This window comes from Carcharhinus amblyrhynchos, chromosome 32 (genome assembly GCF_965287045.1).
Source record: "Carcharhinus amblyrhynchos chromosome 32, sCarAmb.v2.hapA, whole genome shotgun sequence".
NCBI classification, from domain to species: Eukaryota; Metazoa; Chordata; class Chondrichthyes; order Carcharhiniformes; family Carcharhinidae; genus Carcharhinus; species Carcharhinus amblyrhynchos.
The window spans coordinates 11,366,706-11,438,466 of record NC_137355.1 but is presented as its reverse complement, the minus strand read 5'-3'; the positions used below and the strand labels follow the sequence as shown (position 1 = coordinate 11,438,466).

General features: G+C 46.6%; 1 protein-coding gene across 1 annotated transcript; it reads right to left on the bottom strand.

The window, feature by feature from the left end:
• Nucleotides 1-22,332: 22,332 nt before the first annotated feature.
• Nucleotides 22,333-70,312, bottom strand: LOC145360657 (uncharacterized). Its single transcript, XM_080216006.1, is given in 27 exon segments — nucleotides 22,333-22,703; nucleotides 25,225-25,314; nucleotides 25,448-25,578; nucleotides 27,116-27,261; nucleotides 29,123-29,181; nucleotides 31,202-31,326; nucleotides 33,086-33,231; nucleotides 34,368-34,432; nucleotides 35,532-35,665; nucleotides 41,493-41,647; nucleotides 42,879-42,943; nucleotides 44,002-45,392; nucleotides 47,681-47,826; nucleotides 48,447-48,505; nucleotides 49,516-49,640; nucleotides 51,738-51,883; nucleotides 55,837-55,901; nucleotides 56,886-57,019; nucleotides 60,089-60,240; nucleotides 62,107-62,171; nucleotides 64,918-66,080; nucleotides 66,172-67,694; nucleotides 67,765-67,870; nucleotides 68,114-68,482; nucleotides 68,687-68,782; nucleotides 68,866-70,178; nucleotides 70,293-70,312. Coding segments are annotated over 27 exon segments (8,013 nt in total). The 3' UTR covers nucleotides 22,333-22,679.
• Between the last annotated feature and the right edge of the window lie 1,449 nt (nucleotides 70,313-71,761).

The window sequence follows — 71,761 nt, the reverse complement described above, 5'->3', positions numbered from 1 at the left end:
GCCTTTCTCTCCCTGGATTCTGTGGCTATGACTCATCATTCATTTTTTCCCCTCCCCCCCCCTCCCATATAAATATCTCCACCTCCTTTCTGTGCCTTTTTTAGCTTTGGCAAAGGGTTATCTAGACTCATCAGCTCTTTTTCAGATGCTGCCAGACCTGCTGAGATTTTCCAGCATTTTCTTTTTTTGGGAATAGATCAGAATCTGTACAGTGCAGTAAGAGGCCAGTCAGCCCATCAAACCTGCTACAACTATCTCACCCACACCCTATCCCCATAACCCACATTTCACCCTAAAAGTCCTCCCCCGCCCCCCCCCCCCCCCCCCCCCCCCCACCCCGGACACCAAAGGGGGCAATTTAGCACAGCCCATCCACCTAACCTACACATCTTTGGGAGGAAACCCATGCAGACACGGGGAGAATGTGCAAACTCCAGTGACCCCCCCCAAAGCAAGGAATTGAATCTGTGTCCCTAGTGCTGAGGCAGCAGTGCTAACCACTGCCACCCATTCCATCCTCATTCTGGAAGAGGGTGGGTGGGCTCACTTTTGCAAACCATGGAATCCATCCTCTTTGCAGCAGAACACCTGGATCACATCTCTCCTTTTTTTGGGTTCCTATTTTGAACAGCTCCTTAGTTTGCTAACGGATTCCCAGATTGCTTGTACTGCTACCCAGGTCTTGTTGCTCACTCTTAACTGGTAAATTTCTCTCCTGGGATTTGATGACCCTTAAATGAATTTTGGCTCTATGAAGTTAAAATACATAACTAACTCTGAACCAATTGCTGATAACTGGTTGTGACTGTCTCTCCAGAGCCTGTGTTCTGTAGCTCACTTTCTGAGCAGGATGTTGCTTACTGATCATGTTTTGTTTATGCAGATGGCTCCAGAAAGCTACAAGGTCCATGAGGAATATGCCGATTATTCCTTTGCACCATGAGAATTTTGGCTGGAAAAGATCAAGCCAAGAGTGTCCTTTTTTTTTAAATGGTTTGCTTCTGTGGCAGAATATTGTGAGCTTGCTTCAGATTTAAAGGTGGTCAAACTATAAATTTTCTTCCCTCAGGGTTTTGGTGTTTGTCACTCAAACTGTTCTATCACAAGGCATTCTAGAATCTAAGTGAAAAATGGCTGTACAAGATTGAAAAGCGTAGTGTTTTCCAGGAAATGAGCCCACTGTGTACTTTCTCAGACTGGAAAAATGTCTTGATTGTAATCTGATAACGTGTTGTGCACTGTGTAATTGTCTGGGCTTTTGTGGTACCTCCACACAGTACCCACAATTTCCAAACCAGCGTTTGTCAGTAAATATACAGCCACAGCCCTCTGCTGATGATTATGATTCGCGATGCCTGAAGGCATTGAGGCAGGAGTTGGTATGGCTTGAACTAAACATCGCTCCAAATTACATGAAGCATAACATTCCAGAATGGCAAGTAGGGGAAGGGAAATTTCAATGCACATGATTACTGTCTACACTTGGGGAATTTTTTTGTGATTTAAATCTTGTGGCAGTGACTCCCAGCAATGAATTTGTTAATTTTCCAAGGAGTGTAAGCAGGTTAGTGAGGATTGGGCCTTTTTCCCTCGAGTTGTGCAGTCTTTTTTTTTGCAAGATGTGCACATGCATGCACTTGTGAAAAGGTGTGACATTGTGTTTGCTCATTCTCCTCTAGTCCTGTTTGTTTTTAACCCAGCTTGGCAACTGGCTCTGTGTTGGATACTGTCATTATTTATCACTTACAGTGCAAGTGTTGGGGAAATTTGTTTATAATTGGGAGAATCTAAACCTGCATTGGCATTTCCAATTGTTGCTAAAATTAGATGTATACACAAATCACCTTCTCAACTTTTAAAAATTGAAATGTTTTAGCCTTTTTACTACACACTGCACCACCTTTTTTTTGGGGGGTCTAGGGGCATGTTGGCAATCAAACTTTCCTTTTCAGTTCTTTCCCACAATCTCCTTTTTGTACTGATGTGCAAAGTTTAAGGTGTCATCCAATAGCCATAACTTTGGAGAAGGCAGCTTGGCTTGATTTTTTTTTTGCAAATGTGTGCCCAGCAGTGGAAATCTCAAACTTGCCTGCAAGGCATCAAAAATCTCAAATCTTCACCAGTAGTGACACTGGACTCTCAACTGGCCTGACATTGAGAGAACATGGTCCACAGGGCTTTGTGAACATGTGCATGGCTCATTCTTTCCTTTTGGCTGCCAATTGCATGTGTATATCTCCTCTTCTAGGCTGGTTTTTTGGAGTGCCAACAGTGAGTTTTGGCACTGAACCAGATCCTGCTAAACCTCTGCTGCAACAATGAACAAATTGTACTGGTATTCTAAAACTAGAATATACATGTAGGGTGTTTTTGGTGAGTCACACCATTGTCAAGTGATTTTTTTGGGGGAGTTTGTGGGGATGAAGAGGGAAATAAAGTAAGGGTACAGCCATGGGAGGATCTGACTACAACTTAAATGAAATGCTTTTTTTGACATTTGATTTACATGCAATGGTTTTAACCCATTCCATGTGTAAAAGTGCCAGATTTCCTTGCAGAATACTGCTTGTGTTTAGTATTTTGTACAAAATTGAGTTTTGTTTTTGTAAAGTTTTTAATAAAATGTAAATTGTAAACTATATATTGTCTGTCTTGCTCTGCCTTCTGTCATGTTCTGCCTTGCCACAACTTGCTGTCAGACTGCTAGCCAGAAATGGGTAGTCCTCAATTTCCAATGGGAGTCTTGAGAATCTAACCTTTAACTATTTTACACACTTGTGTGGCTTTCATTCCCCTTTCCTGTCCATTTTGTCCTTGGGCTGAACCTGATTTATTCATGATCTACTTTGAGGAGCAAATGGTTTCTTTTGCCTAGGTCTTCCACTCTGTCTCTTTCCTCACTCCACCTTTTATCCACTGCTGAAATCCCCTTGCATAGGCTTTTCTCATCCTCCCTGGACTGAGGAATGGGGTAGTGTGGTGGCACAGTGATTTTAGTACTGCTGCCTCTCTCGGGGACCTGGCCAGCTTGGGTCACTCTGCAGAGTTTTCATGTTCTCACCGTGTCTGTGTGGGTTTCCTCCCACAGTCCAAAAATGTGCTAAATTGTCCATGCTAAATTTTCCCTCAGTGTACCTAAACAGGTGCTGGATTGTGGTGACTAGGGGAATTTCACAGCAACTCCATTGCAGTGTTAATGTAAGCCTACTTGTGACATAAGCTTACTCCATTGGTCTCCTGGCTGATTATTTGCTAGCTCCCTTTTTTAACTCTCTACTGCTCACTAGCCATGTCTGTCAATGGCCTCTAGCCACCCACCACTAATACTAATCCCTAGATTCATGAACTACCACTTTTTTCCTCAAGAACTATCTTCTATGGCACTAGCAATCTTGAGATGGGAGGGGCAAGTCTTTCCAGGGAAGTGGACTTGTCAGATGTGTCAACCAGTGTTGCACTTAGCAGTAATTACACAATTTCTTTTGAAATTGTTTCTTTCTCCCAGGCAAAGTCTAAGAGGATAAACAGAGGTATCTGTGGTGAATCAGGCTGTGCTACCTGTGATTTAGTTTGCAACACTATCACTTGTACAATCAAACTGCACCCTTCCCAGGAATTAACTAACTTACCAAGGTTTAAAAAGCAGCAGCAGCAGCATGGAGATGGTGCTTGGGTAACCTTTTACATACCAGAGCAATGTATGGACATTGATTTTCAAATTGTCTGTTATTAATCTAACTTTATAAATTACTGTGATCTTCCCACATAATTGTCCTGAGCCTATTGCTTCATCCAAATTTATGATGTGGAGATGCTGGCGTTGGACTGGGTTAAACACAAGACTCTCAACACCCAGGTTAAAACCCAGCAGGTTTATTTGGTAGCACAAGCCAGTAGCTTTGTTCTAGAACTCCCACTTACCCGATTGAAGGAGCAGCACTCAAAGAACAACACAGCACGGGAAACAGGCCCTTTGGCCCAAACAGCCTGTGCTGCCATCCCCTTGTTAATGTTCACTAACAGGGCACAAAGACACAAACTCAATTTATCTTAACTCATTACCCAGCTTTGTTCTACCAGCTGTATTTACTTAGTTTGCAGTTCTTTATGGGGCAATTCATTCATTCTGTTTACAGGATATTTGAGACAAGATTCTGCCTGCCTTTTTCTTTGGCAACCTGCATAACCAGATGCTGTGGTTTTTCTCAGTCTAAAAATGTGTGGGTTAGGTTGATTGGCTATGTTAAATTGCCCCTTGGTGCAATTTAGGGGGATTAGCAGGGTAAATGGGATTATAGAAAAACAGCCTGGGTGGGATGTTGGTCAGTGCAGACGTGATGGGCCAAATGGCCTCCCTCTGCACTGTGGGAATTCTTTAAATGTGTATGCAAATTAGCACATCAATTTGTTTCCTTAAGGTTTTTCAAAAGATCATTTCTTGGCGGTATATCAATGGCAATATATACATATGTGGCAGAGTGGTTAGCACTGCTGTCTCACAGCATCAGGGACTCAGGTTCAATTCCTGGCTTGGGTCACTGTCTGTGCAGAGTCTGCATGTTCTTCCCATGTCCAGGTGCTCCAGAGTGTGATGCCCAGCTTGGGTGACGTGTGCAGACTCTGCACAATTCTCCCTGGGTGTGGGGGTTTCCTCTGGGTACCCTAGTTTCCTCCCACAGTCTAAGATGTGCTGGTTAGATGCATTGGCCATGCTAAATTCTCCCTCCAGTGTATCTGAACAGATGCTGGATTGTGGCAACTAGGAGATTTTTTTCACAGTAACTTCATTGCAATGTTAATGTAAGCCTACTTGTGACATTAAAAAAAATTGTTACTTTGTTCTCACTGGAACAATAGAGGTTGAGGGGTAACCTGATAGAAGTCTGCAAGATTGAGAGGCATGGATAGTCAGCTTTTTCCCAGGATTGAGTCAATTACTAGGGGCACAAGTTTAAAGGAGATAGAAGCAAGTTTAAGAGGGTGGTGTGTGCCTGGAATTCACTGCCAGGGCAGTATCATAGAATTCTCTCAGCCTCCCTACAGTATAGGAGGCCATACACTCATCAAGTCTGCATTAACAGCAGTTCCACCCCCTCCCTGTAAACCCATACTTACCCCGATGGGCTCAATTTTTTAGTGTGGCCAATCTTTCTTTGGACAGGGAGGAAACCCACACAGGCATAGAACATGCAAACTTCAGTGTCCTGAGCAATTGAACTTGTGTCCCTCGAGTCCCTGGTGCTGTGAGGCAGCAGGGCTAACCACTGTTCCACCCTGCAGTGAAGGCAGATACCAAAGTGACTTTTAAAGGGCATCTGGACCTATACATGAATCAGATGGCAATAGAGGGATATGGTCCCTGGAAGGGTAGGGGGGTTTAGTTCAGTCAGGCAGCATGATTGGTGCAGGCTTAAAGGGCCTGTTCCTGTTGTAGTCAAAGAACAAAATTACAAACTACATTTAAGAACAAACAAAATGAGGTGCCTACGGTACAGACACTGGTCAATATCTTGACATCAAATATCATAAGATAATGAAAGGGATGGATAGGGTAGAGAGATTCTTCCTGCTCAGAGGACAGCAGGACTAGAGGGCACAGCCTCAAGATAAGGTTTTGGGGGGGGTGGGGGGGGGGGGGGGGAGAGAGAGGGGAGGTGGGGTGCAGTTTAGAACAGAGTTGAGGAGGAACTTCTTCACTCGAAGGGTGGCGAATCTCTGGAATTCTCTGCCTGTTGAAGTGGCGGAGGCCACCTCGCTAAATATATTTAAGTCACTGGTAGATAGGGTTCTGATAGATGGGAATTAAGGGTTATGGGGAGAAAGCGGGAAAGTGGAACTGATCCACTTCAGATCAGCCATGATCTTATTGAATGGTGGGGCAGGCTCGAAGGGCTAGATGGCCTACTCCTGCTCCTATTTCTTATTGATGATTCTTTCCTTGAGTAGCCTTTTTCAGCTGCTGAGTGGATCCTTGAGACAGAGATTAATAGACTTTCAGATCAATCATCGATCTCGTGGGTCACCCCTGCACCAGTGCTATATGGAAAGGTACCCCAGGTTATCAATTTCTTAGATGGATCAAAATGTTCTAAAGTTTCAAACAGTAGAAAGCAATTGCTGTAATTAAAAGCTTTTTTTGGGGACACTTTTCAAAACCAACCTTGATGTCTCTGTCGCAGACTGTGCAAGGGGGCCAATAACATCAAGTTTGATTGTAAAAAAAAAACCCATTGTAATTTACCCTTGCTAAAAATGACTTGCACTCCTGGAGTTTTGGGGGCCAATGGCTCTGACTTTGTCTTCCATGGGGTGTAGTCCTTGGGTATCTACATGGTGCTCTAGATAGGCTAACTTGGTGGCTTTATTCAATCATAGAATCCCTCCAGTGCAGAAAGCATCTGTTTAGTCCATCAAGCCTGCACCAACAATCCGACCCAGGTCTTATCCTCATAACCCTATGTATTACCCTGCTACCTCTGTGACACTAAGGGGCAATTTAGCACAGCCAATCAACCTAACCTGCACATCTTTGGACTGTAGGAGGAAACAGGAGCACCCAGAGGAAACCCATGCAGACACAAGGAGCACATATAGATTCTGTGCAGTCACCTGAGGCTGGTATTGAACCTGGGTCTCTGGCGCTGTGAAGCAGGAGTGCTAACCACTGCACCACCATGCCACCCATTGATGAGATGAAAGAATTAACCAGGGTCTACCGAAGCACAGAGATCCTGGTAGAAGGTTACATTTAAACTAGACGCTGGAGCAGCGGTTTCAGTTCATTCTGAAGCTGAATCATGGTTAAACAAAGATTCAGCAATATATTATGTGGACCAGAACAAAAAGGTTCTGGGCAAATTAAACAAAACTTGAGTACAGAGGGAAAGTAGTTACAGAATATGGTGCATAATTCAAGATGAAAGTAGAAAGGCAGATATTGAATCTAAGCAGCAGAACAAGAGAGATAAAGAATGTTCAGGGACAATTAGGAGACTAAACAGAATTTCTGAAGTTGTTTACAGAATTGGGAGATAAAAATCAAGATATTGTATGGTATTCATTGATATGTCTATGTACACCCAGAAACTTTCCACACCCTTCAGTTCAAAGAGATCAACTCAATGGTATAAGACATAGCCATTTCACCAGTGAGCTGGTGCTCAGGGATGGTACTAGTTCCAAAGCAATGTAGTTCTGTCTGAATATGTCGATCTACTTTACCTTTTTCCTGCGTTATCCCTGTATCCGTTGATGTTTCTAACATGTAGAAATTATCTAACTCAGTCTTGCACACTCTGAGCCTCCATCATCTTCTGCACAGTGGTCAGCACTGCTGCCTCACAGCGCCAGGGACTCGGGTTCAATTCCTGGCTTGGGTTACTGTCTGTGCAGAGTCTGCATGTTCTCCCCGTGTCTGGGTGCTCCGGAGTGTGAAGTAATGCATTTTGGAAGATCTAATACAGATGGGATATACGCAATAAATGGCAGAACCCTTAAGAGCGTTGATAGGCAGAGGGATCTGGGTGTACAGGTACACAGGTCACTGAAAGTGGCAATGCAGGTGGAGAAGGTAGTCAAGAAGGCATGTGGCATACCTGCCTTCATTGGTTGGGGCATTGAGTTTAAAAATTTGCAAGTCATGTTACAGCTTTATAGAACCTTAGTTAGGCTGCACTTGGAAATACTGTTCAATTCTGGTCACCACACTACCAGAAGGATGTGGAGGCTTTGGAGAGGGTACAGAAAAGATTTACCAGGATGTTGCCTGGTATGGAGGGCATTAGTTATGAGGAAAGGTTGGAGAAACTTGGTTTGTTCTCAGTGGAGCGACGGAGGTTGAGGGGCGACCGGATAGAAGTCTACAAGATTATGGGGGGCATGAACAGAGTGGATAGTCAGAAGCTTCTTCCCAGGGTGGAAGAGTCAGTTACTAGGGGATTTAGGTTTGAGTGCGAGGGGCAAGTTTTAAAGGAAACGTACGAGGTAGGCTTTTTACACAGGGTGGTGAGTGCCTGGAACTCGCTGCTGGGGGAGTGGAAGCAGGCAGCGTAGTGAGTTTTAAGGGGTGTTGGACAAATACATGCATAGGATGGGAATAGAGGGATATGGTCCCTGGAAGGATAGGAGGTTTTAGTTCTGTTGGACAATGTGGTCGGTACAGGCTTGGAGGGCCGAAGGGCCTGTCCCTGTCTATAACATTCTTTGTTCTTAGCTCCGGTTTTCCCCCCACAATCCGAAAGTTGTGCTGGTTAGGTGCATTGACCCGAACAGGCACCGGAGGGTGACGACTAGGGGATTTTCACAGTTACTTCATTGCAGTGTTAAAGTAAGCCTTACTTGTGACTAATAAATAAATTAAAGCTTTCACCTCAAACGACTAAGCACAACAGGGTGGCACAGTGGTTAGCACTGCTGCCTCACAGCGCCAGGGACCCGGGTTCGATTCCCAGCTTGGGTCACTGTCTGTCTGGAGTCGGCACATTCTCACCATGTCTGTGTGGGTTTCCTCCGGGTGCTCCGGTTTCCTCCCACAGTCCGACAGACGTGCAGGTTAGGTGCATTGGCCGTGCTCCCAGCCATTGACTCTGTCTACATTAACCCTCTGCCTTAGAAAAGCAGCCGGCATAATCAAGGACCCCCATGCACCCCGGACATTCTCTCTTTCACCTTCTTCCACTGGGAAAAAGATACAAAAATCTGAGATTGCGTGCCAACCGACTCAAGAACAACTTCTCCCCTGCTGGCATCGGACTTTTGAATGGACCTACCATACATTAAGTTGACCTTTCTCTACACCCTAGCTATGACTGTAACACGACATTCTGCATGCTCTCCTTTCCTTCTCTATGCTTTGTCTGTATAGCGCGCAAGAAACAATACTTTTCGCTGTATCCCAATACATGTGCTAACAATGAATCAAATTAAAGAAAGAAATGGAAGGATTTGATGCTGGAATTAAAACAGCGATATGTTCATGTGCCCTGGTTTTAAATACTCTCCAACATAAATAAAACCATTGTGAAATCTGTAGCATCAGCCCACTGGCGCGCAAGACGTTCCAACAAAAAGATTGTTTACTTTTCTTGTTATGTTACCACACCCTTCTATCATTTTTTTCATATTTATATTGCACAAGATTTAATGATTGTCAATCCTTTAGATTGGAAAGCCATTTATTCCTGTGAGTAGAAGTGTCAATAACGAGGGGGCATCGATCTTCAGTAAGAGGTAGAAGGGAAACTGAGGAAAAATTTCTTCACCCAGAGGGTGGTGGGGTCTAGACCTTTTCCCTGAAAGTTTGAGTCAGAAACTCGGGTAACATTTAAGAAGTATTTACGTATTTGCTAGCTCCGGACTAAGGGCCCAGCACTGGAAAACGGGATTAGCGTAGTCAAATCTTTGTTGACATAATGGGCCAAATGGCCACCTCCAGTGCTATAGACATCCCAGAGTCACCTGATTCTTGCTAGGTAAGCCTAACGAATGATCGTTGGTTAAACAGTTTGGCATGTTGGATGGTTGCCCATGGAGAAAAATGCTGTCAAAGTCAAGCTGGTTATCCTGTTCAGGTTCGGGCGACACGGTGGCACAGTGGTTAGCACTGCTGCCTCACAGTGCCAGGGACCTGGGTTCGATTCCCGGCTTGGGTCACTGTTTGTGTGGAGTTTGCATGTTCTCCCCGTGTCTGTGTGGATTTCCTCCAGGTGCTCTGGATTCCTGCCACAGTCCAAAGGTTAGGTGGATTGGCCATGCTAAATTGCCCCTTAGTGTCCAAAGATGTGCAGGTTAGGTGGACTGGCCATGCTAAATTGCCCTGTATCCAAAGAAGTATAGGTTAGTGGGTATGATGTGAAGATATCGGTATTGGACTGGGGTGGGCACAGTGAGAAGTCCCACAACACCAGGTTAAAGTCCAGCAGGTTTATTTGGAATCTTGAGCTTTCAGAGCACTGCTCCTTTATCAAATGGAAGTTAGTTCACAAACATGGCATATATAGACACAATTGCAATATACTTCATAGAAACTTGATGTCTGTGATGATATGTGCGATCTTCCTGGAGATTCTCTCCACTTTGACTTTGCAATTATGCCTTTGTCTATATATGTCATGTCTGTGAAACCCATCTCTCTTCACTCACCTGAGGAAGGAGCAGCACTCCGAAAGCTCGTGATTCCAAACAAACCTGCTGGACTTTAACCTGGTGTTGTGAGACTTCTTACTAGTCTAGTGGTGTTAGTCGGATAAAAGTGTGGGGTTATGGGGCTAGTCTGGGTAAGATACTCCCAGAGAGTTGGTGCGGATTTGATGGGCAAAATGGCCTTCTGTGCTGTAGGGATTCTATAATCCTGAGGGCTTATACCAGGGTTGATGGGACTGTCCTATGCAGAGAGATTGGGTCGACTGGGCCTGTTTCTACTGGAGTTTAGAGGGTTGAGAGGAGATTGGAATGTATACAATTCTAACAGGGGTTGGACAGACTGGATGCAGGGAGATGTTGGGAAACTTAGAACCAGGAGATAGAATCTCAGGATACAGAGTAGACCATGTGGGACTGAAATGAGGAAACATTTGTCACAGTGGTGAACTTGTGGAATTCTCTACCACAGAAAGCTGTGGAAGCCAAATCACTGAATGTATTCAAGAAAGAGATAGTTTTTATTAGATTTTAACGGCATCAAGAGGTTTGGAGAGTAAGCAGGAATATGGCACTGTGGTAGAGGGTCAACCATGATCATATTGAATGGTGGAAGGGCTGAATGGCCTACTCTTGGTGTTTTTATGTGACGTGCCTAACATGGTCTACAGACTAGTTTATTTTCCAGCAAGTTGAAGATGTTTTAAGTTTAAATATTAAGTTCATTCATTAGTGCTACAAGTAGGCTTACAAGCAATGGAGTTACTGTGAAAACCCCCCTAGTCGCCACACTGAGGGGAATTTAGCATGGTCAATCCACCTAACTAGCACATCTCTCGGACTGAATCATAGGATCCCCGCAGGCAGAAGGAGGCCATTTGGCCCATCGAGTGTGCACTGACCACAATCCCACCCAGGCCCTATCCCCGTAACCCCACATATTTACCCTAGCTAGTCTCCCTGACACTAAGGGGCAAGTTAGCCTGGCCATAGAACCATAGAACATTACAGCTCAGAAACAGGTCTTTTGGCCCTTCTTGGCTGTGCCGAACCATTTTTCTGCCTAGTATCACTGACCCTCACCTGGACCATCTCCCTCCACACCCCTCACATCCATGTACCTGTCCAAGCTTTTCTTAAATGTTAAAAGTGAGCCCTCATTCACCACTTCATCTGGCAGCTCATTCCATACTCCAGTCCACCTGAGTGGGAGGAAACCGGAGGAAATCCATGCAGACACGGGGAGAACGTGCAAACTGTACACAGATAGTGACCCGAGCCAGGAATCGAACCCGGGTGGCTGGTGCTGTGAGGCAGCTGTGCTGACTACTGTGCCGCTGTGAAGTTGTGATCGAAGGCACTGAGGAGTGTATTAGGGACGCTGATAAACTTGCTTGCTGAAGGTATTGTATTCGAGATCGACACTTCCAGCCACGAGGAGTGTTGTAGAGACCTAACAAAGCCGGGCGAGCTTTAACACTGCTCGTCACAATGTCTGCACACTGATCACACCCACCCAGTGACATTCAATCCAACTATTTTCTACGTTCCTTTACGCTTGTAAGAGTAGTTTTCGCATTTTCCTTTTGCATTTTTGCTTTCAAATATCTCCCGATTTGAGTTTGACGAGAAGACTGTCCATCAAAAAGCCAAACAAAAGGCTTTCAGAGGAGAATACAGGTCTGGGCCCCAATGGCAGCACGGAGTAAATCACGGAGAGCTTACAGAGCTGCCAGGCCTGAATAATCACTTATATCTTCTCCCACCCTCCTTCATCGCCAGCAGCTAAACTCTTTAGCTGTCAATGGGTGCGACCTTGCAACTTGTAAAGATAATAGTGGTGTTGGGACCCCCTGTTGGAGATGGGATCATTTCAGGGGTCCCCACCCGTGCTGGCAAAGCGGCCAACATCTGGTCAGCTGCGGCCTTCTGAGTCTATGTCCATAGGTGCAGAATTAGGCCATTCGGCCCATCAAGCCTGTTCATGGCTGATAACATTTTCAACCCCATTCTACCCACCTTTTCCCCGTAACCTTTGATCCCCCTTACCAATCAAGAATCTATCTATCTCTGCCTTAAAGACTCTCAATGACCCGGCCTCCTCTGAATGAGTTCCACAGATTCACCACCCTCTGGCTGAAGAAATTCCCCCTCATCTTGGTTCTAAAGGGTCGTCCCTTTACCCTGAGGCTGTGCCCTCGGATCCCAGTCTCTCCCACTAATGGAAGCATCTTCTCCACATTCACTCTAACCAGCCCTTTCAGCATCCTGTAAATTTCATTAAGATCCACCCCCCCATCCTCCTAAGCTCTGTCGAGACCCAGACCTAGAGTCCTCAAATGCTCCTCATACAACAAGCTCTTCATTCCAGGGATCATTCTTGTGAACCTCCTCTGGACCCTTTCCAAGGCCGGCACATCCTTCCTTAGATATGGGGCCCAAAATTGCGCACAATACTCCACATGGGGTCTGACCAGAGCCTTATAAAGTCTCACAGTACATCCCTGCTTTCGTCCTCTCAAAATGAATGCTAACATTGCATTTGCTTTCCAACCAATGACCAACTCAACCTGAAGTTAACCTTAAGAGAATCCTGAATTAGGACATTAAGTCTCTTTGTCCTTCCAATTTTGGAATCCTCTTTCCATTTAGAAAATAGTCCAAGCCTCTATTCTTCCTACCAAAGTGCATAACCTCACACTTTCCCACTTGTATTCCATTTGGCGGTTTTTTGTCCGCTCTCTAACTTGTCCAAGTCCTTCTGTCATCCAATTCATGGCCCGTGAGGCTGAAGAGCCAATCAATTAGAGGGCTCGGAAAGAGGTCAACTCCATTGGCTACTGTTGTTGGAGGGGACCATGTTGACAAGTCTGGGGTAGCACAGTGGTTAGCACTGCTGCCTCACAACACCAGGGACCCGGGTTCGATTCCCGACTTGGGTCACTGTCTGTGTGGAGTTCGCACATTCTCCCCATGTCTGCGTGTGTTTCCTCCGGGTGCTCCAGTTTCCTCCCAAAGTCCAAAGGATGTGCGGGTCAGGCGGATTGGCCATGCTAAATTGCCCCTTAGTGTCAGGGGGGCTGGCTAGGGTAAATGCATGGGGTTATGAGGATAGGATCTGAATGGGATTGTTGTCAGTGCAGACTTGATGGGCCAAATGGCCTCCTTCTGCTTTGTACATATTCTATGATTCTATTTTGAAGTGCTCTCTGAGAAGGAATACAGTAAGTGGTTGCTAGGCCAGGCCAACCCCCACTCCTCCTGAGATGGTTGGTGGCCACCAATGCGATTGGCTCCACTTAGTTGGGGGGGGGGGGCTGCTGGTGGTGGTGGTTGGGGGGGGGGGGCGGTGGGTGGCTGGTGGTGGGGCGGGGGGGGGGGGGGGGCTGGTGGTGGGGGGGGCGGTGGTGGGGGGGGGCGGTGGTGGTGGGGGCGGGGGGCGGTGGTGGCGGGGGCGGGGGTGGCCGGGGGGGGGGGCGGGGGGGGGGTCGGGGGGGGGGGGGCAATGATAAAGGACTCACTGGCCCTCGCCCCATCACTGGCCATGACAAGGCACCTGTCGGTCTTTGGTGTTGGCACTGGGAGTGGGTGGAGATGTTGGCACTGGGAGTGGGTGGAGATGTTGGCGCCCTTACCGTTCCCTCCCAGAGCTTCCCCTTCAATGATTCAATGGGCTCCCCATTGCTGCAGTGCGGGGAACTGTTACTGGGTTCAAATCTTCCCTCCCACACCCGGAGGCAGGGCCGTTTCCGACTCCCTCACAACCCCCTGTCCTCCCAATTCATACCCGTCTCGGTAAAATTCCGCACGTTATCTATCGCTGCAAATCAGACTTGACTGTCGCGTATCTGCAGTGTTTCTGTTTTTCAGATTTGCAGCATCTGTGATATTTTTACTAATTTTCAGCTTGTTATTAAGCTTCCTATTGTTTTGCTTTAATATTGCTTCAGTCGTTTAATTATAACTTATTTTCCATTGCAACACTTGCTAAGTAATCCTCTCCTATATATATATATGTGTGTGTGTGTGTGTGTGTGTGTGTGTGTGTGTGTGTACATATGTATGTGCGTGTGTTTTATATATGTGTGTGTGTATATATGTGTATGTACATGTATATATGTCAATGTATAGTGTATGTGGATGTGTGTGTGTGCATGCTTACATGTGTGTTTGTGTGTGTGTGTATGCACGTATATATATATGTATATGTGTGTACACGTGTATATGTGTGTGCATACACATGTGTGTATACGTGTGTGTGAATATACATGTGTATACACCAGTGTGCACGTGTGTACATGTATGTACATGTATATGTGTATGTGTACATGTTTGTGTTGTGTATATGTGTACATATGCTTGTGTTCTGTCATTAGCTATTTGTGTAGCTTGCCAGTCCTGATGCCAGGGAACCGAGCATTAAGGGGGTGGGAGAGATGGTCAACCTTGGCGAAACTGGAAAATCCTGTCTATGGGCACCAGGATGTGGAGATGCCAGTGTTGGGCTCGGGTAAACACAGTAAGCGGCCTCATAACACCAGGTTAGAATCCAACAGGCTTATTTGGTAGCAAACACCACTGACTTGTGATACCAAATAAACCTGTTGGACTTTAACCTGGTGTTGTGAGACTTCTTACTGTATAGACAAAAGCACAGTTTGGGCAAAATGGCCTCTCCCTGAACCATGTAGCAAATTTGAAAGTTGTACCAGGTTGCTATTTAATAGAAGACTTGTATTTAGGGGGTGCTTTCCACAGCAACTGTGCATCTCGAAACGCCTTACAGCTAGTGAAGAACTTTAAAAGTGTCATCACCGTAATTAAGCAGGAAACACGGAAGGTCAAATATGCACAGCAAGCTCCCACAATCAGTAATGTGATCATGGCCTCCGCTGGGCTTTGCTTTGTTCTTTTAATGAACACTGTTCCACTGTGACTGCTGCCAATTCCAGTCAGGAGTTTATTTTTGAAAGGTTAACGCCTTTGCTCTTTACACAGCAGCTGACAGATCGCTGTTTATATTCAAGTGGTTTGGCATGAGTCAGCTCCGTGCAGCACTGAGGGAGTGCACTGTCGGAGATGCTGTTAGATGGCGGCAAGCCAGCACAGTTGTTAGCACTGCTGCCTCACAGCGCCACGGATCCAGGTTCCGATTTCCAGCCTTGGGTCACTGTCTGTGTGGAGTTTGCATGGTCTCCCCGTGCCTGCGTAGGTTTCCTCCAGGTGCTCCAATTTCCTCCCACAGTCCAAAGATGTGCAGGTTAGTTGGATTGGCCATGCTAAATTATCCAGTAATGTCCCAAGATGTGCAGGTTAGGTGGATTGGCCATGCTAAATTGCCTCTTAGTGTCCAAAGATGTGTAGGTTAGGTGGATTGGCCATGCTAAATTGCCCCTTAGTGTCCAAAGATGTGTAGGTTAGGTGGATTGGCCATGCTAAATTGCCCCTTAGTGTCCAAAGATGTGTAGGTTAGGAGGATTGGCCATGCTAAATTGCCCCTTAGTGTCCAAAGATGTGTAGGTTAGGTGGATTGGCCATGCTAAATTGCCCCTTAGTGTCCAAAGATGTGTAGGTTAGGTGGATTGGCCATGCTAAATTGCCCCTTAGTGTCCAAAGATGTGTAGGTTAGGAGGATTGGCCATGCTAAATTGCCCCTTAGTGTCCAAAGATGTGTAGGTTAGGTGGGTTGGCCATGCTAAATTGCCCCTTAGTGTCCAAAGAAGTGCAGGTTGGGTGGGTTGGCTGTGCTAAATTGCCCCTTAGTGTCTAAAGAAGTGCAGGTTAGGTGGATTGGCCATGGTAAATTGCCCCTTAGTGTCATGGGGATAAGCAGAGTAAATACATGGGATTACAAGGGGAGAACCTGGGGGGATTGTTGTTGATGCAGGCTCGATGGGCCCAATGGCCTCCTTCTGCACTGTAGGGATTCTATGATCGTCTATTTCCTTGAAGACAAGCAGGTGTGGCCAATGAATGCAGGCCTTGTTAACCATTCTCACTTCCCGAGAATGAATTTACAGAAAGGGATCTTAAACCTTCTACGTAAGAGCATGAAAAGTTGCACAATAATTGCCTTCAACAGGGAAATCAATGGTAATAACGCAATCAAGCTAAGTGTAGACCGAAACTAGACAAGAATCAGAATGCCTGAGATATTAACTCACAAGGTGAAATGGCCCAATTCATAGGACATTATTTATTTAAGGATTTTGTGGAGCTGACAATTCCCATCTGATTAGCTACAGGCAGAGTAGATGCTAGAATTAATAACACAGATCGACGCTTTAAAGAGAAGGTCAGAAGTTCAACCTCAAAATGCAGTCCATTCTAACCAGGTGCTCAAATTCAGTACGTTTTAAAAAATTCATGTTTCCCGACGTGTTGCTGGCTGTGTCGGCATTTGTTGCCCATTCCCTCACTGCCCTTCATCTCAGAGGGCATTTGAGAGTCACTACACAGAGTTGTGAATGTAGCCCAGTCCACTACGCAAATCTGCCACCATCCATTGGCTCTGTCTACACTTCCCACTGCCTCGGAAAAGCAGCCGGCATAATCAAGGACCCCACGCACCCCGGACATTCTCTCTTCCATCTTCATCCGTCAGGAAAAAGATACATAAGTCTGAGGTCATGTACCAACCGATTCAAGAACAGCTTCTTCTCTGCTGCCATCAAACTTTTGAATGGACCTACCTCATATTGAGTTGATCTTTCTCTACACCCTAACTATGAATGTAATAATACATTCTGCACCCTCTCCTTCCCTTCTCTCCATTGTACTCTATGAATGGTATGCTTTGCCTGTGTAGTGCACAAGAAACAATACTTCTCACTGTATCCTAATACATGGGACTATAATAAATCAAATCAAAAATCAACTTGCTTCGTCTTTGTGACACAGTTTGGATGCATGGATGGATCCGTGTCTTGATTTTAGAAGAGAAATGTATCATAGTCGGAGAGTTATACAGTACAGAAAAGGGCCAATGGCCCATCGAGTCTGCACCCACTTAACCCAGAGGATCCTTGAAAAACTCATTGGCCTCAGGTGGGAATTTCTGGCCTTGGGGAAGGACCAAAAAAATCCCATAAAACTGATTTGATTTGATTTGATTTATTATTGTCACACGTATTAACATACAGTGAAAAGCATCGTATCTTGTGCACTGTACAGACAAAGCATACCACTCATAGAGAAGGAACGAGAGATTGCAGAACGTAGGGTTGCAGTCATAGCTAGGGTGTAGAGAAAGATCAACTGAATGCAAGGTAAATCCATTCAAAAATCTGATGGCAGCAGGGAAGAAGCTGTTCCTGAGTCGGTTGGTGTGTGGCCTCAGACTTTTGTATCTTTTTCCCAATGGAAGAAGGTGGAAGAGAGAATGTCTGGGATGCGTGGGATCCTTGATTATGCTTTGCTGAGGCAGCAGGAAGTGTAGATGGAATCAATGGATGGGAGGCTGGTTTGCATCATGGATTGGGCTGCATTCACAACATTTTGTAGTTTCTTGCAGTCTTGGGCAGAGCAGGAGCCCATACCAAGGTGTGATACAACCAGAAAGAATGCTTTCTATGGTGCATCTGTAAAAGGAACTGGGGGAATTTTTTACTTCCGCACCCATGCCGGACACTGCCCCACCCAGCCAAATATGATGAATGCTTCAGATAATATCTAATTAAGCCACGGGTAAGCTTTAGATACGCATTGAGTCATTCTGTATCTTTATACATTTGGAATATTGTGAGCAATTTTGGGCCCTATATCTAAGGAAGTATGTGCTGGCCTTGGAGATGGCCCAGAGGTGGTACACGAGAATAATCCCAGGAAAGAAAGGCTTGATGTATGAGGAGTGTGTGAGGACTCTGGGTCTGTACTCGATGGCGTTTAGAAGGATGAGGGGAGATCTCATTGAAACTTACAGAGCACTGGATAGAGTGGACATGGGGGAGGTGTTTCCATTAGTGGGAGAGGCTATGCAAATGTGAGGTTATCCACTGGAAGAAATAATAGTAGGGTGTAATATTATTTAAATGGTGAAAAATTACAACATGCTACGGTGCAGAGGGATCTGGGGGTCCTTGTGCATGAATCGCAAAAACCCAGTCTGCAGGCGCAGCAGGTGATCAAGAAGGCGAATGGAATGTTGGCCTTTATAGCGAGGGGGATAGAATATAAAAGCAGGGAGGTCTTGCTGCAACTGTACAGGGCACTGGTGAGGCCGCAACTGGAATACTGTGAGCAGTTTTGGTCCCCTTATTTGTGAAAGGATATATTGGCCTTGGAGGGAGTACAGAGAAGGTTCACCAGGCTGATACCGGAGATGAGGGGGTTAGCCTATGAGGAGAGATTGAGTAGATTGGGCCTGTACTCGGAGTTTAGAAGTCAGAGGGGTGATCTGATAGAGACATATAAGATAATGAAGGGGCTAGACAGGGTAGAAGTAGAGAGAAAGGAAACAAGAACTAGAGGGCACAGCCTCAAAATAGTGGGGGGGGGGGGTCCAGGAGGCGGGTGGGGGGGGGGTGCAGCGTGGGGGGAACAGTTTAGAACAGAGTTGAGGAGGAACTTCTGCTCTCAGAGGGTGGTGAATCTCTGGAATTCTCTGCCCATTGAAGTGGTGGAGGCTGCCTCGTTGTATATTTTTAAGTCACGGGTAGATAGATTTCTGATCGATAAGGGAATTAAGGGTTACGGGGAGCAGGCGGGTAAGTGGAACTGATCCACTTCGGATCAGCCATGATCTTATTGAATGGCGGGGCAGGCTCGAAGGGCTAGATGGCCGACTCCTGCTCCTATTTCTTATGTTCTTATGAGACTAGGCGCAGCCTCAGAGTAAAGGGAAGATCCTTTAGAACCGAGATGAAGTGGAATAGCTTCAGCCAGAGGGTGGTGAGTTAGGGAATTCATTGCCACAGAAGGCTGTGGAGGCCAGGTCATGGAGTGTACTTAAGACAGAGGTAGATAGGTTCTTGACTGATAAGGAGGTCAAAGGTTATGGGGAAAAGGCAGGATAATGGGGTTGAGAAATGTATGCTCGAATGGAACAGCAGACCCGATGGGCCAAATGGTCTAATTCTGCTCCTATATCTCTGGAGTCACAAAAGGAATCAGTGTTGTCTGACTGTAAGCAACAAAGGGAGTTAAGTCAAGGAACCTCTTGTTGGAAAAACCTCTGAGTTGAGAGACACAAAAAGGAAAAGGTATACACTTAATCCAAAAGATTAGCTACAAACATCACCAGTCCTGATTTGTAAGAAAAATTTATTTAAAAGTACAATACATTTACACAAAAAAAAGACGTCTGAAAAATATATTTTTTTGGTTACATGTTCATTTACAGGAAAGTACTTAATAAAAAAGATAATCTTAGCACTTTAGGTAAGAATAAATGAAGCTAAATACTTTGCTTTGAACCTTAGAATATTACTTTTTAAGATTAATTTTAGCATCAGTCTCTGTAAATTCATTCATGTCATTATCGGGATGGTGGTTAAGGTAGTTGCTTGAATCCACTAGCTTGTGAGAAAGAACGTGTGCTGGTTTTATCTGATTTAGTCCACACAATAGTAAGCAGTGTGCATGTGTACTGTTCACACTTTATTGCAAAGCCTGTACCTTTTTAAACAAATCCCTCAGCCAATACATACTAAGTTTCAAAGCTTATTTATTAGTGTCAGAAGTAGGCTTACATTAACACTGCAATGAAGTTACTGTGAAAATCCCCTAGTTGCCACACTCTGGCACCTGTACACTGAGGGAGAATTTAGCACAGCCTAACCAGCATGTCTTCTGGAGGAAACCGGAACACCCAGAGGAAACCCACGCAGGCATGGGGAGAATGTGCAGACTCCACACAGAAGTTGGAATCGAACCTCACTGCAGTGTTAATGTAAGCCTTACTTGTGGCTAATAAATAAACTTTAACTTTTCAAGTCGACTTACATTAACACTGCAATAAAGTTACTGTGAAAGTCTCCCAGTCGCCACATTCCAGCGCCTGTTCAGGTTACACTGAGGGAGAATTTAACACCTAACCTGCATGTCTTTCGGACTGTGGGAGGGAACCGGAGGAAACCTGCACAGACACGGGGAGAACGTGCAGACTCCACGCAGACAGTGACCCAAGGCCAGAATCGAACCTGGGTCCCTGGAGTTGTGAGGCAGCGGTGCTAACCACTGCGCCACCATACCGCATTGCTCTTTGATGGATGATCACATTATGGCATGACTGCCACTGCAAAGCACACATAGGGCAGCTAGGAGTTCTGAGTATCTTCCCCCGATCGGCACTGACAAAAGTACAAGGGCTGGGCAGAAATAAAACGTGATTAGTTTCCAGGAGAAGTTGCCAAACCAGTTATCCCTCAGAAAGCAAGCTTTGCGTCAGCAATGCTAGTCCTGGCTTCTTCCACACAGTTCAATTTGGAAACCGGTTTTGACCAGTCATGAACCGGTTCTCTCCTGAGATTTGGGGAGAGGATTTGTTAAGGTTTCGAGAGACTGAGATTCGTAAGGAGCCTTAAATATTTCCGAAGTGGCAAAACATTCTCCGCATTGACATAGTACGTACGTGACTGGTTTGTATTTCACTGTAAGTTATCTAAGAAGACACACCAGCTGAGGCGCCTTGGTAGTCCAAAGCAGAATGGGTTTTTTGTTTCCAAATTTGATCCATTTTGGACCTGGGTAGGATTGTTGACGGTGCAGACTCGATGGGCCAAATGGCCTCCTTCTGCACTGTTGATTTTATGAACACAGAGAAACAGATCTCCAAAAGATCAATGTTGGAAGGGTTCTGCAGTGCAAATCTACTGATAACATGTAATCACAATGCAATCAACATTCGTATCCCTGATCTTAATAGAATTTCACAATGACTAATGATAACACACAACTATAAGAACAAAGATCCTTAAATATTAGCACAATGTACATCAGGAAGTAAATAATCATCACGAGAAAAAACCGTGCGATCTGACTTAAATTTTCTTTTGTCCCTTTGTTCAGATTAATACCAATGGCAGTGCGAGTGTGCCTCATATCATTGGCTCACTCATGTAGGGCAGCTGAGCCTTCTGTTGGCACGCGAGAAATTAACACTCATTGGTTTCGCTACACAACCCCTCTCCCCCCCCACAAGGGTCGAGAGGAAAATTCCTCCAATTAGCCAATGCGTCAATCATTTGTATCCTTGCACCTGGGCCCCTGCAAGATGGGGCGCCTAGCTCCACCCTAGCTGCCCGCCAGCGCTCCCCTGCCTATTTCCGATGGCTCCCTTTGGTTGCTCGAGTAAGCTCGCGACGCAAGAATTCAACAAAGGGTGGCCACCTTCGCAAGTCTTTGGCACAAAAAAAGGGCTAAGACAGAAGATTGGGAAGATCATGGATATTCTCTGGCCCCATCAGTGCCTGATCACTAAATCCACTTCTCAAAGGATTGGGGGTGGGGGAGGATCTTGGTTTGAACAATCTTCTTTTTTTGATGAGGTTACTGTGGTTGTTTAGCTTTTTTTAATATCTTGCTGTCAGCCTGGGCTATGCGCTATCCCCTGTTGTGACAATAGCAATGCGTGGCGCCAAGGGTAAGTGGTGGAGTTAGGACAGGAGGAACAGCAGTGTCATGCGCAAATATTGTCCGTCCTCCTGAATATCAGAGAACGTTTGGTTGCGTTCAAGCTACCTTCCACCCATGTCATGGGAGACAGTGAGCGTCAGAATCCCGCAGAGCATTCTTGGTGAAGTGATGCCTATGGGGACTCCTAGTACTGAAGACAGAATTCCCACTCTCATCGGCAAACGAGAGAATTCGGCCTCGCGTGGACATGCTCACGCTTAGTACCATCATTTCACCTTCACCCTCACATCCAGCATTCAGTTGCTGAGCTTTTCCCACTGACGTTCTAACCCTCACATTCTCTCCATCGCCCAGCAAGTTCTTTGGAGGATTCTGCCGAGTTCAGGCTCGGGGAAACAGGGATGAAATACTCTCTTAAATAGGGTTACAGTTTCTTCGGGCACTAGTTACTGCTTGATAGAAGCTGTTTGTAATAAAAAAAAAGTGGGCAAAAAAAAAACCCCACTCGTTTGCAAACGCGCAGTGCGTGATTCTCTCTGTTGTGAGTTTTCCCTCGACTTCAGAGCATGGCAACATGAAGGAATAATTAAGTTAAGGGGTGGGGGAATGGAGGTGGGGGGGAGGGAGGGGAGAGGGTGGAGATTAAAAAGATATACACACAGTCAACACAGAAACGAACTACCAACACAAAGGAATATTGGACAGGCGGTGCAACCTCACAAAGCATGGCTTTACCAGCCTGGTGAAAGCGTCCAGTGGCCGCGTAATTAACTAACAGCTTCGAGAAGGCGGCCATCTTGCCGTGAAGGATTAATCCTGGAGTGAAAGGGGGCCGCGTGGTTGTGCGCGCGTTGAGTTTGTTCAGGCGGTCGGTTCGTTAAGTGTTGTCATCAATGCACTTCGTGTGTGTCCTTCTTAATCACTTTCTCGAGCTGAGGCACACGTTGTCAACTCTCCTTGGCGTCCCATCATTGGAAGTTGTACGATCGTCCCTAAAGTGAGACAGACGAACCAGGGTTAAATCCGCGATGCATGGAGACATCGGCCTATAGGCTGGCTGACAATGTTTTCCCCTCCCGAATCAGCAGGCTTGATGCCGGTGGCCGGGAGGTTACAGGAATGCAGCACTCGGGGGGGGGAGCAAGAGTAGGCCCTTCAACCCTGCTCCACCATTCAACAAGATTGTGACTGATCTGGTTGGGTGTCTAACTCCATTTCCCTAGCCCGTAGCTCCCCGATCTACCAAAAATCCATCCAACTCAACTGTAAATAAACTCAATCCCTGTCATTCTGAAGGCAAGGCCCCGTTAGTAGAGCTAACGCGGGTTCCTCCAGAGCATCAGTTAGAACAGATTTTCCCTTGGCCCTTCTCAATGGCACCAACTTGTATTTATAGAGTGGCCTGAATGCGTGGAGATGTCTTGAGTTACTCCTCTCGATCGGAGTGCCAATGCATGTCATTAGGACCCCGATTTCTACCACAGCCCACTTCTCCAATCCTAGAAAATATTTTGGGAGTTTACGACCTCGCTTGGCCAGAGGCTGGAAAATCGTGCCCGAGGTCCACGGACATTTCCATTGCCCATCTCTCACCTACTCCAAGGGGCGAGCAATGGAAATGTAACAGGCCGGGCGGTAGAACACCAGCGATTGTGACCCTCAGCACTGAGCTTCAGAGGGAGACCAAAATCTTCGTTGAACAGAATCGCTACAGTGCAACCGGAGGCAATTTGGCCCATCGAGCATGCACCGACAACCACACTTACTTACCCTGCTAATCCCCCTGACACTAACGGTCAATTTAGTTGGCCAATCCAGCTCACCTCATGGGCGGTACGGTGGCACAGTGGTTAGCACCGCTGCCTCACAGCACCAGGGTTTGATTCCCAGCTTGGGTCATTGTCTGTGCGGAGTCTGCACATTCTCCCCGTGTCTGTGTGGGTTTCCTGCAGGTACTCTGGTTTCTACCCACAGTCCAAAGCTTTGCAGCTTAGGTGCATTGGCCGTGCTAAATTGCCCCTTAGTGTCAGGAGGACTAGTGAGGGAAAATGAATGGGGCGACGGGGATAGGGCCTGGATAGGATTGTGGTCAGTGCAGACTCGATGGCCGAATGGCCTTCTTCTCCACTGTAGGGTTTCTACAACAATTTCATCGTTGGACTGTGGGAGGAAACCGGAGCACCCAAAGGAAACCCACGCAGTCACGGGGAGGATGTGCAAAATCCATGCAGACATTCATCTGAGGCCAGAATTGAAGCTGGGTCCTCGGTGCTGCAGGGCAGCGGTGATAACCACTGTGCCACCGTGCCATTTAGGGTCAGCTTGCGCCTTCCTGCACTTCACGGTGAAGCTACCAGGGTGCCCACTCCCGTCAGCTGCCCACTCCAAGCTGAGCCAATAGCACAGCTGCCCAAGATGACTCCGTTACACACCGTAATAGCGAAAGAGAAATTTCCATTCTGAGTTTCGGTGCTAGACTCATGGATTGATACAGTATAGAAGAGGCCCCTCGGCCCATCAACAAAACTACACTAAATCTATGGGGCAGCATGGTGGCACAGTGGTCAGCACTGCAGCCTCACATGGCCAGGGACCCGGGTTCAATTCTGTGTGGAGTCTGCACGTTCTCCCCGTGTCTGCGTGGGTTTCCTCCGGTTTCCTCCCACTGTCCAACAATGTGTGGGTTAGGTTGATTGGCCGTGCTAAATTCCCCTCTTAGTTTCAGGCGGATTAGCAGGATAACTATGTGGGGTTACGAGGATAGGCCATGAGTGGGATTGCAGTCAGTACAGACTTGATGGGCTGAAAGGCCTCCTTCTGCACCGTAAGGATTCTATAATACGCTACTCCTGCATTGCCTTGAATGTTAACATAAGAACTAGGAGCAGGAGTAGGCCATCAGGCCCCTCGAGCCTGCCCCGCCATTCAATAAGATCATGGCTGATCTGAAGTGGATCAGTTCCACTTTCCCGCCCTCTCCCCATAACCCTTAATTTCCCTGTCTATCAGAAATCTATCTACCCGTGACTTAAATGTATCTAGTGAGGGTGAAGAAGTTCCTCCTCAACTCAGTCCTAAATCTGCTCCCCCTTATTTTGAGACTGTGCCCCCTAGTTCTAGTTTCACCCTCCAGTGGAAACAACCTCCCTGCTTCTATCTTATCTATTCCCTTCATAATCTTATATGTTTTTATAAGATCTCCCCTCACTCTTCTGAACTCCAATGAGTTTCGCCCCAGTCTACTCAGCCTCTCCTCATAAGCCAGCCCTCTCAACTCCGGAATCAACCTCCTCTGCATCCCCTCCAATGCCAACATATCCTTTCTCAAGTTAGGAGACCAAAACCGTGCATGTTAAACTGTAAATGTTATGTCATTTTGAGTGCTTTATAAAGATCGTGAGGTTTCTTGCCTCCACTACTGCCCCCCCCCTCAGGCAGCACATGCCAGAACCACGTCCCCCCCACCCCATCTAGCCCAACCCCATTATTGACCCAGGCAGAACTCGCACTTACCCCAAACATGGGAAACTTCATGTCCAAATCATCAGGAGATTCCAGCCTGAAGGCATTCGCCACTTTGGAGCAGTAGCCAGTCTTAACAAACTGCAGGGAAGGAAGGAGAAGGTGCGGTTAGATTTCTCCGTGCCCTGTTGAAAGTGTTGCCCTGATGTTTGCGTGCGTGTGTGCGTGCGTGTGAGGTCTCATGTCCGAGGCAGGAGATTTCATTTTAACTCACCAGCACGATGAGGAATGGGAGTGCGATGATTGCGAGGGCACACATAACAATGATTGCAATGGCAAACCCCGGGAAGGGCCTTGGTGGGGCCGGCTGGTTAACTGTGCTTGACGTCTCAGGCGCGCTGGTAGCTGTGAATAGAAAGAACTGTGTTCAACCCACCCGAGCAATTCCAGGATCCCTACATTCGACCCGTCAAGTCTGCACCAACACTCCGACCCCACCCAGGCCCTAACCCCACGTATTTACCCCTCTAACTCCCCATGTTGGGGCACTAAGGGCCAATCCACCTAGCCGACACATAGAAATGTACACCAGAACTCTACCATCTGGCCTGCTATGGAATTGGTGCGGGCAAGGGCCTGACAAGGAAATCTCCGCTGACCTCGGGCGAGAGTTTCCAATCTCATCAGTTCCAGTACTGAGAATTTCCGATCTTGTCCAAGTAAGGCTGTAAAATCCCATCCATAGAAAAATAGAGGCAGGGGTAGGCCATTTGGCCCTTCAACCCTTTGAGCATTCATTTTGATCATGGCTGATCATCAAATTTAATATCCCGATCCCCCCCCGCTTCACCCCACCACCGCCCCCCCACCTCCCCCCCCACCCCCCCCGCCCCCTTTCCTTTAGCCCCAAGAGCTTTATCTAATTTCTTCTTGAAATCACACAACGTTTTGGCCTCAGCTACTTTCTGTGGGAGTGAATCCCACACATTCACCGCCCTCTGGGTGAAGAAATTTCTCCTCACCTCAGCGCTAAAAGGTTTACCCCTTATCCTTATACTGTGCCCCCTAGTTCTGGACTCCCCTACATTCTTTCTGAATCCACTGCTTCTAACCCTGTTAGAATTTTATGACTTTCTACGAGATCCCCTCTCACTCTTCTAAACTCCAGTGAATATAATCCTAACCGACTTAATCTCTCCTCATATGACAGACCTGCCGTCCCAGGAATCAACCTGGTAAACCTTCACTGTACTTGACTACAGCAAGGACACCAAAACTGCACACAATAATCCAGGTAATAGTGACATTTCACAGAATAATGCAAGGCCCCCACGCCGACACTATAGTTAAGAAAGCCCCACCAACGCCTCTACTTTCTCAGAAGACTAAGGAAATTTGGCATGTCCGCTACAACTCTCACCAACTTTTACAGATGCACCATAGAAAGCATTCTTTCTGGTTGTATCACAGCTTGGTATGGGCTCCTGCTCTGCCCAAGACCGCAAGGAATTACGAAAGGTCATGAACGAAGCCAGACCATCACACAAACCAGCCTCCCATCCATTGACTCCGTCCACACTTTCCATTGTCTCAGAGAAGCACCAGGATAATTAAGGACCACAGGGACCCCGGACATTCTCTCTTCCCACCATCTTCCGTTGGGAAGAAGGTACAAAAGTCACGTACCAACTGACGCAAGAACAGGTTCTTCCCATCAGACTTTTGAATGGACCTACCTCGCGTTAAGCTGATCTTTCTCTGCACCCTAGCTATGACTGTAACACTACATTCTGCACCCTCTCCTTTCCTTCTCTATGAACGGTATGCTTTGTCTGTATAGCACGCAAGAAACAATACTTTTCACTGCATACTTGTCACATGTGACAACAATAAATCAAATCAAGTCAAAGAGAAGGAAGCGTAATTTTTAAAGTTAACATACTTGCGCCAGTCAGGGAGTCAATGTCCAAATTTATGTTGGCATTACTGAAGGCATTCTGGTTTTGGACGATTGTATCGATGACACTCGATCTTTCTATCGCTCCACTTTTGAATACTAACTCTACATCAGCCAAAACAGATCCAGCCCTAGACAGTTGTGAAAAAAGAGAAATTGACTGTGTGGTTAAGACACAATAGATAAGATGCAATTTCCTTCCTCTCTCAATGGAACCTGTCCACTTTGCCTTGACATTGGTCATAGAGTTATAGAGTCATAGAAGTTTACAGTATGGAAGCAGGCCTTTCGGCCCAACTTGTCCATGCCGCCCTTATGTTTTTTTAAACCCCATGAGCTAATCCCAATTGCCCACATTTGGCCCAGATCCCACTATACCCATGTAACTGTCTGAATGCTTTTTAAGAGTTAAAATTGCACCCGCCTCTACTACTACCTCTGGCAGCTTGTTCCAGACACTCTGTGTGAAAAAATTGCCCCCTGTACACTTTTGTATCCCTCCCCTCTCACCTTAAACCTATGCCCTCTAGTTTTAGACTCCCCTACCTTTGGGAAAAGATATTGACTATCTATCTTGTCTATGCCCCTCATTATTTTATAGACCTCTAAAAGGTCACCCCTCAACCTCCTACGCTTCAGAGAAAAAAGTCCCAGTCCATCCAGCCTCAATCCAACAAGTCCCGGTAGCATCCTAGTAAATCTTTTCTGCACTCTTTCTAGTTTAATAATATCCTTTCTATAATAGGGCGAGCAGAATTGTACACAGTATCCCAAGTGTGGCCTTACAAATATCTTGTACAACTTCAACAAGATGTCCCAACTCCTGTATTCAATGTTCTGAATAATGAAACCAAGTATGCCGAATGCCTTCTTCACCACTCTGTCCACTTGTGACTCCACTTTCAAGGAGCTATGAACATGTACCCCTAGGTCTCGTTATTCTGTAACTCTCCCTAACGCCCTACCATTAACTGGTGGCCGAGGGGTGGTAAAGCACGCACCGTTTACTTAACTTTTCACAGGCTGAGAAAAGAATGGTCTGATTGACGCTGGCAGAATTTAGAGGGGCAGGTGCCAACTCCATCAATTGGATTGTGCCAGACACATTAATAAGAAAAGCATGCTGACCTTGCTCATTACAGTGTGTACCAACATGGTGAACTGATGTGGCGACAATAATGTCTCCTTCAATGTCAACAAAGCGAAGAAGATAGTCATTGACTTCAGGAAATGTGATGGGGGGCATGCTGCCGTCTACATCAACGGGGACAAAGTAGAAGTATCGAAAGCTTCAGGTTTTTAGGTGCCCAGATCACCAACAACCTGTCCAGGTCACTCCATGCCGATGCTATAGTTAAGAAAGCCCACCAATGCCTCTACTTTCGCAGAAGACTAAAGGAATTTGGTATGTCAGCTATGATTCGCATCAACTTTTACTACTGCACCATAGAAAGCATCTTTCGAATGGATCACAGCTTGGTATGGCTCCCAAGACTACCCAAGACTGCAAGAAACCACAAAGGGTCATGAATGTAGCCCAGTCCAACATGCAAACGAGCCTTCAATCTATTGGCTCTGTCTACACTTCCCATTGCCTCGGCAAAGCAGCCAGAATAATTAAGGACCCCACGCACCCCAGACATTCTCTTTTCCCACCTTCCTCCATTGGGAAAAAGAGACAAAAATCTGAGGTCATGCACCAACTCACTCAAGAACAGCTTCTTCCCTGCTGCTGTCAGACTTCTGAATGGGCCTATCTCGCATTAAGTTGATCTTTCTCTATACCCTAGCTATGACTGTAACGCTACATTCTACACTCTCTCTGTTCCTTCTCTACGAACGGTATGCTTTGTCTGTGTAGCACGCAAGAAACAATACTTTTCACTATATGTTAATACATGTCACAATAATAAATCAAATCAAATCAAATCAAAATATCAGTCATATTCATATTTTTAATCTTTCCAAGTCTGGAATGAGAATGGTATTTACCTGAATCCGTTGAGGATGAACTCTGTGTAGTTAGGGTCTTTGGCAAAGATTCCATTCACCTACATACACCACAAGAAAATGATGTCAAATCATCTGATATAACCACAAGCAAAGCACCAACAATAAGCACTGGTTTCAAACTCACTGGCTGAAACATTCAGCCCTTTGCATCCGACTCAAAAATTTTCATCTGATTGCATTTTCTGCTGCCTTTCATAAGATGAATCAAAGAACAAAGAACAAAGAAAATTACAGCACAGGGATGGGGCCATTCAACCCTTCAAGCCTGCACCAAGCATGATGCCTGACTGAGCTAAAACTCCTGATCTGCCATTGAGTAATATCCTTCTATGCCCATCCCATTCATGTATTTGTCAAGAGGCCCCTTAAAAGTCACTATTCCAAGCTTGGGTCACTGGCTGTGTGGAATCTGCACATTCTCCCCGTGTCTGCATGGGTTCCCTCCCGGTTGCTCCGGTTTCCTCCCACAGTCCCAAAGACATACTGGTTAGGTGCTTTGGCTAAATTCTCCCTCAGTGTACCCAAACAGGCACCGGAGTGTGGCGACTAAGGGATTTTTACAGTAACTTCATTGCAGAATTAATGTAAGCCTACTTGTGACACTAATGAATAAACTTAAACTTTAAAAAAAAAGTCAGGATGATGAGTGGCTTGGAAGAGAATCTCCAGGTAGTGGTGTTCCCAGGTATCTGCTGGTCATGTCCTTCTAGATGGTAGTGGGTTTGGAAGGTGAGGTCTAAGATTTGATGATATTGAGTACCGCTCGTTGTGCAATTAAAGGAGCCAATACAAATGCTTGCAGCGGTCACTGCATCAGATAGCACGGTGGCACAGTGGTTGGCAGTGCTGCCTCACAGCCCCAGGGACACGGGTTCAATTCCAGCTTTGGGTAACTGCCTGTGTGAAGTTTGCACATTCTCCCTGTGTCTGCATGGGTTTCCTCCGGGTGCTCCGGTTTCATCCCACACTCCAAAGATGTACAGGTTAGGTGAATTAGCCATGCTAAATTGTCCTTTAGTGTCCAAAGATGTGTGGGTTAGGTGGATTGGTCATGCTAAATTGCCCTTTAGTGTCCAAAGATGTGTAGGTTAGATGGATTGGTCATGCTAAATTGTCCCTTAGTATCAAAGTGTGCAGGTTAGGTGAATTAGCCATGCTAAATTGTCCCTTAGTGTCTAAAGATGTGCGGGTTAGGTGGATTGGCCATGCTAAATTGTCCCTTAGTGTCTAAAGATGTGCAGGTTAGGTGAATTAGCCATGCTAAATTGTCCCTTATTGTCCAAAGATGTGTGGGTTAGGTGGATTGGCCATGCTAAATTGTCCCTTAGAGTCCAAAGGTGTACAGGTTAGGTGGATTGGCCATGCTAAATAGCCCCTTAGTGTCCCAAGATGCGCAGGTTAAGTGGATTGGCCATGCTAAATTGCCCCTCAGCATCCAAAGATGTTCAGGTTAGGTGGATTGGCCGTGGTACATGCCCATGGGATAAGGCCTGGGTGGGATTCTCTTTTGGAAAATCAGTGTAGACTCAATGGGCTGGATGGTTCCTTTCTGCACTGTGGGGGGTTCTATGGTAATTTTGAGAGGGAGAACAGAATATTACTGTGATCGATTTGGTGCAGACACGGATGGTATCTGTGTTGATTGTGTCTCGCTGAGGGCTGAGTGTAGACCGGTGTTAGAAATTTGTCAGTTAAATCAACAACCCCGTCCATTTTTTTGTCACAAACATGGGACTGTAATAAGCAGAGGGGTGGGATTTTCCAGATCTTCTTGCTGGTGAGACCTTCCAGTCCTGCCGAAGTCGACTCCCTCCATCCCTGTGATGGGTTTCCACATGGTGGGATGAGCGAGCCTTGCAAAATGCTGTAGACATCGGCGGGACTGGAAAATCCAATCGCGTGTTGCCTCCAGCACACCGTGGAGCTGGGGGAAGGGGGAGGGGGTTGCAAAAGTCTCTATGACGTAAATACGGCGATGATATTATTGTTAAATATTCCTCAGTTTTGGAATTTTCACCCTATCTTTACACAGTGTCCAGGTCTGTCCCAAGTACTCACCACTTTCGTTATGTTGCCGCTGAGTTGCTTGAACTGAGCGCTTGATCTGTCATTCAGAGCACTGACAAAATTGAGATTTGGAAAGCGGAACAGCAGGGCAAACTTCGTGACTGCAAGTCTTTCACCTGGGGAAAGAGACATCAGAGTATATCAGGCCTAACAGTACATTTATCAGGCTCAACCTCTCCTCAATTAATTTGTCTGCGGGACATGGGCATCGCTGGCTGGGCCAGCATTTATTGCCCATCTCCGGTTGCCTGAGGGCAGTTAAGAGTCAACCACATTGCTGCGGCTCTGGAGTCACATGTAGGCCAGACCAGTTAAGGACAGCAGATAATAGGGGTGCCCCGGGGCACTGTGGTTTGCACTGCTGCCTCACACCTCCACTGACCCGAGCTCGATCGCGCCTCGGATGATTGTCTGTGTGGAGTCTGCATATTCCCCTTTGTCTTTGTGTGGGTTTCCCCTGGGTGCTCCAGTTTCCTCCCACAGTCAAAAGGTGTGCAGGTTAGGTGGAAAGGAGAAGAGGATTAGTTGGCAATTTAATAGTAGCCATGACGTGGAGTTGCCGGCGTTGGACTGGGGTAGGCACAGTAAGTAGTCTCACAATACTGGGTTAAAGATCCGTAAGAAGTCTCACAACACCAGGTTAAAGTCCAACAGGTTTATTTGGTAACACGAGCTTTCGGAGCACTGCTCCTTCGCTCACCTGATGAAGGAGCATCGCTCTGAAAGCTCGTGCTACCAAATAAACCTGTTGGACTTTAACCTGGTGTTTTGAGATTACTTACTCAGCAATTTAGTTGTGAGAGAACCTTTGGGGATGAGTGACCACAATATAACAGATTTATTGTCAAGGTGGATAGTGATGTAGTTGATTCTGAGACCAGGGTCCCGAATCTCAATAAAGGTAACTGTGATCGTAAATTCTTCCTTTTACATTGCGAAGAAATGATATTCAACACGTGATCCAGTGAACAGTTTTCTTATTGACAGGAAATGGTTTGACAACGGGGAAATACCTTGACCATGACTAATACTCTGAAAGACGTGCTAGTTGGGGTGCATTGGCTGTGCTAAATTCTCCCTCAGTGTACCCAGACAGGCGCCGGAGTGTGACGACTAGGGAATTAACACTGCAGTGTTAATGCAAGCCTGCTCGTGACAGTAATAAATAAACCTTAAAAAGAACTTTAATAGGAAAAAAAAAGTTTACAGTTTTGATTTGAATGCAGAGGAGGTTCACTAGGCTGATACCGGAGTTGAGGGGGTTGAGCTATGAAGAGAGGCTGATTAGACTGGGCTTGTACTCGTTGGAGTTTAGAAGGATGAGGGGGCATCTTATTGAGACGTATAAGATGATGAAGGGGATGGATACGGTAGAGGTGGAGAGGTTCTTCCCGCTCAGAAAGGACAACAGGACTAGAGGGCACAGCCTCAAGATAAGGGGGGGGCAGTTTAGAACGGAGTTGAGGAGGAACTTCTTCACTCAAAGGGTGGTGAATCTCTGGAATTCTCTGCCTGTTGAGGTGGTGGAGGCTACCTCGCTAAATATACTTAAGATGCGGGTAGATAGGTTTTTGGTAGGCAAGGGGATTAAGGGTTATGGGGAGAGGGCGGGAATGTGGAACTGATCCACTTCAGATCAGCCATGACCTTATTGAATGGTGGGGCAGGCTCGAAGGGCTAGATGGCCTACTCCTGCTCCTATTTCTTATGTTCTTATGTTCTCCCCGTGTAAGAAAGATTGTCGTGCTGTTCCTACATAACAGCAATCTCTGGACTTTGAGTCGCTTTATCTTTGCACAGCGAGGTGTTCCTGGGTCCATGTGACAAGGTGTTATATATAAACGCAACTCCACATTCACACAAAGCGGCACTTACCATTTACTTGAATGGAGGATTTGATGATATCAAAACCTGAAGTGTTAACATTATTAACGATGAGATCGCGCAGGAAAGGCCGGTTTTCTAATTTGGTCGTATTGATCTGGATCCGTGCGTCTACCTTCACCTGTGTCGAACTATTACTGAAAGTGACAGAAACATGACATTGAGTGGTTGCTGGGTAGATTCGCTAAGTCATTTAGCATCCCTTTCTAGAGACCCACTCACAACATTTCATTAAATGAGCGTCAGGATTGGAATCAAAAATCTGAGGAAACTGGCAATCGTAAAGTAGAATCGGGTCGGTGCTTTCATTCTTAAAGTTTATTCATTCATTAGCCACAAGTAGATTTACATTTAATGTGTTAATCCCCTAGTCGCCACACTCTGGCGCCTGTTCGGGTTACACTGAGGGAGAATTTAGCACGGCCGATCCACCTCACCAGCACATCTTTCGGACTGTGGGTGGAAACCGGAGCACCCAGAGGAAACCCACGCAGGCACGGGGAGAATGTGCAGATTCCGCACAGACAGTGACCCAAGCCGGGAATCGAACCCGGCTCCCTGGCACTGTGAGGCAGCAGCGCTAACACACTGTGCCACCGTGCCTTAACTTGAAATGAGATGAGTTGGCAAATCTGGTTATTCAAACACCAAGATTTCATCTTCAAGCTGGAGGACTTACTCAAGGGAAAGTGTTCATTCTGACCTAATTTTTTTTCCATTATTCTTGGGACGTAGGCTTCTCTGGCTGTGCCCACATTTATTGACCATCACTAGCTGCCCGAGGGCAGTTGAGAGTCAACCACGTTGCTGTGGTTGTGGAGTCACATGTAGGCCAGACTGGGTAAGGATGGCAGATTTCCTTCCCCAAAGTGAACCAGATGGGGTTTTTCCAACCATGGTCATCAGTAGATTCTTAATTCCAGATTTTTAAAAGTTGAATTCAAGTTCCTCCACCTGCCATGGCGGGACCCGAATCTGAACATTAGTTTCTGGATTAAAATTGAGCCATAATACCACAAGGCCCTGTTGCCAATGGGCTGTCAATAATGACAATGCGCTGGTCAGGGACATTGACCCGAACAGGCGCCGGAATGTGGCCACTAGGGGAATTTCACAATAACTTCATTGCAGCGCTAATGGAAGCCTTACTTGTCACTAATAATAAATAAACTTTAACTTTACAATTATTTGCTGAAACCCCTCCTTGGCAAGACATCCCAAAGAGCCGTATGTTTGACAATCTCCAAAACCCTCGGGATTAAAGTGGGCATACCTGAACGTAACGGTCGAGTTAGGCAGCACATTCTCGTCAAATCCATTTTTGAGAACAGACTCAAGCTGTAAAACCAAGGGAGAAGGTGAGTTACACAAGCCCATATGAAAGCCCACCAACGCCTCTACTTTCTCAGGAGGCTGAGGAAATTTAACACGTCCACTATGACTCTCATCAGCTTTTACAGGTACACCATAGAAAGCATATTTTCTGGTTGTATCACAGCTTGGTATGTCTCCATCTCTGCCCAAGACTGCAAGGAACTACAAAGGGTCGTGAACATAGCCCAGTCCATCAGGCAAACCAGCCTCCCATCCATTGACTCTGTCTACACTTCCCGCTGCCTCGGGAAAGCAGCCAGCATAATCAAGGATCCCACACACCCCAGACTTTCTTTCTTCCATCTCCTTCCGTTGGGAAAAAGATACAGAAGTCTGAGGTCACGTACCAATCGGCTCAAGAACAACTTCTTCCCTGCCGCCATCAGACTTTTAAACCATACATTAAGCTAACCTTTCTCTACACCCCATCAATAACTGCAGCACTTTGGGTGGGGTTTTACAGCCTTGCTCATCCCGAAACCGTAAAATCCCCACCCGAGGTCAACAGACCTTTCCAGAGCGGTACGGTGACACAGTGGTTAACACTGCTGCCTCACAGCGCCAGGGAATCAGGTTCAATTCTGGGCTTGGGTGACTTTGTATAGTCTGCACCTTCTTTCCATGTCTGCGTGGGTTTCCTCCAGGTGCTCCAGTTTCCTCCCCCAGGACTGGTTAGGGTGCATTGCTAATGCTAAATTCTCCCTCAGTGAACCCGAACAGGCGCTGGAGTGTGGCGACTAAGGGATTTTCACAGTAACTTCACCGCAGTGTTAATGTAAGCCTACTTGTGACACTGATAAATAAACTTTCATTGTCTGCATTTCGACTGTCCCAATTCCTCTGGTGGGTGGGGCAGTAAACTTCCAGCCTACCTTCTGCACCGTCTCCCCTATGTACTCTATGAATGGTATGCTTTTTCTGTACAGCGCGCAAGAAGCAATACTTTTCACTGTATACCCAATACAACAGTAAAAAAGAAATCAAACTCTATCATGGATCCAGAGATTTCCAAACTGAATCTGACAAATTAAAATGGAAGTAGTAGCGATTTGTTAGCCCATACCCAGGTAATAACTGAATCTCTCAGGCTCTTGTATTCACTTGAAGCTTTATCGGAGAGGGTCGTTTTAAAGGCCCGGTCTTCTATCACAAAAGAAATATCCAAGTCGACTGGCTTCAGGTTATTCAAAGTGATATCTGTAAAACAGGGAATTACAACTGTATCAGTGAATAAACTAGACAATGAAACGTAATTGTCCCTGTTGTTCTCCCATAGAAATCACCAAATTTTGATCGAAAAGATCGCAGACCTAACGAGCTCGGTTCTCCAGCGACCACGGTTTCCATTTCTGGACAGGGTGGGTCAGGTTGCACCTTTATAGAACATTGGTTAGGCCGCACTTGGAAATATACTGTTCAATTCTGGTTGCCGCGCTACCAGAAGGATGTGGAGGCTTTGGAAGGGGGTACAGATAAGATTTACCAGTGTGTTGCCTGGGAAGGAGGGCATTAGCTATGGGGAGAGGTTGGAGGAACTTGCATCGTTCTCACTGGAACAACAGAGGTTGAGGGGGAAACCTGATAGAAGTCTACAAGATTATGACAGCTGTGGACAGAGTGGATAGTCAGAAGCCTTTTCCCCAGGGTGGAAGAGTCAATTACTAGCGGGCACAGGTTTAAGGTGCACAGGGCAAGGTTTAAAGGTGATGTACGAGGGAGGTTTTTTTTACACAGAGGGTGGTGGGCGCCTGGAATTCACTGCCGAGGGAGGTAGTGGAAGCAGATACGATAGTGACTTCTAAGGGGCGAGTGGCCAAATACATGAATGGGACAGGAATAGAGGGATATGGTCACAGGTAGGGTAGGGGGTTTCAGTTCAGTCGGGCAGCGTAGTCAATGCAAGCTTGAAGGGCTGAAGGGCCTGTTGTTGTGCTGTAGTTTTCTTTGTTCTTTGGTAATCTTGTGGCAATCTCCCCACAGAAAGCATTTTCAGTAATCCAACCCTTCCATCAACCTCAACAGTGTGGCGTGAGTGTTTTTTTATGGCTCATGGTTCGGCCAGCATTTATTGCCTAGCCTTAGTTGCCCTGGAGAAGGTGGTGGTGAGAGGACTTCTTGAATCGCTGCAGTCCTCTCTTTTCTCTGAGCTCAATGGTTCAAATCCCACAGTGAGCTGGATACGTGAACAATGTACCGCCACTGGAGACTGTCAGCAGAGAATGGCAATGGCCTAGTGATATTATCGCTCGACTATTAACCCAGAAACTGATCTCACATTCTGGGGACCTGGGTTCGAATCCCACAGCAGGTGGTGGAATTTGAATTCAATGAAAAAAAAATCTGGAATTAATGACCATGAAACCATTGCCAATTGTCAGAAAAAATCCATCTGGTTCTCTAAAGTCCTTTAGGGAAGGAAATCTGCCATCCTTACATAGTCTGGTCTACATGTGACTCCAGAGCCATGGCAATGTGATTGACTTTCAATTGCCCTCAGGCAACTAGGGACGGGCAATAAATGTCCAGGGTGCATGGGGTCCTTAATTATGCTGGCTGCTTTGCCGAGGCAATGGGATGTGTAGACAGAGTCAATGGATGGGAGGCTGGTTTGTGTGATGGATTGGGATACATTCACAATCTTTTTTAGTTTCTTGTGGTCTTGGGCAGAGCAGGAGCCCGTACCAAGCTGTGAAACAACCATAAAGAATGCTTTCTATGGTGCATCTGTTAAAGTTGGTGAAAGTCGTAGCTGACACGCCAAATTTCCTTAGTCTTCTGAGAAAGTAATTATACATAATTCTTTCCAATTATAGTTGGAAAGAATTATAAGGGATAGGATTTATAATCACCTAGAGAGAAATAAATTGATTAGGGATAGTCAACACGGTTTTGTAAAGGGTAGGTCGTGCCTCACAAACCTTATTGAGTTTTTCGAAAAGGTGACAAAAGAGGTGGATAAGGGTGAGGCAGTTGACATGGTGTATATGGATTTTAGTAAAGCGTTTGATAAGGTTTCCCATGGTAGGCTACTGCAGAAAATGCAGATGCATGGGATTGAGGGTGATTTAGAAGTTTGGATCAGGAATTGGCTCGCTGATAGAAGACAGAGGCTGGTGGTTGATGGGACATATTCAAACTGGAGTTCAGTTACAAGTGGTGTACCTCAAGGATCTGTTTTGGGGCCACTGCTGTTTGTCATTTTTATAAATGACCTGGATGAGGGTGTAGAAGGATGGGTTAGTAAATTTGCTGACAACACCAAAGTCGGAGGAGTTGTGGACAGTGAGGATGGATGTTACAGTTTGCAGAGGGACATAGGCGTACGGGCCGAGAGGTGGCAAATGGAGTTTAATATGGAAAAGTGTGAGGTGATTCACTTTGGTAAGAGTAACAGGAGTACAGAATTTAGGGCTAATGGACGGACTCTTAGTAGTGTTGACGAGCAGAGAGATCTCGGTGTACATGTGCATAGCTCCCTGAAAGTTGGCACCCAGGTTGATAAGGTTGTTAAGAAGGCGTACGGTGTGTTAGCTTTTATTGGTAGAGGAATTGAATTTCGGAACCGTGAGGTCATGTTGCAACTATACAAAACTCTGGTGCGGCCGCACTTGGAGTATTGCATACAGTTCTGGTTGCTGCATTATAAGAAAGATGTGGAGGCATTGGAAAGGTCACAGAGGAGGTTTACCGGGATGTTGCCTGGTATGGTGGGAAGGTCTTATGAGGAAAGGCTGAGGGACTTGGGGTTATTTTCATTAGAGAGAAGGTTACGAGGTGACCTAATTGAGGCATACAAGACGATCAGAGGGTTAGATAGGGTGGACAGTGAGATCCTTTTTCCTCGGATGGTGATGGCTAACACTAGGGGACATAGCTTTAAATTAAGGGGTGGTAGTTATAGGACGGATGTCAGAGGTAGGTTCTTTACTCAGAGGGAGTAAGGGTGTAGAATGCCCTGCCTGCAGCAGTTGTGGACTCGCCAACTTTAAGGGCGTTCAAATGGTCAGTGGATAGGCATATGGATAACATTGGAATTGTTTAGGTTCGAGGGTCATTAGATTGGTTCCACTGGTCGGCGCAACATCGAGGGCCGAAGGGCCTGTACTGCGCTGTAATGTTCTATGTTCTATGTTCTAGTAAAGGCGTTGGTGGGCTTTCTTAACCATAGTGTCAGCATGGCGGGGGTGGCGGGTTTGGGGGGGTGGGAAATGACAAGTTGTTGGTGATCTGGACACCTAAAAATTTGAAGGCTTCAACCATTTGTATTTTGTTCCCATTGATGTGGACAGGGGCATGTTCTCCACTACGCTTCCTGAAGTCGATGACAATCTCCTTCATTTTGTTGACATTGAGGGAGAGATTATTGTCGCAGCACCCGTTCACCAGCTTCCCTATTTCTATTCCTGTTCTCTGTCTCGCCATCGTTGGAGATCTGACCCATGATGGCGGTGTCGTCAGCAAACTTGAAAAATCTGGCTAGCCAGCGAGGCCCATGTCCCGCGGAATGAATGGATAAAAAAGTTGTGTTCCAATTGGGTTAGGGATTGGCATGGGCTTGCGAAAATGGTGGACGGATTATTGCAACAAATTTTGTTCAAGTGGTCACAGAGTGGTAGCAAGGTGGCATGTCTTGGTGCCAATTAGGGTTGAATCCCTAATTGGGAAGGGGGCGATGGTCAAGAGGCTTGCACTACATGTGTCGATTTTCCACTGTGGAAGTGGGAAACCAAAGATCATGAGACTGGAATTTATCCAATCAGAATTCCTTGAATAATGTCTGGAGCAGAGTGCCGGAGAATTACAAATCCAGACAATGGGTGACCACTAAACGTGCTTCCCGATGCATCAATGTGCACAGAATTAGTCCCAGAACTGGTATTCCTTGCAGAAACGTATGTTCTTGACCCTCCGGCAGGCTGGACCTTCCAGACCTGCCGATGGGGATTTAAATGGATTACCATATCACCCGGTGGAAAACCTTTCGCTGCAGTTCCGGCAAGTCTGGAAAATCACGTGGAAAACACTCGTGGAGTGAGCTCTCGACACTTGTGGTTTGGAACAAGAACCGATATTTTTGGAAAAAGCACAGTCAACATTTCAACATAGAATCAAAGCACAGAAGGACGTTGGTCTTACAGTGCGGGGGTTGACCATTCAGCCGACCGGTCAGTGCCAGTGTTTACATACCACATCAACTAACCCCCCCCCCAACCCGCAAGACACCCCACCCCAACACCGCTTCACCTCTACAATGTATTTGTTGTGTATTGGAAGGGTCATTCCAAAAACTGCCTGTAAGAATCCTCACTATGCCCTGACCATACAACCCCACAGAAACGTAGCACTCCTAAGGTGTGGCAGGAGGCCATTTGGCCCATCAAGGCTGCAACAACTCTCCGACAGAGCATTTTACCCAGGTCCACCTCATGACTTATCCCCATAACCCTGCACATTTGCCATGGCCAATCCACCGAACCTGTATATCTTTGGACACTAAGGGGCAATTTAGCATGGTCAATCCACCGAACCTGTATATCTTTGGACACTAAGGGGCGATTTAGCATGGCCAATCCACCGAACCTGTCCAACGAGGGGCATACACGCGATGGGTCGTACTTGGGCTGCTCTTGACTGTTCGAGATTGGCCTAGTGCTTCTTGTCGTTAGTGTGTGCCTAAACTGGACCAGATACTGGGCAAGACGACAGCTCAGTGACTATCACTGTGTGCTGTGCAGACACATGGATTTGGGCCGGTGTCTGTGGGAGTTTGCGCATTCTCCCCGTGCTTGCGTGGGTTTTCTCCGGGTGCTCCAGTTTCCTCCCACACCCCAAAGATGTGCTGTTAGGCTGATTGGCAGGAATAAATTGTCCCGAAATTAGTTTTCCCTCAATGTGGATAGCCATAAAACAATAGATAAGGGTCATGGGTGGAGGGGGGGCACTGGTACTGTTAAAATGGTGGCGCGGGCTCGTTGGGCCGAAGGGCCTGTTTCCCAGGCTGTTTTTGTTCTTTGATCTTTATCTTTGGACAATAAAGGGCAATTTAGCATGGCCAACCCACCAAACCTGTACATCTTTGGAAACTACAGTACAATTTACCACGGCCAATCCACCTAACCTGTATAGTACAGGAACAGGCCCTTTGGCCCTCCAAGCCTGCGCCGATCATGACGCCCTAACTAAACTAAAAAAAAATCTTTCTCTACTCGATCTACAATCCCTCTATTCCCTCCCTATTCATGTACCCATCCAGACATCTCTAAAATGATTCCACCACCTCCTCTGGCAGTGCGTTCCGGGCACCCATCACTCTCTGAGTCAAAAGCTTCCCCCCGGCACATCCCCCTTAATCTCTCCCCCGCTCACCTTGAACCTCTGCCCCCTTTGTAATTGACACTTACACCCTGGGGAAAGTCTTTGACTATCCACCCTGTCTCTGCCTCACATCATTTTGTAGACCTCTATCAGGCTCTCCCCTCGGCCCCCTTCTTTCCAATGAAAACAATCCTGGTTTATTCCACCTCTCCTCTTAGCCAGCACCCTCGAGACCAGGCAACGTCCTGGTGAACCTTCTTTGCGCTCTCTCCAAAGCTCCCACATCCTTCAAAGAAGCGTCGAAGCCTCCAGAGCAGAAAGAGGCCATGCGGCCCATCAAGTCTACACTGACCACAATCCCACCCGGGCCCTATCCCCATAACCTCATGCATTTACCCCAGCTAATCCATTAGGGGGTAATTTAGCACGGCCAATCCATCCAACCTGCACATCTTTGGGCTGTGGGAGGAAACCGGAGCACCCGGAAGAAACCCACGCAGGCACGGGGAGAAGGTGGAAACTCCGCACGGATAGTCACCCGAGGCCGGAATTGAACCCGGGTCGCTGGCGCTGTGAGGCGGTGGCGCCAACCATTGCACTACCTTGTCACCAGTCGCGGAATGCCATTGGGATGCCAATCATTGTGCCAAGTTGGGGCAAGTCCTCCATTTTGAGATGTGCTGCCTATTTTGTAACATCTCATACTTACTACCAGACCGGATGGAGTCACGGATAATCATCAAGTTCCCTAATCCTGTGCCGTTCTGCAGCTCATTGGCCAGCACCTTTACTACCTCGGAGGAGGATATCGGAACAGAGTCTCTCTCATAATTCACAGCAGCATCCACAATAATGGATCCACTCCTGGAATGAGACAAATGATACCAACCCAGTTAATCAAGTCACCCCAATCCATCTCTTGATTCCATGGGTGGGATTTTACCGGCACGCCCGCCCGGGGTTTGTACGATCCGGCCCAAGGCCAACGGAGAATGCCGTTCTCCGAGTCTCGCCCAATCCTGGAATCAGGGCAGGTGTGCCGGTAAAATTCGGGCCCACATCTCGAGAGCTGTAACGTCAAACCGCAAGTGGTCCAGCTTTTGAATGGTCAATCCCGCTACGTTTTTATTGATTCGCGGGGCATGGGTGTCGCTGGTTGGTCAGCATTTGTTGTCCATCCCCAGTTAACCTTGGAGAATGGGTCGGAATGGAGCTGAGGGTGGGGCTTATCGCACCCGAAACGCGGCTGCTCTGATCGGAGTTTTCAACCGCGCACGAAGAAAGCACACACCCCGCCTCCTCCCCCCACCCCCCCCACTCCCCGCCCCCCCAACACACACCCCCCCCCCCCCCCCCACCACCCCCACCCCGTCACATCGTTCCCAGGCCGCGAACAGCAGATAAAGTGGCCCCAGAGCGATGGCCCCCACGGACACTGCCCCATCCCCACAACGTAACTCTCCCCCTCCCCCCCACACCCCCACCCCCTCCCACTACACAGAACGAACGCGACCTCCTGCTCCACTGCCCCCCCCCCCCCCCCCACCACCCACTCATTGCCCATAGAGTGGCAACGTTCCCCCTAATCCTGGCCCCACCACCCCCACCACCCACCCACGTCTCCCACCAGAGAGCGATCGGGCCTCCCTGCCCCTCCCCACCCCCACAACAGCAAAACATCTGATCCACCTCCCTCCCCCACCCACCCACCAGAGGATGATCGGGCCTTCTGCCGCCCCTCCCCTCCGTCCCAGCCCCTCACCTCCACGAAGATAGTGGCCCAAGACCAGGACTTGAACCCGGGTCCCTGGCGCTGTGAGGAAACAGGGCTAACCACTGTGTGCCCCTGTGCCGCCACTGTGCCGAATGTCTTGGCGTGGTTAATGCTAGCCACGAACCTCAGTGAGATTCAGGGCGCGGTCTCACCAGAGAAATCTCCGTTCACTGAGGCGGGATTGGAACTTGCCACCAGGGAGAACAGCCGTAGCGTTCTGACTCACGGTCTTTCTCCGAATTCCACCATTTTTTTGCAGGTGAAGAACTTACATGACTAACTAACCCGGTCTAAGAATGTTGGACTGAGCCGCCTGCTTACTTGAATCCATTGACGCTAACTCCTCGGAAACCTCTTGGTGCAACTGCCCGGTACACTGAATTAAGCTTTAAAAGAAAGAAATAGGTTAGCATTCAATTGGAATAATTTTGGTAAGTAATCTGTGATTCACATTCATCGTATCAGTATCATCCAGTTGCATTTGTGTCCCTCACTCCCAAGACACAAGTCCCACACTTGAGCGCAAAATCTAATGCGCCAAGCGAGTGATACACTGTCAGGGGTACTGCCATTTTAAGGAGACATTTAACTGACCAGACAACCTTTTGTTAAACCGTAACCGCTTGACATTCGATGGTGTAACCATCACTGAATCCCCCACTGTCAGCATCCTTGGGGTTACCATTGGCCAGAAACTCAACTGGACTCACCACATAAACACGGTGTCTACAAGGGCAGATCAGAGGCTGGAAATATTGCGGTGAGTAACTCGCCTCCTGACTCCCCAAAGTCTGTCCACCATCTACAAGGCACAAGTCGGGAGTGTGATGGAATACTCCCCACTTGCCTGGATGGGTGCAGCTCCAACAACACTCAAGAAGCTCTACAGACCCAGTAAGGATGGCAGATCTCCTTCCCTTAAAGGACTTTAGTGAATCAGATGGGATTTTCTGACAATGGTTCATTGGTCATCAATTGATTCTTAATTCCAGATTTTTTTTATGGAATTCAAATTCCACTATCTGCCGTGGACGGGATTTGAACCCGGGTCCCCAGGACATTGGCTGTGTTTCTGGATTAATAGTCTTGTGATAATACCAGGAGGCCATCGCCAGTCTCTGCCCAGTGTCTCCGGTGGCAGTATATTGTTCACGTACCCAGCTCACCGTGGGATTCGAACCCACGACCATCGTGCTCAGAGAAAGCGGCTGTAAGAAACGAGCCAGCAAGAGGTTTCCCATCTGCGCACAACCTCTGTGTCAGGACTGTGGCCAGACATTGGAAAATAAACAGTTTACTATAACCGCCAGATTAAAAAGTTAAAAATTGGCATTTAGTGAGACCATAAAATGGAATCTTTAAAGAAAGCTGCCTTAATGGAGGCGTCCGTTCCTCAGTGCATTCAAAAATTAATAATTACATGGGATATACAAAGAAAACTTACCTGGTTTTCGATCATTGCTTTAAGATTCATGTACTCAGCTGAGTTAGGATCTTTTAATGTCTCCTTAAAATCTTGGTCCAGACTGAATGTTAAGGGTGTTGAGCGAACACGTGGTGGGGATACTGTGCTTGTGGAAGCTGTTGTGATTGCAGCTGTTGTTTCCTGTGTTGCATTGGCAGTGACTGTTGTTTCCTGTGTTGCATTGGCAGTGACTGTTGTTGCCTGGGTTGCATTGGCAGCGACTGTAGTTGTTGCCTGGGTTGCATTGACAGTGACTGTTGTTGCCTGTGTTCCATTGGCAGCGACTGTAGTAGTTGCCTGGGTTTCATTGACATGGACTGTTGTTGCCTGTGTTCCGTTGACAGCGACTGTTGTTGCCTGTGTTCCATTGGCAGCGATTGTAGTTGTTGCCTGGGTTGCATTGGCAGCGACTGTTGTTGTTGCCTGGGTTCCATTGACAGTAACTGTTGTTGCCTGTGTCTCATTGGCAGTGCCTGTAGTTGTTGCCTGGGTTGCATTGGTGGTGATTGTAGTTGCCTGTGTTCCATTGGCTGTGACTGTAGTCGTTGCCTGCGTTCCGTTGACACTGACTGTAGTTGCCTGGGTTACATTGGCAGCGTCTGTTGCTGTTGCTTCTGTTCCATTAGCAGCGACTGTAGTTGTCTGTGTTCCATTGGCAGCGATTGTAGTTGTTGCCTGGGTTGCATTGGCAGTGACTGTTGTTGTTGCCTGGGTTCCATTGACAGTAACTGTTGTTGCCTGTGTCTCATTGGCAGTGCCTGTAGTTGTTGCCTGGGTTGCATTGGTGGTGATTGTAGTTGCCTGTGTTCCATTGGCTGTGACTGTAGTCGTTGCCTGCGTTCCGTTGACACTGACTGTAGTTGCCTGGGTTACATTGGCAGCGTCTGTTGCTGTTGCTTCTGTTCCATTAGCAGCGACTGTAGTTGTCTGTGTTCCATTGGCAGCGATTGTAGTTGTTGCCTGGGTTGCATTGGCAGCGACTGTTGTTGTTGCCTGGGTTCCATTGACAGTAACTGTTGTTGCCTGTGTCTCATTGGCAGTGCCTGTAGTTGTTGCCTGGGTTGCATTGGTGGTGATTGTAGTTGCCTGTGTTCCATTGGCTGTGACTGTAGTCGTTGCCTGCGTTCCATTGACACTGACTGTAGTTGCCTGGGTTACATTGGCAGCGCCTGTTGCTGTTGCTTCTGTTCCATTAGCAGCGACTGTTGTTGTCTGTGTTACATTGGCAGTGATTGTAGTTGTTGCCTGTGTTGTATTGGCAGAGACTGCTGTTGTTGCTTCTATTCCATTGGTAGCAGCTGTTGACACTTGAGTGACTGTACTTGTGGCTGTTGATGCGCTGGTGGTGGTAGTTGCTGGAGTGGTAGTGGCTGTGAATAAGAAATGTTTTTTTAGCCTGTGCAATTTTAACCTACTCAATCCACTCAAGATAACCAGTTGGCAGTGGCTGTTCAAATATTAAAAATATTACCTGATACATATTTTGCCCAATGCCTGTTAAAAATACCCACACTGTGACACCTCTAAATGAGTTGTTTTCATTTTTACTGATGGAGGAGCTTCATTCTGGCAAGATCGCCACCCTAAACCACATCAACAAATCAAAACAATAGCTCAATAAATGGATAGAATCCCATCAGTGCAGAGGAAGGACATTCAGCCCATCGAGCCTGCCACCAACCACAATCTCACCCAGACTCTATTTCTGTAACCGCCCACACCCCCACATTTACCTTGCTAATCCCCTGACACTCAGGAGCAATTTATCATGGCCAATCAACTTAACTTACACATCTTTGGACACTAAGGGGCAACTTAGCACGGCCAGTTCACCTAACCTGCACACCTTGCAGTTGTATAGAACGTTGGTTCGCCCGCATTTGGAGTACTGCGTCCAGTTCTGGTCGCCTTACTACCGGAAGGACGTGGAGGCCCTGGAGAGTGCGCAGAGGAGGTTTACCAGGATGCTGCCTGGTATGGAAAGACTGAGTTATGAGGAGAGATTGGGCAAATTGGGGCTGTTCTCCTTAGAAAGACGGAGAATGAGGGGAGATCTAATAGAGATGTATTATGAAGGGTATAGATAGAGTGAACAGAGGTATGCTTTTTCCTAGGTTGGATACAAAAATTACGAGGGGACATGGGCTTAGGGTGAGAGGGGCGAGGTATAATTCAGATGTTAGAGGGAGATTTTTCACACAGAGGGTGGTGTTGGCCTGGAATGCACTGCCAAGTAGGGTGGTGGAGGCAGGCACGCTAGGGTTGTTTAAGGCTTACTTAGATAGGCACATGAGCGGACTACAGATGGAGGGATACAGGAGACTGTTCTAAATAAAGATCAAGAGCCTTAGGACGTCCCTGGGAATCAATTCCAACATATTTCATGTCTCACTTGTCTTACTTCTGAGCTTCTGGGGATTCTGTAAATGTCTGTCTAAGTTGTGTATGTTTATTGATGTCTTTTCTTTTACTTCACAGGTGATTCGCTCCGCTTTGTTGTCCAACAAGGGGCATACACACGGTGGGTCGTGCGAGGGCTGCTCTTGGTTGTTGCTTCGAGAGTTGCCTAGTGCTTCATGTCGTTAGTGTACACTTAAACTGGACCATCTGACGGGCAACACGACAGCTCAGTGACTATCACTGTTTGCTGTGCAGACACATGGATTTGGGTCGGTGTCTGCGGGAGTTTGCACATTCTCCCCGTGCTTGCGTGGGTTTTCTCCGGGTGCTCCGGTTTCCTCCCACACCCCAAAAATGTGCTCTTAGGCTGATTGGTGTAACAAATTGTCCCTAAATTATCTTCCCTCAATCTTCCCCAATAGGTGTGGACAAAGGTCATGGGTAGAGGAGGGTGGCCATAATGTTAAAATGGCAGCACAGGCTCGTTGGGCCGAAGGGCCTGTTTCCCATGCTGTGTTGTTCTTTGTTCTTTAAATCCCTCCCACCTTCCCCCATCCTATCCCTGTAACCTCGTAAATTTACCCCACTAGTCCCCTCTGACCTACATGTCTTGAGACACTAAGGGACAATTTAGGATGGCTAATCCACCTATCCTGGTTTGTTTAAAGTTCTTTCCCAGTGGATTCCTTGTCCCAGTGCCAATGGATTTACTTTTGTAGAACCCTACAGTGCAGAAAGAGGCCCTTCGGCCCATTGCGTCTGCACCGAACACAATCCCACCCAGGCCCTACCCCCATATCCCTGCATATTATACCCACTAATCCCTCTAACCTCCATATCCCTGGACACTAACGGACAATTTCTTAGCAAGACCAATTAACCTAACCCACACATCTTTAGGCTGTGGGAGGAAACCAGAATACCTGGAGGAAACCCACACAGACACAAGGAGAATGTGCAAACTCCACACAGACAGTGACCTGAGCCAGGAATCGAACCCAGGACCCCGGAGCTATGAAGCAGCAGTGCTAACCACTGTGCTACCGTGCCACCCACTTTGTAGGGATAAGCTGTTGCGACCACATGAGGAGGTTGGAAAGAGGGTTTATTCCTCCCCACTGGGGCGATATAGATACCAGCCATTGTACATTTTACAGCAAGCCTTGGGTGTGCCAGCCAGACTGGAAAACACTTGTTCCCTTGCGGAAAGGACTCACAGTTAAACATAGGCGTGATTTTTTGTTAAGAGGTAACATACTTATCCCATTCAGGAAATTGGTGTCCAAAGTGAAATCAGCATTTACGAATGCTTCCGCGCTATTGGTTAGCGTTTGGATGACATTAGCTTTGTCTGTGGTTCCAGTTGTGAAGACGGTTTCCACATCAGCTATAACAGATCCAGCCCTAGATAGTTATAAAGAGAAAGGAAGAAGTTGAGGAGAAATAACTATATTGTCCTCGTTCTAACCTGCAGATCTAAAAGCCCACCTGTGCCTCAGGGGTTGAAGGAAACTTGGCGTGTCCGCCACAATTCTGACCAGATTTTACAGATGCACCATAGAAAGCACCCTTTCTGGTTGTACCACAGCTTGGTATGGGCTCCTGCTCTGCCCAAGACCACAAGGAACTACAAAGGTTTGTGAACAAAGCCCAGTCCATCACCAGACTCCCACCTATACATTCGCATTATGTTGATCTTTCTCTACACCCCAGCTATGACTGTTGCACTACATTCTGCACCCTCTCCTTTCACCCTCCACTATGTACTCTGTGAATGGTATGCTTCATCTGTGTAGCGCGCAAGAAACAATACTTTTCACTGTAACCCAATACATGGGGCAATAAAAAAATCAAGTCAAACCAAAATGAACTGGAAGATTGATGATGCCAACAACTTAAAGATACTGGATGGAGACGTCACCAGTAACAGGGAGGCTAAGCATCTTATCCACTATGTACAAACATTTGCGACACCTTAGCGCTTTTTGTCATTTTCGAGTGATTTTTACGCAAACTCTACTTACGTAAACCCATTGATTATGATCTCAATGAAGTTCGAATCATTTGTGAAGATACCATTCATCTGCAACACAGGAAGACAAAATCAATGGACTTAACACCAGCCCAGGACAGCCTTCAACTCATTCAAACTCATCGACTCAGACAACCCTTTCAGCTTACTTACAACTTCCAATTCATTGAACATTCTGTCATCCTTTCATAATGGGGCAGCACAGTGGTTGGCGCTGCTGCCTTACAGCACCAGGGACCCAGGTTCACTTCCGGGCTTGGGTCACTATCTGTGCGGAATCCGTATGTTTTCCCCATGTCTGCATGGGTTTCAGGTTAGGTGGATTAGCCATGCTAAATTGCCCCTTAGTGTCCAAAGATGTGTAGGTTAGATGGATTGGTCATGCTAAATTGTCCCTTAGTATCCAAAGGTGTGCAGGTTAGGTGAATTAGCCATGCTAAATTGTCCCTTAGTGTCTAAAGATGTGCAGGTTAGGTGGATTGGCCATGCTAAATTGTCCCTTAGAGTCCAAAGGTGTACAGGTTAGGTGGATTAGCCATGCTAAATTGCCCCTTAGTGTCCAAAGATGTGCAGGTTAAGTGGATTGGCCATGCTAAATTGTTCCTTAGTGTCCAAAGATGTGTGGGTTAGGTGGATTGGCCGTGCTAAATTGCCCCTTAATGTCCAAAGGCGTGCAGGTTAGGTGGATTGGCCATGCTAAATTGCCCCTTAGCGTCCAAAGATGTACAGGTTAGGTGGATTGGCCATGCTAAATTGCCCCTTAGTGCGCAAAGATGTACAGGTTAGGTAGATTGGCCATGCTAAATTGCCCCTTAGTGTCCAAAGATGTGCAGGTTAGGGGAGGGGAGGAGGAGAGAAGGGGAGTTGCATGGTAAATATGTGAAGTTATGGCAATCGGACCTGGGCATGATTAATAAAGATGAGACGGTGTGAACCTGATGGGCTGAATGGCCTCTTTCAGCACTGTAAAGATTCTATGATTATTAGTTTGAAAATATCTCACAGTTGTAGAAAGTTATTGGCATCTTTGCACAGCGTAAAGCTCTGAACTGAGCCCTTACCACGTTTGTTACTCTGCTGCTAAGTTCTTTAAACGGAGAACTCGATCTGTTGTTCAGAGCACTTTCAAATGGAACATTCGAAAAGCGAATCACCACTTGGATTCTTTCAGCGTCAATTCCCAACCCTGAGGGAAGAAAGGTTCAAATGTATCAAACCGAAATATACACTTCACCGTTCAACTTCTCAAACTACAGATGGTCTTTTTAATAAACTTGCCACTTCATTGGGAAACCTGTCCTGACAGCAACTAGCCTGAGCGGCACGGTGGCACAGTGGTTAGCACTGCTGCCTCACAGCGCCAGGGACCCGGGTTCAATTCACTGCTTGGGTCACTGTCTGTGCGAAGTCCGCATGTTCTCCCCGTGTCTGTGTGGGTTTCCTCCAGGGGCTCCGGTTTCTTCCCACATTGCAAAGATGTGCAGGTTAATTGCATTTGCCACGCTTAATTTCCCTTAGTGTCCAAAGGTGTGCAGGTTAGGTGGATTGGCCATGCTAAATTGCCCCTTAGTATCCAAAGATGTGCAGGTTAGGAGGATTGGCCATGCTAAATTGCCCCTTAGTATCCAAAGATGTGCAGGTTAGGAGGATTGGCCATGCTAAATTGCCCCTTAGTATCCAAAGATGTGCAGGTTAGGAGGATTGGCCATGCTAAATTGCCCCTTAGTATCCAAAGATGTGCAGGTTAGGTGGATTGGCCCTGCTAAATTGCCCCTTAGTGTCCAAAGATGTGCAGATTAGGAGGATTGGCCACGCGAAATATGCAGAGTAATGGGGGATAGAGTAGAGGTGAGTGCCTGTATAGGATTCTTTCTTGAAGATTCAGTGCAGGCTCGATGGGCCAAACGGCCTCTCCTACACTGTAGGGATTCTATGCTTCTAGGGAGGACAATTACAGATCAACATTGGGAACTGGGACCATTTAGTGTGTCAAAATTCGCAGATGACACTAAGACAGAGCAAAGTCTACAAAGGGATATAGATAGTCTAAGTTATGGGCGAAGGCCTGGAAGATGTTGGTAAATGTGAGCTCATCTATTTTTGTAGGGATAACAGCAAAATGGACTATTATTTAAATGGTAAAGAATTGCAGCATGCTGCTGTGCAGAGGGACCCGGGTGTCCTGGTGCAGGAATCTCAAGGAGTTGGTTTGCAGGTGCAGCAGGTAATTAAGAAGGTAAATGGAATTTCGTCCTTCATTGCTAGAGGGATGGAGTCTAAAACCAGCGAGGTTACATTGCAGCTGTATAAGATGCTGGTTCTTCTGAAGGTTGATTCTGGAGTTGAGAGGGTTGGTTTATGAGGAGACACTGAGTAGACTGGGGCTTTACTCATTGGAATTCAGAAGAATGAGGGGAGATCTTGTAGAAACATACAAGATTATGAAGGGAATAGATAAGATAGAAGCAGGGAAGTTGTTTCCAGGTGAAACTAGAACTAGGGGCCATAGCCTCAAAATAAGGGGGAGCAGATTTAGGACTGAGTTGAGGAGGAACTTCTTCACACAAAGGGTTGTGAATCTGTGGAATTCCCTGCCCGGTGAAGCAGTTGAGGCTACCTCATTGAATGTTTTTAAGGCAAGGATAGATACATTTTTGAACAGGAAAGGAATTAAGGGTTATGGTGAGCGGGCGGGTAAGTGGAGCTGAGTCCATGAAAAAATCAGCCATGGCCTTATTGAATGGCGGAGCAGACTCGAGGGGCCAGATGGCTTACCCCTGCTCCTAATTCTTATGTTCTCATTAACATAAGTCAGTATATTGAAGTCAAGTGTGTTACTGATGCATTATTTCCAACTTTAGACAGTCTGGGAATGGTCCATTGCTACGCCATAGGTTAACATAGTTCTGTTATAGTTCTGTTTGTCATAGAGTCGCAGTAATCAAAGGAGGCCATTCAGCCCATTGCATCTGCACTGATGCCTTCTTGGAATCTTTAAAGTTTATTTATTAGTGCCACAAGTAAGCTTACATTGTCACTTCAGTGAAGTTACTGTGAAAATCCCCCAGTCACCACACTCCGGAGCCTGTTTGGGTACACTGAGGGAGAATTTAGCACGGCATTTAGCATAGAAGCTTCCCGTGTGGGAGAGGTTATCTTAGTTTGTTGACCAACTAATAACCTCTGAACTTAACGCCTGTTTGGTTTTGCGCATGGTGCACTGTAAGATGTTCCTGGGTGATGTGACTTGGTGAACAGAACTCCACATTTACACAAGGCTTACCATTTACTTGAACGGAGGATTTGATGATATCCAAACGCGAAGAATTGACATTATTAACGATGAGATCACGTAGCAAAGACCGGTTTTCTACTTTTGTTGTATTGATCTGGATCCATGCTTCTACCTTCACCATTGTTGACTCATTCCTGAAATTGACAGAAACGTGAGATAGATTGGTTGTTAGGTGACCTACCTTTAAGAACATAAGAACATAAGAAATAGGAGCAGGAGTAGGCCATCTAGCCCTTCGAGCCTGCCCCGCCATTCAATAAGATCATGGCTGATCTGTCGTGGCTCAATTCCACTTTCCCGCCCTCTCCCCATAATCCTTAATCCCCTCTCTTATCAAAAACCCATCAACCCGCGTCTTAAAAATATTTAGCGAGGCAGCCTCCACCACCTCAACGGGCAGAGAATTCCAGAGATTCACCACCCTTTGAGTGAAGAAGTTCCTCCTCAACTCCGTTCTAAACCGCCCCCCCCTTTATCTTGAGGCTGTGCCCCCTAGTCCTACTGTCTTTTTTGAGCGGGAAGAGTCTCTCCACCTCTATCCTATCCATCCCATTCATCATCTTATACGTCTCAATGAGATCTCCCCTCATTCTTCTAAACTCTAACGAGTACAAGCCTAGTTTATTCAGCCTCTCCTCATAGTTCAACCCCCTCAACTCCGGTATCAGCCTAGTAAACCTCCTCTGCACTCCCTCCAAGGCCAAAATATCTTTGCGCAGGTGCGGCGCCCAAAACTGCACACAGTACTCCAGCTGCGGCCTCACCAATGCCCTATACAGCTGCAGCAAGACCTCTTTGTCACCAGCGTACTCCTGCACCAGAATTCTACTGCCTTGTCTGCCACGGAATTGGAAAGGGCAAATGGTGGACATCAGAAATATCTGCTAACCCCCGGGCAGAAATTCCCTGGCTCGCTCGAGCAAGGTCGTAACTTCTCACCCATAAGATTCCATTCAGTAATCGTCAGCACTGGAGTCAAAACCTGAGGAAGTTGGCGTTTCTTAAAATGGAACAGTCGAAGCGACTTTCTCATCGCGCATTCCTCGGATCAGAAATTCCCACCAGGGATCAACAGACCAAATTATCCTTCCCCCTCTGAGCTGATTTCCATGGGAGGAATCGGAAGATTTAGCCTAGGAATTTGAGCAGTGTCACTAAGCATATCTGAATGCTACATCCCCAACAGTGCAATAGGCAAATATTAGTGCCATATATCTATCTTACTTTGTGTGCAAACTTTAAGTAGAGATGTCTTTGTGGCATATGTGCGTATCAACAAGTAGTTAACTACATCAATGTAGCAGCTATAAAAGGGCGGCACGGTGGCACAATGGTTAGCACTGCTGCCTCACAGCTCCAAAGACCCGGGTTCGATTCCCGGCTCGGGTCACTGTCTGTGTGGAGTTTGCACATTCTCCCTGTGTCTGCGTGGGTTTCCTCCGGTTTCCTCCCACAGTTCAAAGGTGTGTGGGTTAGGTTGATTGGCCATGCTAAAATTGCCCCTTAGTGTCCTGAGATACGTAGGTTAGAGGGATTAGCGAAGAAGATAATGGGTGGGATTGTGGTCAGTGTGGACTCGATGGGCCGAATGGGCCTCTTTCTGCACTGTAGGGTTTCTATGATAAAGCTGAAGTCGCCACAGCCCCAGATGACCATAGGCTGTTCTCCGCTTTGAGGCAGAGAGCTGACCGGTGGTGATTTAACCTGAGGGTCACCACACCTCGGACTAGGGGGCAAGGTTGAGAAGGTGGGGCCTTCATGACTAACCTCAGCCAGTTACGGGCATTGAACCCACACTGTTGGCATCACTCTGCATCACTAATTAGCCATCCAGCTAACTGACAATATACGTGAGCCATCTCAGAGTTCCTTGGTGTTGTGAGCTGTGGTTCAGTCGCTAACACAGTGAGTTTAGAGATGACGGTTTGAATCCCGCTCCCGGAATAAAGATGGAGGCTGGTGTTTGCAGTACAGTGCCGAGGGAGCGCTACACTTTTGGAGATGCTATCTTTTGGCCGAACAAACCATTGACCTGCCTCTAAGATGAGTGTCAAAATTCCCTTGGAGTTATTTTGAAGAGCAGGGGGTTTTGACACCTAGCAGATATTATGACTACTTTCTCAGGAGGCTAAGGAAATTCGGGACGTCCACTACAACTCTCACCAACTTTTTACAGATGCATCATAGAAAGCATTCTTTCTGCTTGTATCACAGCTTGGTATGGCTCCTGCTCCGCCCAAGACTGCAAGAACCTACAACTACATTCATCATGATCATGGCTGATCATCCAACTCAATAGCCTAATCCTGCTTTCTCCCCATAACCTTCGATCCCATTCCCCCAAGTGCTATATCCAGCCGCCTCTTGAATATATTCAATGTTTTGGCATCAACTACTTCCTGTGGGAATGAATTCCACAGGCTCACCGGCTGAAGAAATATCTCCTCACCTCCGTCCTAAATGGTCTACCCCGAATCCTCAGACTGTGACCCCTGGTTCTGGACTCGCCCATCATTGGAAACACCCTCCCTGCATCGACCCTGTCGAGTCCTGTTAGAATTTTATAAGCCTCTATGGGATTTCCCCCCTCATTTGTCTGAGCTCCAGCAAAAACAATCCTAACCTCGTCAATCTCTCCTCATTCATCAGTCCCACTAACCCCAGGAATCAGCCTGGTAAACCTTCACTGCACTCCCTCGAGAGCAAGAACATCCTTCCTCAGAAAAGGAGGCCAAAATTGCAATAATATTCCAGGTGTGGCCTCACCAAGGCCCTGTATAATTGCAACAACACATCCCTGCTCCTGTACTCGAAACCTCTCGCAATGAAGGCCAACATTCCATTTGCCTTTTTTACTGCCTGCTGTACTTGCATGCTTACCTTCAGCAACTGGTGCACAAGGACACCCAGGTCCCTCTGCACACTCCCCTCTCCCAATTTACAGCCATTAGAGTGGGGGTCAATGGGTGCTATTCGGATTGGCGGTTGGTGACTAGTGGAGTGCCCCAGGGGTCGGTGCTGGGGCCTCAGCTATTTACCATTTATATAGATGATCTGGAGGAGGGAACCGAGTGTAGGGTGTCGAAATTTGCTGATGACACCAAGATTGGTGGAAAGGCAAATTGCGCGGAGGGTGTGGAGAGTCTGCAGAAGGATCTAGATAGGCTGGGCGAATGGGCCAGGAAATGGCAAATGGAATTTAATGTTGGCAAGTGTGAGGTGGTCCACTTTGGTAGGAATAATGGTAGGAAGGACTATTACTTACGTGGCGAAAAACTGCAGCAGGCGACGGTGCAGAGGGACCTCGGGGTCCTTGTGCATGAGTCGCAAAAACCCAGCCTGCAGGTGCAGCAGGTGGTCAGGAAGGCGAATGGGATGCTGGCCTTCATAGCGAGGGGGATTGAATATAAAAGTAGGGAGGTCTTGCTGCAGCTGTATAGGGCATTGGTGAGGCCGCAGCTGGAGTACTGTGTGCAGTTTTGGTCGCCGCACTTACGCAAGGATATTTTGGCCTTGCAGGGAGTGCAGAGGAGGTTTACTAGGCTGATACCGGAGTTGAGGGGGTTGAGCTATGAGGAGAGGCTGAATAAACTAGGCTTGTACTCGTTAGAGTTTAGAAGAATGAGGGGAGATCTCATTGAGACGTATAAGATGATGAATGGGATGGATAGGATAGAGGTGGAGAGACTCTTCCTGCTCAGAAAGGACAGTAGGACTAGGGGGCACAGCCTCAAGATAAAGGGGGGGCGGTTTAGAACGGAGTTGAGGAGGAACTTCTTCACTCAAAGGGTGGTGAATCTCTGGAATTCTCTGCCCGTTGAAGTGGTGGAGACTACCTCGCTAAGTATTTTTAAGATGCGGGTTGATAGGTTTTTGATAGGCAAGGGGATTAAGGGTTATGGGGAGAGGGCGGGAAAGTGGAACTGAGCCACGACAGATCAGCCGTGATCTTACTGAATGGCGGGGCAGGCTCGAAGGGCCAGATGGCCTACTCCTGCTCCTATTTCTTATGTTCTTATGTTCTTATGTTAATTCACATCCCAAAGGCTTGCAACCTCCTAAGCCCTCAGGATTGAAGTGGACATACCTGAACATAACGGTGGAATTTGGCAGCACATTTTCATCAAATCCCGATTTGAGAAGGGGTTCGAGCTGTGGGATTGGAAGAGAAGGTCAGTTAGACAAACTGCATCCTGGATCCCGACTGTTTAAGATTTTCCCAATGAGTATGACAAATTGAAATGGGACTGCACTATAACCTCTCTAGCCTGGAAATCTATTGACCAAAAACCGACTGTTTGGGAATGGAAACACGAAATATACAGGGTCAAATCTTACCATTTTATAGACGAAAAAGTCGACACATAGTTTGTCAACTGGATGACTGGCTTTGCTTGCCACGTAATCCACATTCATAGAACCATAGAATCCCTACAGTGTAGAAAGAGGCACAGGCAGCACGGTGGCACAATGGTTAGCACTGCTGCCTCACAATGGCAGGGACCCGGGTTCAATTCCAGCCTCAGGTCACTGTCTGTGCAGGGTCTGCACATTCTCCCCGTGTCTGCGTGGGTTTCCTCCGGGTGCTCCGGTTTCCTCCCACAGTCCAAAGATGTGCGGATTAGGTGGATTGGCCATGCTAAATTGGCCCTTAGTGTCAGGGGGAATAGCAGGGTGAATAGGTGAGGTTGCGGGAATAAGGCCTGGGTGAAATTGTGGCCGGTACAGACTCGATGGGTTGCGTGGCCTCCTTCTGCACTGTAGGGATTCCATGTTCCTGAGGCCATTCGGCCCATCAAGCCCGAACTGACAACAATCTTGTCCAGGCCTTGTCTCCGTAACCCAATCTTGCTAAACACCCCACCCTCCCCTGACACGCAGGGACAATTAAGCATGGCCAATCTGCAGACTGTGGGAGGAAACCGGCCCGGGAGAAAAGACACGGGGAGAACATGTAAACTCCACACAGACCCGAGGCTGGGAATCGAACCCGGGTCCTTGACGTGAGGCAACTGTGCTAACCCACTGTACCACCTCATATTCTAACATCATTCTATAATACATCTAGCAATATCTTGGCCATTGTCATTCTGGGCTGGAGCAGTCACAATGTCCTGGCAATTAGTTATTCTGTACCCAGTGAAGAACTGCAGTCTGCAGAAGCATAAATTCGCTGGAATTCTCGTCAAAGAGGTTTGCGGTGAAGGCTTTATCTTCTATCACAAAGACAATACGCAGCATCATTGGCTCCAGGTTGTTCAACGTAATATCTATAAAAAGGAGAATAAATATTAAGACGACATTCGGCTAATCAAGTGGATCCCAAAACTAGGAAACTTCAGCTTCTGTACCCCTTGTGGGGAATCACTTTGAGTGGGCACTCTCACTGGGAAATCCCCTGACACAACTTGGTTTGATTTGATTTATTATTGTCACAGGTATACAGTGAAAAGTATTGTTTCTTGCGCACTATACAGACAAAGCAAGCCATACGTAGAGAAGGAAAGGAGAGGGTGCAGAATGTAGTGTTACAATTATAACTAGGGTGTAGATAAAGATCAGCTTAATACGAGGTAGGTCCATTCAAAAGTGTGGGGAGAAGCTGTTCTTGAGTTGGTTGGTCCGTGACCTCAGACTTTTGTATCTTTTTCCTGACGGGAGAAAGTGGGAGAGAGAATGTCCATGGTGTCCTCAATCATGTTTTTCCAAGGCAACGGGAAGTGTAAACAGAGTCAATGGATGGGAGGCTGCTTTGCGTGATGGATTGGGCTACATTCACAATATTTTGTAAGGTCTTGGACAGAGCAGGAGCCCAGACCAAGCTGTGATACAACCAGAAAGGATGCTTTCTATGGTGCATCTGTAAAAGTTGGTGAGAGTTGTAGTGCACATGCCAAATTTCCTTAGTCTTCCGAGAAAGTAGAGCGTTCTTAACTATAGTGTCAGCATGGAGGGGCCAGGACAGATTGTTGGTGATCTGGACACCAAAAACTTGAAGCTCTCAATTCTTCCTATTTCGCCCAGATGTTCCCAGTGACAGATGTTTTTAATTGCATGGCAATATGGCAGCCATTTTCCCATGTGTACGGCGGGATTTTCCATCTGCGCTTGCCCTGAAACCAGACAATCCTGTGTGAGATCAACGAACGTTTCTAGGGTACACCCCTCGCCCATTCCGATTCCCATTGCAGGCGGGACGGTGAAATTCACCCTGTAGTCTCCAACGAGGAGGACCATCTCTGCCACACACATTCGCAAGTTGAACCTTTCCATTCTCATTACCGTCAAGAGTTAATGCATCCCGGACATCCCCTCTTCCACCTTCTTCCATCGGGAGAAAGAGACGAAAGTCTGAGGTCACATACCAACCAACTCAAGAACAGCTTCTTCCCTGCAGCCGTCAGACTTTTGAATGGACCTACCTCAAATTAAGTTGATCTTTCTCTACACCCTAGCTATGACTGTAACACTACATTCTGCACTCTCTTCTTTCCTTCTTTCCTTTGTACTCTATCAATGGTATGCTTTGTCTGTATAGTGCGCAAGAAACAATACTTTTCACTGTATACTAATACACGTGACAATAATAAATCAAATCAAAAACAGTCTGCTTTGTCACAATTCAGACACTGATGGCACGGTGGCACGGTGGTTAGCATTGCTGCTTCACAGCGCCAGGGACCCGGGTTCGATTCCCGGCTTGGGTCACTGTCTGCATGTTCTCCACATCTCTGCGTGGGTTTCCTCCGGGTGCTCCGGTTTCCTCCCACAGTCTGAAAGACGGGCTGGTTAGGGTGTGCTAAATTCTCCTTCGGCGCACCCGAACAGGCGCCGGAGTGTGTGACGACTAGAGATTTTTCACCATATCTTCATTGCGGTGTTAGTGCAAGCCTACTTGTCACACTAATAACAAATGTTAAACACTCATGTTGACCTTGCTGATCGAGAGATTTTGATGCTTTCGATTAGCGGTGAGTCTGGATTCTTTCTGTAAATGTAGAATAAATATTGTAATATATAATCAAAGCATGAAGAACTTTTGGTGGGATTCTCAACCGTGCTCACCCCAAAACCGGAGAATCCTGCCTGAGGACAATGTGGTCTGCCCTCCCACCTCCTATGAATCCCATGGCAGGACAGCAGAATCCCTCCATTGCCTTTACAAGGATAAGCCATTCGGTCAACTGGGAAATGTGGGAATTAAGAAAAACACAAGGGATGGAATTTTAGCGCCCCGCCCGCTGTGGGAACCAGAGCAGATGAGGGGCGGAGCGGGGAAAGATCTGTTGATCTTGGGTGGGACTTTATGGTTCCAGGATGAGCCAAGACAAAATCCTGCCCATGGAACCCTCGCAACTCTACATTATCCCTGTTTCAATACCATTGAATATTGCAAAAGATCTTGGCAAAACTTCATTTAAGGAATAATATGTAAGGAATAGCAGCAAAATGGACTATTATTTAAATGGTAATAAATTGCAGCATGCTGCTGTGCAGAGGGATCTGGGTGTCCTTGTGCAGGAATCACAAAAAGTTGGTTTGCTGTTGCAGCAGGTAATTGAGAAGGCAAATGGAAATTTGTCCTTCGTTGCTAGAGGGATGGAGTTTAAAAACAGCGAGGTTATGTTGTAGCTGTGTAAGGTGCTGGTGAGGCCACACCTGTGTACGGTTTTGGTCTCCTTACTTGAGAAAAGATACACTGGCACTGGAGGGGGTGCAGAGGAGATTCGCTAGGTTGATTCCGGAGTGAGAGGGTTGACTTATGAGGAGAGACTGAGTAGACTGGGGCTATACTCATTGGAGTTCAGAAGATTGAGGGAATCTTTATAGAAACGTATAAGATTATAAAGGGAAAAGATAAGATAGAAGCAGGGAAGTTGTTTCCACTGGCAAGTGAAACTAGAACTAAGGGGCGTAACCTCAAAATACGAGGGAGCAGATTTAGGACTGAGTCGAGGAGGAACTTCTTCACACAAAGCACTGTGAATCTGTGGAATTCCCTGCCCAGTTGAGGCTACCTCATTGAATGTTTTTAAGGCAAGGATAGATAAATTTTTGAACAGTAAAGGAATTAAGGGTAATGGTGAGCGGGTGCGTAAGTGGAGCTGAGTTCACAAAACGATCAGCCATGATCTTATTGAATGGCGGAGCAGGCTCGAGGGGCCTGATGGCTGACTCCTGCTCTGAGTTCTTATGTTAATTCCAGGCATAACGGGGTATCCCCCTCACTCGGAACTGGCCAGTTCCGCTCATTAATGCGCCGATTTTCACAGGAACCACATCGGGCAACTCAGATATTTCGGAACTTGCTGAGTTATTTTGCAATGTCTAATACTTACTGCCTGACTGGATGGACTCAGGGCTAATTACCAAGTTTCCCAATGAGCCGTTCTGCAGTTCGTTTGACAATACTTTCACCACTTCTGAAGGAGCCAGAGGCACGCTTTCTGCTTTGAAAAGCAGGGTGCTGTTTACGTCAATGGATCCATTCCTGAAAAGAAATCAATCACATCAAACCTCTGAGCACCACACAATAGAATCTACTGTGCAGAAGGAGGCTATTCCGTCCATCGAGGCTGTGCCGTCAACAACCCCACCCAGGCCCTACCCCCCCCGTAACCCCACATATTTACCCCGCTAATCCCTCAAGCATCCAGGGCAGGGTGGGGGGTGGGTGGGGGGCAATGGCCAATCAACCTAACCCCTGCATCTTTCGGACTGTGGGAGGAAATCGGAGGAAACCCACGCAGACACGGGGAGAATGTGCAAACTCCACACAGACAGTGACCCGGGGCCAGAATTGAACCCGGATCCCTGGCACTGTGAGAAAGCAGTGATAAACACTTGCTGCCCAGTCTTCATATCTCTTTTTAGCAATAATCTCCTTGTTTCATATCCAGCTTTCCCACACCTACTGGCACACACAAAGGCAGGCTTTCGTCTGTTTCCATGGGGGTGACAAGGTGGCACCTTGGTTAACACAGCGAACCCACAGCGCCAGGGACCCTGCCATCGACCCTGGGTACAAACAACACTAAGAGTAACACCAGGCATGAAGAGTAACACTAAGCACTAAGAGTAACGCTAGGCACTAAGAGTATTCAAACTTCCAAGGTTTAATCACTTGTCCATAAGTGAGAACACAATGCAGGGCAAAGCACTGCAAGCTGTTCAGTTGATCCGTACAGAAAATGTAACAGTTAAAGTCCACCATATCTTGCCTTTTGGAATTTTGATGTTGAAAGGGTCTTATTTTCATTCTGTGGTCAAGGCTGGGAACACAGTGGTTATAGACCTAACACAAGGTTTAGATTAGTCGCTTATCCTGAGCACACAAACGCAGGCCTCACTGAAGGCCTGGTTTACATACTTGCTGACAGAATTGCCTTGTTGTAACTTAATTTCCCATACCAACATCTGCAGTATTTTAACTGCTTTTAACTATAGTTTCACACATTCCAGCAACCCCACGGTGCTTTATTTGAAGTCAGCACCTTTAAACTTTGCAGAACAAATTTAATTGAATTTTTTGGCCTGAGCTGGAATTACAACTTAATTTCCACAGTCCAGGTTCGATCCTGGCTTGGGTCAACTGTCTGTGCAGAGGCCGCCCGTTCTCCTCGTGTCTGCGTGGGTTTCCTCCGGGTGCTCCGGTTTCTTCCCACAGACGTCCAAAAGACGTGCTGGTTAGGGTGCATTGGCCGTGCTAAATTCTCCCTCAGTGTACAGATGCTAGAATGTGGTGACTAGGGGGTTTTCGCAGCAACTTCATTGCGGTGTTAATTGTCTAATAGTGAGGCTGATAAATAACTTTAAATTTAGTAATTTCTGGAATAGGTTGCCAGTCTGTTGCCAGGGGGTGCCACTCCCCATCAAGCTGACTGTTGATTTGTACAGGAAATGGAACAATTAAAGTCCACCGTATCTTGCCTTTTGGAATTTTGATATTGAAAGGGTCTTACTTTCATTCTCTGGCCAAGGCTGGGAACACAGTGTTTATAGACCTAACACAAGGTTTAGATTAGTCGCTTATCCTGAGCACGTAAGCGCAGGAGTCTCTCCCACCGCCAACGAGTTTGGAAGGATTTTACAGGTTAACACTCAACTTGTTTGGCCACGTTATGACTGCACCTTCCTTGGTCTTCAAACAGTGGAAGCTGGGTCCCTGGCACTGTGAGGCAGCAGTGCTAACCACCGTAATTCTGCTCCAATATCTTATAGTCTAAGTGTCTTGGTATTGTTACCACGTGCAAGTCACAGGGCAGACACTGAAGTAAGTTTCAGAAATCTTTCTCTAAATTCCATCATTGCATGGCTGATTAAGAAACTATCTTTGTTCAGTCACCCTGTTACTTACTTGAATCCGTTAATCTGTACGCCAAGGAAATTATCAGGCAGAATCTTACGGTATATTGGATCAAGCTGGAATAAGAAGAAATACATTAGGATTTTGTTGGAATTATTTTAGTAACTAAACACCCGATGTTAACATTTTTAATGTCCATTAATATGGATGGGAGCTATTGGAGATACTTAAGGTTAAGGGTTTAAGTTCCACCCCAGAGACACGAGAGGTCTGACACTCTCGGTACCGAAACCACAGCACTGTGGGGAGTGCTATAAATCAGGGCAATCCGAACCAACCTTTCTCTTTGTCAAGGTCTCAGGCGAGAGGTAAATCTTTCCAGGATTCCGGCTCTATGAATAGCACTGCGGAACCTTCCAACTCCCAATGAGTGAGTGAACCAGCTCAGCTGGAGGTAGGCACTCCCAGCTGCTCAGCACTCCCTTGGTAGTGAGTCAAAGCCATAGAACCATAGAGTTCCTACAGCATAGAAGGAGGCCGTTCGGCCCATCGGGTCTACACCGATGCTCTAAAGCAGCGCTACTTTTCCACACCCTATCTCCGTAACCCCACACACTTACTAAGGCCAATCCATCTTTGGACACGAAGATGCAACTTAGCATGGCCAATCCACCTAACCTACACATCTTTGGACACTAAGGGGCAATTTAGCATGGCCAATCCATGGTGCCACAGTGGTTAGCAGTGCTGCCTCATAACACCAGGGACCTGGTTTTCCTTCCAATATCTGTGTATAATCTGCAAGTTCTCCCCGTGTCTGCGTGGGTTTCCCCCATGTGCTCCTGTTTCCTCCCACACTCCAAAGATGTGCTGGTTAGATGGATTGGCCATGTCAAATTACCCCTTAGTGTCCAAAGATCTGCAGGCTAGGTGGATTGGCCATGCTAAATTGTCCCTTAGTGTCCAAAGATGTATTGGTTAGGTGAATTAGCTATGCTAAATTGCCCCTTTGTGTCCAAAGGTGCGTAGGTTAGGTGGATTGGCCATTTTAAATTGTCCCTTAGTGTCCAAAAATGTGCAGGTTGGGTGGATTGGCCATGCTAAATTGTCCTTCAGTGTCCAAAGATGAGTAGGGTAGGTAGATTGGCCATGCTAAATTGTCCCTTAGTGTCAGGGGGAACCAGCAAGTTAAATACATGGGGTTACAGCAATAGCGCTTGGTTGGGATTGTGTGATCGGTGCAGACTCGATTGGCCTAATGGCTACACTGTAGGGATTCTATGATTCTATGACTCTGTCTACATTTCCTGCTGCCTCAGGAAAAGCAGCCGGCATCATCAAAGATCCCACGCACCCCGGACATTCTCTCTTCCACCTTCTTCCATTGGGAAAAAGATACAAAAGTCTGAGGTCACGTACCAACCGACTCAAGAACAACTTCTTCCCTGCTGCTATCAGACTTTTGAATGGACCTACCTTGTATTAAGCTAATCTTTCTCTATACCTTAGTTATGACTGTAACACTACATTCTGCACTCTCTCCTTTCCTTCTCCCCATGTACTCTATGAACGTTCCTCTGTATAGCACGCAAGAAATAATACTTTTCACTTTACCCAATACATGTGACAATAATAAATCAACTCAAAGCCCTCTGGGGGCGGTGGGGTGGGGGGCGGGTGTGGAGTAGGAGTGATTGGGGAAGGTTGCTTAAACAGGATGGGGAAACCTAATTGGGAAAGTCTTTTGGAATCCTTCAGGCTGTACAATTATCTGATTCCATCCATTAGCTCAAAGGGAGTTCCTCGAATCGGGCCAGCTGATGACTCTTGCCTCTGACTCAGAAAGTTATGGGTTCAAATCCCACACCAGAAACCTGGATGTAGGTAGATAATCAGGTGTAGTGAAAAATCCTCGTGGAGGTGGGTGCCAAATTGTGATGACGGTCAAGGCGAAACAGGCAGCCATCATTCATAACATCGTTAAAGATTATCATTACGATAACCAATCAAATAATTGGCAATAATTTCCTTGGAAAGGGTCCAGAGGAGGTTCACAAGAATGATCCCTGCAATGAAGAGCTTGTCGTATGAGGAACAGTTGAGGACTCTGGGTCTGTACTCGTTGGAGTTTAGAAGGATGGAGGGGGGGATCTTATAGAAACTTACAGGATACTGCGAGGCCTGGGCAGAGTGAACATGGAGAGGATGTTTCTACTAGTAGGAAAAACTCGAATCAGAGGGCACAACCTCAGGCTAAAGGGACGATCCTTTAGAACAGAGACAAGGAAGAATTTTTCAGCCAGAGGGTGGTGAATCTGTGGAGCTCTTTGCCGTAGAAGGCTGTGGAGGCCGGGACATTGAGTGTCTTTAAGACAGAGATAGGTAGGTTCTTGATTAATAAGGGGATCAGGGGTTATGGGGAAAAGGCAGGAGAATGGGGGTGTGAGAAATATCAGCCATGATTGAATGGCGGAGCAGACTCGATGGGCCGAGTGGCCTAATTCTGGTCCTATTCTTATGGTCTTCTCCCCAATGTACTCTATGAACGGTATGCTTTTTCTGTATAGCACACAAGCAACAGTACTTTTCACTGCATCCCAATGCACTTGATAATAATAAATCAAATTCTCCTGAACCCACATCACCTGCCTGAAGAGACAGCTAAAACTGGGAGGAGCCTGTGGACAAATTCTGTGTCATAAAGTTTAGGAGGAGAAACTGCTTCGTTTGTAATATTTACAGAATGTTAATAGCTAAAATTCTGCATTTAATGGGAAAGATAGAATAGAGGAAATCAAAAGTCTATGCTAAATCTGTAAAGTTATCGTGCAGAATAGATTACCGGGGGGAATTTAAACTCACCGTATTGTTTAAACTTGTTGCAAGTTTTTTGAACTCATCAGAGCTCAGGTCTTCCAGGGCTGGATCAAATTCTTTCTCTATTTTGAATTCCAAGGGGCTCTCCTGTTTGGGTGCCAGTTGACTTGTAGTGGTCAGAGCAGTTGTCGTTTTAACTAGGGTTGTTGTCTGTTCTGGAGTTGTTGTTGTTGTTGTTGGAACTGAAGTTGTTGTTAGTTCTGGGGTTGTTGGTGTTATTGGAACAGAAGTTGTTGTTAGTTCTGGTGTTGTTGTTGGAACTGAAGTTGTGGTTAGTTCTGGGGTTGTTGTTGTTGGAATGGAAGTTGCTGTTAGTGCTGGGGCTGTTGTTGTTAGTTCAGGGGCTATTGCTGCTGTTGTTGGAACATTAGTTGTTGTTACTTCTGAGGTTGTTGTTGGAACGGAAGTTGTTGTCTGTTCAGGGATTGTTGTTGTTGGAACAGGAGTTGTTGTGAGCTCCGAGGTTGTTGGTGAAATGTAAGTTGTTGTCTGTTCAGGGGTTGTTGTGGTTAGTTCTGGGGTTGTTGTTGGAACAGAAGTTGTTGTTTTCTCAGGGGTTGTTGTTGTTGTTGGAACTGAAGTTGTTGTTGGAACATATGTTGTTGTTAATTCTGGGGTTGCTATTACTTCTGGGCTTGTTGTACTTGGAACGGAACTTGTTGTTAGTTCCGAGGTTGTTGTTGGAACATAAGTTGTTGTCTGTTCAGAGATGGCTGTTATTAATTCTGGGGTTGTTGTTGCTGGACTTGAAGTTGTTGTTGTTGGAACTGAAGTTGTGGTTAGTTCTGGGGTTGTTGTTGTAACTGCAGTTGTTGTTATTTCTGGGGTTATTGATGTTAGTTCTAGGGCTGTTGTTGTTGGAACTGAAGTTGTTGTTAATTCAGGGGTTGTTGTTGGAACTGTAGTTGGAGTTGTTTCTGGGGTGGTTGTTGTTTGTGCAGTTGCTTCTGGGATTGCTGTTGTTGTAGCTGCAATTGTTGTTAGTTCTAGGATTGTTGTTGTTGGAAGTGAAGTTGTTAGTGGAGGGGTTATTGTTGTAACTGCAGTTGGAATTGTTTCCGGGGTTGTTGTTGTTTGTGCAGTTGCTTCTGGGATTGCTATTGTTGTAGCTGCAGTTGTTGTTAGTTCTAGGATTGTTGTTGTTGGAACTGAAGTTGTTAGTGGAGGAGTTGTTGTTGCATCTGCGGTTGGAATTGTTTCCAGGGTTGTTGTTGTTTGTGCAGTTGCTTCTGGGATTGCTGTTGTTGTAGCTGCAATTGTTGTTAGTTCTAGGATTGTTGTTGTTGGAAGTGAAGTTGTTAGTGGAGGGGTTATTGTTGTAACTGCAGTTGGAATTGTTTCCGGGGTTGTTGTTGTTTGTGCAGTTGCTTCTGGGATTGCTATTGTTGTAGCTGCAGTTGTTGTTAGTTCTAGGATTGTTGTTGTTGGAACTGAAGTTGTTAGTGGAGGAGTTGTTGTTGCATCTGCGGTTGGAATTGTTTCCAGGGTTGTTGTTGTTTGTGCAGTTGCTTCTGGGATTGCTGTTGTTGTAGCTGCAATTGTTGTTAGTTCTAGGATTGTTGTTGTTGGAAGTGAAGTTGTTAGTGGAGGGGTTATTGTTGTAACTGCAGTTGGAATTGTTTCCGGGGTTGTTGTTGTTTGTGCAGTTGCTTCTGGGATTGCTATTGTTGTAGCTGCAGTTGTTGTTAGTTCTAGGATTGTTGTTGTTGGAACTGAAGTTGTTAGTGGAGGAGTTGTTGTTGCATCTGCGGTTGGAATTGTTTCCAGGGTTGTTGTTGTTTGTGCAGTTGCTTCTGGGATTGCTGTTGTTGTAGCTGCAGTTGTTGTTAGTTCTAGGATTGTTGTTGTTGGAACTGAAGCTGTTGTTGTTGGAACTGAAGTTGTTAGTGGAGGGGTTGTTGTTGTAACCGCGGTTGGCATTGTTTCTGGGGTTGTTGTTGTTTGTGCAGTTGCTTCTGGGATTACTGTTGTTGTAGCTGCAATTGTTGTTAGTTCTAGGATTGTTGTTGTTGGAACTGAAGCTGTTGTTGGAACTGAAGTTGTTAGTGGAGGGGTTGTTGTTGTAACTGCGGTTGGAATTGTTTCCGGGGTTGTTGTTGTTTGTGTAGTTGATTCTGGGATTGCTGTTGTTGTAGCTGCAGTTGTTGTTAGTTCTAGGATTGTTGTTGTTGGAACTGAAGCTGTTGTTGTTGGAACTGAAGTTGTTAGTGGAGGGGTTGTTGTTGTAACCGCGGTTGGAATTGTTTCTGGGGTTGTTGTTGTTTGTGCAGTTGATTCTGGGATTGCTGTTGTTGTAGCTGCAGTTGTTGTTAGTTCTAGGATTGTTGTTGTTGGAACTGAAGTTGTTAGTGGAGGATTTGTTGTTGCATCTGCGGTTGGAATTGTTTCCAGGGTTGTTGTTGTTTGTGCAGTTGCTTCTGGGATTGCTGTTGTTGTAGCTGCAGTTGTTGTTAGTTCTAGGATTGTTGTTGTTGGAACTGAAGCTGTTGTTGTTGGAACTGAAGTTGTTAGTGGAGGGGTTGTTGTTGTAACCACGGTTGGAATTGTTTCTGGGGTTGTTGTTGTTTGTGCAGTTGCTTCTGGGATTACTGTTGTTGTAGCTGCAATTGTTGTTAGTTCTAGGATTGTTGTTGTTGGAACTGAAGCTGTTGCTGCTGGAACTGGAGTTGTTAGTGGAGGAGTTGTTGTTGCATCTGCGGTTGGAATTGTTTCCGGGGTTGTTGTTGTTTGTGCAGTTGCTTCTGGGATTGCTGTTGTTGTAGCTGCAGTTGTTGTTAGTTCTAGGAATGTTGTTGTTGGAACTGAAGCTGTTGTTGTTGGAACTGAAGTTGTTAGTGGATGGGTTGTTGTTGTAACTGCGGTTGGAATTGTTTCCGGGGTTGTTGTTGTTTGTGTAGTTGCTTCTGGGATTGCTGTTGTTGTAGCTGCAGTTGTTGTTAGTTCTAGGATTGTTGTTGTTGGAACTGAAGTTGTTAGTGGAGGAGTTGTTGTTGTAACTGCAGTTGGAATTGTTTCCGGGGTTGTTGTTGATGTTTGTGCAGTTACTTCTGGGATTGCTGTTGTTGTAGCTGCAGTTGTTGTTAGTTCTGGAGTTGTTGTTGTTGGAACTGAAGCGGTTGTTAATTCAGGGGTTGTTGTTGTAACTGCAGTTGGAGTTGTGTCTGGGGTTGTTGTTGTTTGTGCAGTTGTTTCTGGGATTGCTGTCGTTGAAGCTGCAGTTGTTGTTAGTTCTAGGATTGTTGTTGTTGGAACTGAAGCTGTTGTTGTTGGAACTGAAGTTGTTGTTAGTTCAGGGGTTGTTGTTGGAACTGTAGTTGGAGTTGTTTCTGGGGTTGTTGTTTGAGCAGTTGCTTCTGGGATTGCTGTTGTTGTAGCTGCAGTTGTTGTTAGTTCTAGGATTGTTGTTGTTGGAACTGAAGCTGTTGTTGTTGGAACTGAAGTTGTTAGTGGAGGGGTTGTTGTTGTAACTGCAGTTGGAATTGTTTCTGGGGTTGTTGTTGTTTGTGCAGTTGCTTCTGGGATTGCTGTTGTTGTAGCTGCAGTTGTTGTTAGTTCTAGGATTGTTGTTGTTGGAACTGAAGTTGTTAGTGGAGGGGTTGTTGTTGTAACTGCGGTTGGAATTGTTTCCGGGGTTGCTGTTGTTTGTGCAGTTGCTTCTGGGATTGCTGTTGTTGTAGCTGCAGTTGTTGTTAGTTCTAGGATTGTTGTTGTTGGAACTGAAGCTGTTGTTGTTGGAACTGAAGTTGTTAGTGGAGGGGTTGTTGTTGTAACCGCGGTTGGAATTGTTTCCGGGGTTGTTGTTGTTTGTGTAGTTGCTTCTGGGATTGCTGTTGTTGTAGCTGCAGTTGTTGTTAGCTCTAGGATTGTTGTTGTTGGAACTGAAGCTGTTGTTGTTGGAACTGAAGTTGTTAGTGGAGGGGTTGTTGTTGTAACCGCGGTTGGAATTGTTTCCGGGGTTGTTGTTGTTTGTGCAGTTGCTTCTGGGATTGCTGTTGTTGTAGCTGCAGTTGTTGTTAGTTCTAGGATTGTTGTTGTTGGAACTGAAGCTGTTGTTGTTGGAACTGAAGTTGTTAGTGGAGGGGTTGTTGTTGTAACTGCAGTTGGAATTGTTTCCAGGGTTGTTGTTGTTTGTGCAGTTGCTTCTGGGATTGCTGTTGTTGTAGCTGCAGTTGTTGTTAGTTCTAGGATTGTTGTTGTTGGAACTGAAGCTGTTGTTGTTGGAACTGAAGTTGTTAGTGGAGGGCTTGTTGTTGTAACTGCGGTTGGAATTGTTTCCAGGGTTGTTGTTGTTTGTGCAGTTGCTTCTGGGATTGCTGTTGTTGTAGCTGCAGTTGTTGTTAGTTCTAGGATTGTTGTTGTTGGAACTGAAGCTGTTGTTGTTGGAACTGAAGTTGTTAGTGGAGGGGTTGTTGTTGTAACTGCGGTTGGAATTGTTTCCGGGGTTGTTGTTGTTTGTGCAGTTGCTTCTGGGATTGCTGTTGTTGTAGCTGCAGTTGTTGTTAGTTCTAGGATTGTTGTTGTTGGAACTGAAGCTGTTGTTGTTGGAACTGAAGTTGTTAGTGGAGGGGTTGTTGTTGTAACTGCGGTTGGAATTGTTTCCAGGGTTGTTGTTGTTTGTGCAGTTGCTTCTGGGATTGCTGTTGTTGTAGCTGCAGTTGTTGTTAGTTCTAGGATTGTTGTTGTTGGAACTGAAGCTGTTGTTGTTGGAACTGAAGTTGTTAGTGGAGGGGTTGTTGTTGTAACTGCGGTTGGAATTGTTTCCAGGGTTGTTGTTGTTTGTGCAGTTGCTTCTGGGATTGCTGTTGTTGTAGCTGCAGTTGTTGTTAGTTCTAGGATTGTTGTTGTTGGAACTGAAGCTGTTGTTGTTGGAACTGAAGTTGTTAGTGGAGGGCTTGTTGTTGTAACTGCGGTTGGAATTGTTTCCGGGGTTGCTGTTGTTTGTGCAGTTGCTTCTGGGGTTGCTGTTGTTGTAGCTGCAGTTGCTGTTTCTTCTGGGATTGTTGTTGTTGGAACAGGAGTTGTTACTGTTTCTGAGGTTGGTGTTGTATCTGCAGTTGTTGTTGTTATTTCTGAGGTTGGTGTTGTATCTGCAGTTGTTGTTGTTATTTCTGAGGTTGGTGTTGTATCTGCAGTTGTTGTTTCCAGGGCTGTTGTTGTATTTGCAGTTGTTGTTGTTGTTTCTGGGGTTGTTATTGGTGAAGTGGAATCTGTGGCTTGTCCTGTAGTTGGGCTCGCTGATATACTTTCTGTGTTATCCACCGTTACCACGGTACCTGCTGGAAAACCATTGAGTAGATATTTATTCAATTTGCCCTCGAGGCAGGATTCCCAATCATTGATCCAGTTATTCGGCTCGTCACAGGAACAATTCCACATTCATCCCGTTGGGATTGTCTTTCAGACAGACAGTGGCAGCAATGGTTCAGTAGAGAAATAGAGAGAAGACAGAGGACGCAAACCCTGAGCGAGTGAATGAATGAGTGAGCATGAGTGAGTGAGTGTGAGCGAGTGAGTGAGTGAGAGTGAGTGAGTGAGTGAATGAGAGTGAGTGAGTGAGTGAATGAGAGTGAGTGAGTGTGAGTGAGTGAGTGAGTGCATGCGTGAATGAGTGTGAGTGAATGAGTGTGAGCAAGTGAGTGAGTTAGTGAGCGAGTGAGTGCATGCATGAGTGAGTGAGTGAGCCAATGAGTGAATGAGCAAGTGAGTGAGTGAGTGACTGAATGAGTGAGTGTGTGTGTTAGTATGTGTAAGTGAGTGAGTATGAATGAGTGGGTATGAGTGAGTATCAGTGAGTGTGAGAGTGAGTGAATGAGAGACTGTGGGTAAGGTCAGTGAGTGAGTAAACGAGTGAATGAGCGAGTGAGTGAGGTGCGTGAGTGAGGTGAATGAGTGAGTGAGAGTGTGAGGTGAATGAGTGAGTGTGTGAGTGAGTGAGTGTGTGAATGAGTGAATAGTGAGTGAATGTGTGTGTGCGTGTCAGAGAGTGAATAAGTGAGAGAGTGTGTGAGTGAGTGTGAATGTGTGAGTGTATGAGTGTGTGAGTGAGTGAGTGTGTGAGTGAGTGAATAGTGAGTGAGTGTGTAAGTGTGTGTGTGTCAGAGAGTGAATAAGTGAGAGAGTGTGTGAGTGAGTGTGAATGTGTGAGTGTGAGTGTATGAGCGTGTGAGTAGTGAGTGAGTGTGAGTGAGTGTGTGAGTGAGTGATTATGTGAGTGAGTGAGTGTGTGAGTGAGTGAGTGAATGTGTGAAGTGAGTGAGTGTGTGTGAGTGAGTGAGTGAATGTGTGAAGTGAGTGAGTGAGTCAATGAGTGAGTAAGTGAGTGAGTGAGTGAGTGAATGTGTGAAGTCTGTGAGTGTGTGAGTGAGTGAGTGAGTGAATGTGTACGGTGAATGAGTGAGGGAGTGGGTGAGTGAGAGAGTGAGTGAGAGAGAGTGGGAGAGTGAGTGAAAGAGGATGAGTTGGGATGGGGATTCGTCAGGATATGGGGAGGTTGTGGGGGGTGACAGAGGGCAAGTATGGTGGGGAGGTTGTGGGGGTTGGGGGAGGGTGAGTATGGGGGGAGGTTGTGGGGGGAGGGGAAGGGCAGGCGTGAGGGGTTGTGGGGGTGGGGGAGGGCAGGTACAATGGAGTTTGTGGGGGTGGGGAGGGTGGGTACGGGGGGAGGTTGTGGGGTGTAGGGGAGGGTGGGTGTGGAGGGGTTGTGTGGGTTGGGGGAGGGCAGGTACGGGGGGGGTGTGGGAGGGTGGGTACGGGGGAGGTTGTGGGGTTGGGGGAGGATGGGTATGGGGAGGGGTTGTGGGGGTGGAGGAGGGTGGGTAGGGTGAGTCGG